Source organism: Nylanderia fulva, unplaced genomic scaffold, assembly GCF_048542155.1.
Source record: "Nylanderia fulva isolate GAGA-0341 unplaced genomic scaffold, ASM4854215v1 Scaffold185, whole genome shotgun sequence".
In the NCBI taxonomy this organism is placed as follows: Eukaryota; Metazoa; Arthropoda; class Insecta; order Hymenoptera; family Formicidae; genus Nylanderia; species Nylanderia fulva.
In genome coordinates, this window is record NW_028190108.1 from 9,564 (window position 1) to 81,652 (window position 72,089).

At 38.1% G+C, this 72,089-nt stretch overlaps 5 protein-coding genes and 1 pseudogene across 5 annotated transcripts; all 6 read right to left on the minus strand.

The window, feature by feature from the left end:
- Positions 1 to 14,176: 14,176 nt before the first annotated feature.
- On the minus strand, positions 14,177 to 26,996 carry LOC114940775 (uncharacterized). Its single transcript, XM_085481611.1, has 3 exons — positions 26,885 to 26,996; positions 25,310 to 26,834; positions 14,177 to 14,387 (listed from the first exon to the last, which is right to left on the minus strand). Exons 1-3 carry the CDS (start codon positions 26,994 to 26,996, stop codon positions 14,177 to 14,179), a joined length of 1,848 nt encoding a protein of 615 aa, XP_085337737.1.
- Positions 26,997 to 38,822: 11,826 nt separating this feature from the next.
- Positions 38,823 to 39,344, minus strand: LOC114940774 (uncharacterized). The gene has a single exon (XM_029315525.1). It carries the CDS (start codon positions 39,342 to 39,344, stop codon positions 38,823 to 38,825), a length of 522 nt encoding a protein of 173 aa, XP_029171358.1.
- Positions 39,345 to 39,680: 336 nt separating this feature from the next.
- On the minus strand, positions 39,681 to 41,039 carry LOC114940773 (uncharacterized). The gene has a single exon (XM_029315524.1). The coding sequence runs from the start codon at positions 41,037 to 41,039 to the stop codon at positions 39,681 to 39,683; it is 1,359 nt and encodes a 452-aa protein (XP_029171357.1).
- A 42-nt stretch (positions 41,040 to 41,081) lies between these two features.
- Positions 41,082 to 41,804, minus strand: LOC114940772 (uncharacterized). Its single transcript, XM_029315523.1, has one exon. The coding sequence runs from the start codon at positions 41,802 to 41,804 to the stop codon at positions 41,082 to 41,084; it is 723 nt and encodes a 240-aa protein (XP_029171356.1).
- Positions 41,805 to 41,818: 14 nt separating this feature from the next.
- LOC146723578 (uncharacterized) lies at positions 41,819 to 43,369 on the minus strand. Its single transcript, XM_085481612.1, has one exon. It carries the CDS (start codon positions 43,367 to 43,369, stop codon positions 41,819 to 41,821), a length of 1,551 nt encoding a protein of 516 aa, XP_085337738.1.
- An 18,744-nt stretch (positions 43,370 to 62,113) lies between these two features.
- LOC146723579 (uncharacterized) lies at positions 62,114 to 62,675 on the minus strand (annotated as a pseudogene).
- Positions 62,676 to 72,089: the final 9,414 nt, after the last annotated feature.

Below are 72,089 nucleotides of genomic sequence, written 5' to 3' on the forward strand. Positions count from 1 at the left end.
TTTTAAAGTGGACTTTTGCAGGTTTTCTTTCATACAAACTAATCCAATAATAAAAATATAATTTACGTAATATTTAACGGATACTAATAAAAAATAGAAAAAAATGTAATTCACATTCCTTAAGTATTTCATTTATATCAAAAAATTTAATGCTAACAATAGTGAAATAATCTAGAAATCTTATATAATACTCTAATAATCTAAAATAATATTTTAAATACATTTTTCATTTCGGTAAAAATTTTTTATATACAATCATATATATAAATTGATTATATATATAATTGTATAAAACTAAAAACTACATATGAAATCTGTCCATATATTAGATTTAATTATATCCCATATAACATAAAAAGATTGCAGACATAATTAAAATGTTAGTGACGCAATTTACATATTGTAAAATGATCTTATATAAAATTATAGATTATATATCATATATAAGACTATATTATGTAAATTGCATCACTGTAACATTTTAATTATGTCTGCAATCTTTCTGTGTTATATGGAATTATATATTTAATTATATGTAATTATATATGGACAGATTTCATATATAGTATTTTACAGGGTTGGAAAAGTTACTTTGTAAAAATAACTAGTTACAGTTACAGTTATCTTATTGAAACAGTAACTAGTTACAGTTACAAGTTATCAATTTTAAAAAATAACTCGTTACAGTTACAGTTAATTAAAAAGTAACGAGTCGTTACTTTTCAATTACTTTTTAAAAATAATTATACATTATTTTAAATATAAGGAGCTTACATATTATGCACAACTACAGTCAAGTATTTAAAAAAATTCTTGAATGTAATATTGATCGATTTGCTTGCGACTTTGCGATTACCATCAATGTATGAATGACCTTTATATACAACAGTAAAAATAGTTATATATGGTAACTTACTAAATTGTAATCGCAAAGTCGCAAGCAAATCGATTAATTATTACATTTAAGAATTTTTTTAAATACTTGACTGTGATTGGTCGATTGTAATTATGTGTTGTATTATTTTATGTACACAAAATAAAAATTTTAGGTAAAAAATTAAATTATATATGAAGATCTATATATATATATATATATATATATATATATATATATATGCTACTGTTATCAAAATTTAATTTAACAATATAACGGCTACCATACTTAAACGATACTTTTAGCGAATGTTTCCAAAAAAAGTAATTAATAAAGTAACTGTTAAAATAGTTACTAGTTACTAAAAAAATGTAACTAAGTTACAGTTACAGTTACAGATGGAGAAAAGTAACGAAGTTAAGTTACAGTTACCGAAAAAAAGTAACTGTAACTGTAACTTCGTTACAAGTAACTCGTTACTTCCCAACCCTGGTATTTTATAATTATATATACACATTTACATATACATATATATACATCAGTGATGAGTAAGATACATTTAAAATGTATCTCGATATAGATACAGATACGTGTAAAAAAATATATCTAGATACAGATACAGATACACAAATCAAAATGTATATTGATACAGATACTCAGATACTTTAAAAGTATCCGATACGTATCAGATACTTTTAAATTATATTTTATCATAATAATGGTAATATGCATAAAATGTACTGTATAATTATTTGATTTTTATTAATATTTTTGTTTATATTGCGACTTTTTATTCGTTAGAATTAACACGTGAAAAATGCAACAAAGATATCATCACTCAAACTATTTCGCCATGGTACTAAAAGACCAATATATTTATACTGGAAATGTTTAAGCCTCTGATAATTCAAAAAGGCAATGCAAATAAGATTACTGTTTTTCTCATTATATGCTCGTGCAAAAAATGATGCGAAAGATATGGGAAATATGAGGTTAAAATAAAATGAATCGTACTCACCAAATATGAAAATTATGAAGTGGTAAAATGAGGTGTGTTCACCAAATATCTGTATTTATATGCAGTCGTGTGTTACGTAAAACCTTGTGTGCACGCCGTTGTATATCCTTATCACGAGCAATGATACTGTATATATGGAAAACTTATCTGTAAAATAAAAGATATTTTGATAAATAAGATATTTTTAACAAGTGAGACATGTACAGTTTTTTTTTCAATCTAAATAAATCCATTGATTAAAACAAATAAAATATAATTTGAATATTTAAAAAAACATTAATAGAAAATATTGGTCTATAATTTTTTTATAATGATTGTAATGGTAATTTCAATGATAAATAATATCAAATAGCTAATTTTGTTGACCAGGAAACCATTGCATTAGAAAAACTGTAGATATAATATTTTTTCCAAATATTTCACATATGTTAAAAATTTATTATTGAATTTTCTTATAGTATAGCTCAATTGCAAATAAAAGAAAATCTTTATAATTAATAAATATTTTCTACACATGAGTCTTAATTTTTTAATTTAGTGTTATTTGATTTGAATTAATTTTCTGCGAATCAAATTTTATTCAAGTAAAATATTGAAATAAATATGATAGCTTTAACTATTGTAATTCATTGTATAATGAAGATGTAGATCTTGAAAAAGTGTTAATATTATATGCAGTATAAGCATACTAGCGAAAGGTCTCGGGTTCGATTCCCGATTCTGCGACTTTCGGATCTATATTTTTCTCTCGCACTTTATTTTCTTTAGGGGGAATAGGTGATACATGGAATTAAAAATCTCTTGTAGAGATTATTCCAATTGTATATCTTGGCAGTGTCCAAGTAAAAAATTTGATGCCTTGTGCACAGGTATTTAATTCTAACGAAAAAATTTAGTTTCGTTTAGAATAACGCACTGTCATCCGCGATTTGGCTCTTATTGCCTATCTTATATATGTTAAATTTATATTAATATTTTAACATAACGCAATCATTATCAGTTATTAGTATTTAATATGTTAAATTATTTCTTATCTTATACTTACCAAAATCTTTACACTGTTCTTACTTTCGAGACGACATTCAAGCATGTATGACTACCGTATTCGTACATGCTGCCATATTGAAAGTAAAGCGCGAACTGCGCGGGACACTTTTTGCGATTGCGCACTTGCACACACTTAAGCCAATCATAGCAAACTTAATCAGAAGGCCGAGTTCACATAAACTTATAAAGACGCATAATGCAGATAAAATCTAATTTGCTAATTACGCGTTTTAAAAAACAAAGAACATAAATAATTTCAAAAAAATACATTTATGTAATAATTACATAATGTTTTATATGTATATATTACAGATCATCAAAACGAAACTATGACGTTTCGTTTATGTCAATAACGTAATAAAGCTATAATTGTTACATAGAATTGTTATGTAATTTTGACGTTATTTTGGTATGTAACATTTATGTATTTTGGTGGATATAAATGTGTATACTCGAAATGTTTCGAAAATACTACGTAATTTAATGATATAATTGCAACGTTATGTTAAATTCGTCATGTTTACGTATATATATTGGTGAATGTAAATGTGTATCTTCTAAAAACTTAATAAATACTATACGTAACTCTAATGACATAATTGTAACGTTATTTTAAATAAGTAATAACATTATTTTGTTGACACCAATGCGTATACATATCTGTAAAAACCGTGTAATTGTTGCAATATAATAACAAAATTATGATATCACATTAAATATAAAAATAAATATGTAACTTTGTTGATGTCTGAGCGTTCGAAATAAAATATCATTGAAAAAACGTATCTATATAGAATACATTTTTGAACATTTTCTTGATGTGTATTAATTACTTCCGACATTTATAATTTTATATTAACATTATTAAGTACTTTATAAAAAAATGAACTCGAAATATTTGATTATGTATATACACATATATATAATAATTATATTAAATTCCATTTTTTCACAAAGTATTTAATGACGTTAATAAATAATATTGAAAGTAATTATACATATATTAAGAAAATATTCAAAAATGTATTGCCAGATACTTTTTTCATTGATATATGCATGCCCTTTTTTCAGAACGCTCAAAGATGTCAACAAAGTTACATACATTTTTATATTTAATGTGATATCGCAAATTTCGTTATGTATAACGGTTATAAAGTTTTTACTGAATATATACATTAATGTCGATAAAAAAATGTCAATGTTACATATTTAAACTAATGTTACAATTATGTCGTTACAGTTGTATAGCATTTATAAAATTTTTAGAGATATACATTTACATTCACCAAAATACATGAATTACGTATTTAGCATAACGTTACAATTACGTAATTAGAGTTATGTCGTATTTATAAAGTTTTTAGAGTATACACATTTACATTCACCAAAATACATAAATGTTATGTATTTAACATAACGTTACAATTATGTCATTAAAATTACGTAGTATATACAAAAATTTTAGAGTATGTGCATTTACATTTATCAAAATACATAAATATTACGTATTTAATATAACATTACAATTATGTCATTAAAATTACGTAGCATTTACGAAAATTTTAGAGTATGCACATTTACATTTATCAAACTACATAAATATTACGTATTTAACATAACGTTACTATTACGTAATTAGAGTTATGTTGTATTTATGAAACTTTTAGAGTATACACATTTACATTCACCAAAATACATAAATGTTACGTATTTAACATAACGTTACAATTATATCATTAAAATTACGTAGCATTTACGAAAATTTTAGAGTATGCACATTTACATTCACAAAGAAACATAAATGTTACGTATTTAACATAACGTTACAATTATGTCATTAAAATTACGTAGCATTTACGAAACTTTTAGAGAATGCACATTTACATTCACCAAAATACATAAATGTTACGTATTTAACATAACGTTACAATTATATCATTAAAATTACGTAGCATTTACGAAAATTTTAGAGTATGCACATTTACATTCACAAAGAAACTTAAATGTTACGTATTTAACATAACGTTACAATTATGTCATCAAAATTACGTAGCATTTACGAAACTTTTAGAGAATGCATATTTACATTCACCAAATTTCATAAATGTTACATAACAAAGTAACGTTAAAATTATATAACAATTCTATGTAACAATTATAGATTCATTACGTTATTGACATAAACGATACGTCACAGTTTCGTTATGATGATCTGTAATATATACATATAAAACATTATGTAATTATTACGTAAATGATCCCTGAGTGTTTACTGGGTTAATTTAAGATTACATAATGTGTTACATAATTCAAAACTATTATTCACATGACTATTCGTTTTAGGTAAACTTATCATTAAAATATTGTGTAAATGTGTAGCTAAATGGTGTAATGCTGTGTTAACTGATGAAACTATTAATCTGAGTGGAACATTTTCTTTATGAATTTTAGGCAAGCCGTATGCTTTGGGAAGCAGTGAATCACTAGAACTTACAAAATAATATTCTTTTTTAGTGATCTAATTTAATTTTTCAACCATTGTTTTAAATTCTTATTTAGATCTTTTTCTATTTTTACTATTGGATTGTTTTTAATTATTGTGTAATTACATTTGTCTTTTAATTATTCCTTAACTTATTAGGTGGACGTTAGGAGTAGACTGGTGCACGCCGGGGTATATGGTAAGAGAGGAGATAGGAAAAGACAAATTTAGGATAAGGGCAGGAAGGAGGGCGGTAGGGTATGAGAGGAAGTTGGAGGAAGGGAGGGGAGGAAGTTTAGCGAGGAAATGTTTTGAGGATATGAAAGAGAGGATAAGGGGAGGAAAGGAAAGAACGATGTGGGAGGAAGAGAGGGGGAAATTCTGGGAAGAAAGAGGAATAGAGGGGAAAGAGATGGAGGAAAAAAGGGGAAGAGGAGAGGAAGTATATGAGGGGTGGGAACAGAAAGACAGGGAAAGGCAGAAGGAGGAAAGGTGGGAGAGGATAAGAGAGTCGAGATATAATAGATGGTATGGGGAATGGAAGGAGGAGGGTTTACCGGAATACCTGAGAAAGGGATGGGGGGAAAGTAGATGGAGAAGGATAATCAGGTTCAGAATGAACAATGAGATGAGGGGGGCGAGATACTGGGAAGAAGAGGGGAAAAGAAGGTGTAGGTTATGCGGGATAGAAAATGAAACATGGGAGCATGTGATAGGAGAATGTGGGGGAGAAGGGGGGAAGGGAAACTGGTGGGAAAGAATGAAGGAAATACTGCAGGAAGGAGGAGAAGGGGAAGGATGGATGAGAGAAATAGAGAAAAAGAGGGAAGAGGGGAGAACGGAAGAAAGGAGGGAGGGAGGGGAAAAGGAGGAAGGAAGGATGAGGAGGAGAATGAGTGAGGTATGAATGAGGTGGTGGAGAATGTATGGGGAATCGGAAGCCGAAGCGAAACGATAGGTAGGGACGGCTCTTTCTCTCTCTAAAGTAGTAGATAAGTAGGTTAAGGTAGAATTAAGTTATTTGTAAATTAGATGTAAGAGTAGAGTTAAGAGTAGATATAAGTAACATTGTAAGAGGTTGTAAGGTTGGGGAACGCTCCTTCAAAAGCGCCTTCAATCCCTTAGGGGACGAATAAAGAATTGAATTGAATTGAATTGAATTGAATTATTCCTTAACTTTACATACATAAAATTCTTTGGTCATCGCTACGGTTGTGTTTTCCTTGTCTGCTTTTGTGAAAATAATATTCGGATTTTGTTGACAGAATTTTATAGTTTTTTTTATACATAAAAGTAAGTTTGTCATGTATCATGTTTGTTTTGGTATTATTATTTAAAAAAACAGAGAACTGTGGAATGGCAATATTCCTTATTTTCGTGAGATTAATTATGTTATTAGAATTACTTTCTATGTCCTTAATGAATTCATGGATAGCTATTTTTTTATCAAATTACGATTTTTTACGAGTTATAATTTTTATCTAATTTTTACAGCGTTTCGCTGGAGTCTCGTGTGGTTCGTATACTTGGAAAACGATACGCATTGACGGCCACGGAATTCAAATTCCTCGAAATCGGCATCAGAGTGGATCCGCCGAGTTACGTGGAGATCGCCATAGGAGATCATCGAGGAAAACAGCTAATACTATCTCTCGAAACGTGGAAAGGACTCTACGAGCAACGTCACGCTATTCACAATTATCTGAACAATGACTCTCCCAGCAACGATGTGTATAATTTCATAAGTGTCGAGCCGCTAACAGTACGTTTTCACAAGATAAACGACAACAAGCTCATAAGTCTCGAATCGGCGGACGTGCGCATGATGATGGTCGAATCGACGTTACGTCGTATGTTCGAGCTCGATTCATGCATCGAAATAATGTTCAATCGATTGACGAGGCTCATCGCAACGGTCGATATCAAACATACGCAATTCTCCAATATTGCCAATATCCACTGTAACGAATGCGAGAGAATTGTCGAATGCGATACGCGCTAGCAACGCTTTCGACATGCACCAACTTGTCGATTGCGAGCTGGTGGCTTAAGTTTTTAATATGTAATAAAACTTTATATATAATTATGTATTAAATATAAGACAAATAAATACTTATATGTATATATCATGGTATACTTTTAAAATATGTGATATAATAAAAGGCCAACTTAACGAGCTTATATGCTATTAATTGAAAAATTTATTTATTAATTTACTTCATACTATACAAAAGTTCAGATAAACGTTTCGACTGTACGACAGTCTTTCTCAATATCCTAATAATATGTTAAAAAATTAATTTAGTCATTTCGACATCATAAATAAATACAACAATTATAAGATTATATGACGAACGCAGTACAAATTCATGTATGTTGGCATGAGTTAGAGCGTCAGATGCTGTTATATTATGTAACCACTGTGAACAAATTAATATATCCGCTCAAATATTACATTTAGACTTTTAATAAATAGTATTAACTTACTTTTTTGTCAACGAACATAACACTTTTTTAAAAAATTATTTCTTTTTACTTAACATAGTCACAATGTGTACTTTTTTAAAAAACAATTCGATATCTGTATCTTACAATGTCGGCGCGCTGTATATATACCCAATTTTTAAGATGACGTAGACAATTTTTTTAGAATATCATAATAAGAACCGTCAAGACGCTCGGTGTCCTTTTTTAGGTTGATACTGTTGTTTTCTTCTTTAATATATATCATTTCTGATATCAACCTTTTATAATAATTCTTTTCATAGTCTAGGATTTTTGTGTCGTTCCAATTGAAATTGTGTGTAAATTTTACAATATGATCAGAAACCACCGAGTGCCTTGCTGAATCTAATCTAATATTATTTTTATGTTCATTTACTCTTGTACCTAATTGTCTTTTCGTCTGTCCTACATATGTAGCATCACAATTATTACATGAAATCCTATATATGACCCCTGAATTATTTTGGAGCTTATCTCTGTCTTTTTGCGTTTTTATGACTCTGTTTAATTTCTTTAGACATCTGTATCCTACTGTTATATTTGATTTCTTTAATTCTGATGCTACTAGTTCCGAGATTCTTTCAATATAAGGTATCGCTATGAATTTTTTATTATTGTCATTATTTATGATTTCGTTATTTATATCTTGAGTCATTTCTTTGTTTAATCTATTAACAATAAGGAACTTCAGTCTATTATTGATTTCTGAGAAAATGAGATCAAGAGGATAACTATTGCTCAATAAAATCTCTATGATTAATGTTAAATTTTTACTATGAAAACGGGGATGTGATAATAATATTGACCGGTCTACTAAATTATATATTACACTTTTTTTGTGGCATATAGGATGATTTGAATGATATGAGAGTGTTCTACCCGAAAATGTTTTTTTCTGAAACCAATCTATGTATATTATGTTATTTATAATTTTGAGTGAGATATCTAAAAAACTTATGCTACGGTTATCCTCTCTTTCTATTGTGAATTTTAATCTATCGTGACAATCATTAAATTTTTCTACTAGATATGTGACTTGATCTTCCGGCAAGCAAAGCAAGATATCATCGACGTAGCGATAGTAAAACCTTATATTAACCTTTATAGTTTCAAGAATCCTAGTTTCTATATCTTGCATAACAATATCCGCAATAATTGGAGATAAAGGCGATCCCATAGGAGTTCCATGTATTTGTTTATAGATCGTTTCGTTGAATGTGAAGTACGTTGAAGTCAAAATGAATTTAATTACATTAACAAACTCATTTTTGTCTATTGATGTGTGGTTTTCAATGTAATGCCATCTATTATTTATGCTGTCTATTGCAAGGTCCACAGGAACATTTGTGAACAACGATATCACATCCAAAGATACGATTGTTTCATTGTTATTTAATTTAAGATCAGACAAAGCGTTGCACAATTCAAAACTATTGTTAACATGACTTTTCCCTTTGGGTAAACTTGTCACTAAAATGTTGTGTAAATATGCAGCTAAATGATGTAGTGCTGTATTGACCGACGATACTATTACTCTGAATGGAACATTTTCCTTGTGAATTTTGGGCAAGCCATATGCTTTAGGAAGCAATGAATCACTGGAACTTAAACAATAATAGTCTTTTTTTGTGATCCATTCATTTTTTAACCATTGTTTTAAATTTTTGTTAAGGTCTTTTTCTATTTTTATTATTGGATTGTTTTTGATTGTCATATAATTATCTTTGTCATTTAATAATTCTTCAACTTTGTCTATATAAAATTCTTTGGTCATTGCTACGGTCGTGTTTCCCTTGTCTGCTCTTGTGAAAATGATGCTGGGATTTTGTTTACAAAATGTCATGGTTTTTTTGTACATAAAAGTAAGTTTGTCATTTATTATGTCTTTCCTAGTATTGTTGATTAAAAAAACAAAGAACTGTGGAATAGCTATGTTTCTTATTGTCGTGAGATTAGTTATGTTATTCGAATTGCTTTCTATGTTTTTAATAAATTTATGGACAGCTGTTTTTTTATCAGTATTAATAGGAAGGCTAAAATCACTACCTAATTGCAATAAATTTGTGACATCAGTTGGAATATCTACATCAGTCAAATTAATAAACCATTTATCATTGGTTTGTTCTAATGGATTAATAGTTCTGTTTATAAAATTTGTTGCGTTAATGTGGTTATTAATATATTTATTATTTTGAGAGTTTACACTATTTTTCTCTGAACAAGAAAAAACTATGGGTTTAATATTATTATAGTAATCCGATTTTTTTTTTGTTTTTTTTTTTTTTTGCACTAACCAACAGAATTTTTTCTTATGTAAGTAATGTAAGTTTAATTGAATGAATTTATTAAAGACATAGAAAGCAATTCGAATAACATAACTAATCTCACGACAATAAGAAACATAGCTATTCCACAGTTCTTTGTTTTTTTAAACAACAATACTAGAAGAGACATAATAAATGACAAACTTACTTTTATGTACAAAAAAACCATGACATTTTGTAAACAAAATCCCAGCATCATTTTCACAAGAGCAGACAAGGGAAACACGACCGTAGCAATGACCAAAGAATTTTATATAGACAAAGTTGAAGAATTATTAAATGACAAAGATAATTATATGACAATCAAAAACAATCCAATAATAAAAATAGAAAAAGACCTTAACAAAAATTTAAAACAATGGTTAAAAAATGAATGGATCACAAAAAAAGACTATTATTGTTTAAGTTCCAGTGATTCAGTGCTTCCTAAAGCATATGGCTTGCCCAAAATTCACAAGGAAAATGTTCCATTCAGAGTAATAGTATCGTCGGTCAATACAGCACTACATCATTTAGCTGCATATTTGCACAACATTTTAGTGACAAGTTTACCCAAAGGAAAAAGTCATGTTAACAATAGTTTTGAATTGTGCAACGCATTGTCTGATCTTAAATTAAATAATAATGAAACAATCGTATCTTTGGATGTGATATTGTTGTTCACAAATGTTCCTGTGGACCTTGCAATAGACAGCATAAATAATAGATGGCATTACATTGAAAACCACACATCAATAGACAAAAATGAGTTTGTTAATGTAATTAAATTCATTTTGACTTCAACGTACTTCACATTCAACGAAACAATCTATAAACAAATACATGGAACTTCTATGGGATCGCCTTTATCTCCAATTATTGCGGATATTGTCATGCAAGATATAGAAACTAGGATTCTTGAAACTATAAATGTTAATATAAGGTTTTACTATCGCTACGTCGATGATATCTTGCTTTGCTTGCCGGAAGATCAAGTCACATATCTAGTAGAAAAATTTAATGATTGTCACGATAGATTAAAATTTACAATAGAAAGAGAGGATAACCGTAGCATAAGTTTTTTAGATATCTCACTCAAAATTATAAATAACATAATATATATAGATTGGTTTCAGAAAAAAACATTTTCGGGTAGAACACTCTCATATCATTCAAATCATCCTATATGCCACAAAAAAAGTGTAATATATAATTTAGTAGACCGGTCAATATTATTATCACATCCCCGTTTTATAGTAAAAATTTAACATTAATCATAGAGATTTTATTGAGCAATAGTTATCCTCTTGATCTCATTTTCTCAGAAATCAATAATAGACTGAAGTTCCTTATTGTTAATAGATTAAACAAAGAAATGACTCAAGATATAAATAACGAAATCATAAATAATGACAATAATAAAAAATTCATAGCGATACCATATATTGAAAGAATCTTGGAACTAGTAGCATCAGAATTAAAGAAATCAAATATAACAGTAGGATACAGATGTCTAAAGAAATTAAACAGAGTCATAAAAACGCAAAAAGACAGGGATAAGCTCCAAAATAATTCGGGGGTCATATATAAGATATCGTGTAATAATTGTGATGCTACATATGTAGGACAGACGAAAAGACAATTAGGTACAAGAGTAAATGAACATAAAAATAATATTAGATTAGATTCAGTAAGGCACTCGGTGGTTTCTGATCATATTGTAAAATTTACACACAATTTCAATTGGAACAACACAAAAATCCTAAATTATGAAAAAAATTATTATAAAAGGTTGATATCAGAAATGATATATATTAAAGAAGAAAACAACAGTATCAACCTAAAAAAGGACACCGAGCGTCTTGACTGTTCTTATTTTGATATTCTAAAAAAATTGTCTACGTCATCTTAAAAATTGGGTATATATACAGCGCGCCGACATTGTAAGATACAGATATCGATTTGTTTTTTAAAAAAGTACACATTATGATTATGTTAAGTAAAAAGAAATAATTTTTTAAAAAAAGTGTTATGTTCGTGACAAAAAAGTAAGTTAATACTATTTATTAAAAATCTAAAATGTAATATTTGAGCGGATATATTAATTTGTTCACAGTGTCGTTACATAATATAACAGCATGACATACATAAATCTGACGCTCTAACTCAAGCCAACAAACATGAATTTTGTACTGCGTTCGTCATATGATAATCTCATAAATGTTGTATTTATAATAAGGTCAATATGACTAAATTAATTTTTTGACATATTAGCATGATATTGAAAAAGACTGTCGTACAGTCGAAACGTTTATCTTAACTTTTGTATTTTATGACGTAAATTAATAAAAAAATTTTTTCAATTAATATCATATAAGCTCGTTAAGTTGGCCTTTTATTATATCACATATTTTAATTGTATACGAGCCGAAGTTTAATTTATAAAGAAATATAATAAATTATTTTTACTCGAATTTTGACATATTATATATATATATATATATATATATATATATACTTACAGCCTTGACAGCTTGGACACAAGTTGGCCAGGTAGAGTATGAATAGTCTCTTCTGGCAATCGTCGCAATGCAGATGCTGTACATCTATGTACCGCATCGTCGCGTACCTCTTGATGGCTGTGATGCTAAGGAATCTGCTTCTGTTTCTCACGAAACAGGGAAAGCAGATTCTCACTGATCCCCATAGTGAGACGTATGCCATGACGTATGACATTGCAGTGCATACCCTCATGTGTTCGTTGAGAGATGCGATTGCTCGTACATCTAGTGTACGTGAGTGGTGCGACTCCCGAATAGCGTTTCCGCTGTCGTACCTATCGTCATGCAAATCTTCTTCTTCTTCTTCTTCTTCATTGTCACCATCGTCTTCTTCAACGATGGGTACATTAACCTCCATATCTTCAATATTATCTGAGATGATATTGGCCTCTCTATCGTATTCGGGGTCGTACATCATGGCGTCGCTGTCGCTGTCACTGTCGGATATAGTGATCACCTCCATCTCATCATCATCGGAGATCACCATCATTTCTTGCTCGCCTTTTTCCATTTTTATTTGTAAAAACAATTCACTTACTTCTATGATCGCCAGTGGTCACCGTACTATGACTCGGCAGCTGCATCGGTCCTCAATATATATCCCGTTCAGCCCTTTGTGCTTCACATGCAATCGAACTTATCTCAGAAAAAAAGATGATCGGTTATAAAAGAGCAGCCGCTGCAGCAGTTGATTATTGTTCTGTTTACACCTCGTAAAAATATGTCTCGACACATTCACTACAATCCTCTCTTCCACGCGTGATAAAACTTATCTTATAAACACTGCTATACTCTTCGCATATATTGTACACCTATTTAATCAAGCAAAATAAATAGGCTGCAACAAGTAATCTGACGATGATGACGATGACGATGACGGTGATAGTGGTGGTGACGGTGATCGTGGTGTTGGTTCAAATGGCCAACATTTTTCACTAGTTTCACCCCAAATTCTATTATCTGTATACATATTGTCAAGATTTATATGTATCTGATGTTCATAACATGCCATGTCTGTGTGTCCAGGCGTTCCAAGCTGATACATAAGGCATGTAGCTAACTTACACTTCTTAGCTGTTTTAATACAGTGTTCGCGAGCACCGAGATAATTTCGCACTTTTTTCGTATGCGGTTTTTGCACACCAAGTTTGCGATTTCTTAAGAATTGCACAACTGAAGTCACCGGAATGTTCTTCTCTTCCTTCTCTTCACGTTTAACACAAAACGGGTTCTTTTCTCTTTCTCTTTTTTTTTTTTCATCGTGATCCTGGAGATGTTCATACCATTTCGAGATATTCTCTTAATACCCGAATGATTTTACTGTGTGAGGCATTATATTGTCTGTCACTTTTTCACACTTGTAACCTCAGCTTATTTTCGCTGACATTAGCTGCAATCCCTGATTATCGGTGCTGGACCGTCAATATGCGTTCGCATCCGCGGCCGATTGTAGTGTTCGAGACAGCGACGATATGTCTGAACCTCCGGATCCGTCTTGATGTGCTCCGGAAGCTTGTCCCACAAATGCTCTACGAAATAGCCGCACTTTTGCAGTAAAACAATCTTTGGAATATATTGCAACTGTTCGGCACTTAAACTGAGAATTGTGGAAGCACTTGATAGCAAAACAAACATCTTGAATGAAGAGAGCGTGCGCTCGCCAGTGGTACTATGGACCACTGAAATTTTGACGTAGATTTTCGGCGCTTGTTTTGTTTATAAATTCCTGTAGCCGCTGGTTATCGGCGCTGATATTTTTTCCTAAGATAAACAATAAAGAACCGCTGCTTATTGGGGGAGGTACCGCGAGGGTGAAATGCAATCCCCCGCGAAAACATGTCGCAGGCAGCAAGGCCGCAAGCGGCGAGGTTGCAGGCAGCAACTTGTTCGCCCCAAAACTTTACCCGCTGATATTTCTTAGAAATATATAGATAACGTATAGATCATGTATCAGCCCCCCTTGATTGTCGACGCTCAAGCCTGGATTAAGCGGCAGCCCTTTTTATAATTTGATTATCTTAAATTTACAGAGAACTGATTGTCGGCGCTCGAATCCAAGCGGCAGTCCTTCTTAGAATTTAATTATATTTCTTAGAAATATACAGATAACGTATGGGGGGAAGAAACGCAATCCCCTTGATTGTCGGCGCTTAAGCCTGGATTAAGCAGCGGCCTTTCTTAGAATTTGATTACCCTGAATTTTTTACCTTATCTTATCTTTAGAGAAAGTTTAGATGACGAAACACAACCCCTTTAGTAATAGATATCTGAATGTCGGCGCTCAGCCTGAATCGGCGGCAGCCATTCGCAGAATTTTTACCTTATCATGGGTAATAGATATCGTTGTAATAAATATCTAATTGTCGGCGCTCGATCCAAGCCTGGATTCAGCGGCAGCCATTAATAATTCTTAGAATTTGATTACCCAGAATTTTTTATCTTATCTTGTTTATGAAAACTTAGATATCTGCTTATCTTATCTTGTTTATGAAAACTTAGATATCGCTGGAATGTTTATCTTATCTTGTAATAGATATTGCTGGAATGTTTATCTTATCTTGTAATAGATATCGCTGGAATGTTTATCTTTTGTTTATAAACATATAAGGTAACATGAGCTCCTTATCAGATAATATGAGCCCCTTATCAGGTAACCTGAGCTGATAAGATAAGCTTATCTGCTGATAAGACCCCCCGCCCGCGTGACGTCATAACCCCTCGCCCCGCACCCCCCTCAGAGGACCTGAGTTAGAACTTCTATAGTATTCCTACTGAGAATATATTATACATATATACCTAAATGTGTATATGTGACAGCATAAAAGTCTGCAAATTTAATAAATAAGATAATATTGCAACAGTACTATATATAATATAAATATGACAGTACAACAAAACACAATATGAAAGTAAAAAAATTTTAAGTAAAAAGAAATATTATCACAACATGACAATACAACAATACATATACATATATAAAAAAAGAAATATTATTCAGATGAACAGAAATATTCACTCCTCAGCTTTATTTTTAACCTCTTTGTTGGATTTTTCTGATGTCAAACTATATGATCATTTTCTTTTATTTTTATAACGAAAGTGCGTCAGCCGACACATATATATTATTCCAACGCAAGAAACTTAATTCCATCAACGATGTTAATATACACAAAAGTATGTAAGATCTAACAAATATTATTATATAAATCTTAAAAAATAATAAATTTGTACTACACAATTCTCTAATATTTTAACACTATAAAACTTTAAAAATCAAGAAGTTAATATCAGTTAGCAATTATAAATTCATTTTCTTCGTGTTTTTAGGCACAATTAAACCGCCAAATCACACCACTAATGAAAACAGACCATTCGTCCACTTCTGGATTTATTTACGCTTGCTTTGTGCGTAGTACACGTGCACACGCGTCACAACACGCGTCAAAATAAATATGGCAACTGTATAACGTCACTTTCGATTTCTAAAGTTTTTAGCGCCCTCTATATCCATGCAGGCTACAATGACGTCATTTTGACGTCACCGCAGAAAGGCTTGATATAAATTTGACATTTTAAAGTCAAAATTACATCATTTTGACACTATCGTGACTTTTTGTTCTACTTGGGAAGCAGTGTCTATGTTGGTTATTTTGGAAAGTAAGCAAATTGCTAATAAGCAGAGAGAAAAGAGAATGGTAAATATTAAATATTCAATAAATTGCAAATTTAAATATACATATATTATTTATTTATTTATGAAATTCTTTTATTTTAATTATAGGTGCAAAGACAACTAAAGAAAAAATTGAAAAAGAAGAAAAAATGAACACAATATAAAAATGAATACAAATAATGTAAGTAATGTACCTGTTCCAAGTGCTATGGAAATGGAAAACCAAAATGACAAATCCGTAGCAATTGATCATAATTTAGATTGTAAATTTAATTCACAAAATATAGAATGCGAACCTGAAACATCAATTGTTGATAATGATATTAGACAAAATAATATAGCAAATAATTCTAATATAAAAGAAAAAATAAAAGTAAAAAGAAGTTGTTTTCAGATAAAAGTATTCAAATTACAAGTGGTAATTTTAAAGTTTCATTTTGTTTATTTATAAAAACTGATCAAGATTTGATAACTATAGCAACATAAGGAATTTTAAAATTATAGATAAATTTAGTTGTTTAGTTGACAAAGCATACCCTCCCAATAGAAAGACTTTATTAAATACTCGTGAAAAGATTATATTGACTACAAAGTTAAAAAAATAATCAATCAAAATTAATATTAGATGCTAGTGGTGAAAATAAACTTGGCAAACTTGATTTCAACGTAACTAGCAATTTTATTTAATTTAGAATAAATTTAAATAAATAAATAAAATAAAAAATTAAATAAAATTGCTAGTTACGTCGAAATCAAGTTTGCCAAGTTTAAAAAAATAAAAACGTAGATATTTGAAAATTGCCAGACAAAATTTAAAAAAAAGTAAGACTATTCTCTCGACCGTACTGGCAAATATTATTTATTAAAAAGTGATAAATGCAAGTTCAACTTATCGAGCAATTATTCGAGTTGTTCAATCAAATAACATTTATTTCATGTATAAATTATTAAGCTACAATCATTGAATATTAAAACTAACGCAAAAGTACAGTCATTCTAAAATAAACGTTTCAACCGCACGCGGTCTTCTTCAGTATATTATTAAAATATAAAATCATAAAAAATTCATATAATGTTAAAAATTAATTTTAGTTCTTCAGAGTCGAGAGTTTATAAGCAATTAACGCGTGTTTTAATCCATCAGGTGTAAGAAAAATGTCGAACCAATGTTCGCCTTGATATGATCTTTAATTTTAATCAGATCTCGAAAAGTTTTGTCGTTAATAAGCGAGAAATTAAAACGTTCCGTAGGCGCTGCGATTAATAAAAATTAACGATTAACGTATGTCGAAATCACAACATATATATATCCCCAACAATTAGCAATATTTTTACTTGACATCGTTCTTCTTGACAATTTTAACCACGTCTTTCTTAAAAAAGTTATTGAAGATGACACAAGACAAAACCAACAATATAAAAAAACAGCTCATTTTAAACTCTACTTGATCGGAGAGTGTGCGTGTTTATATATGATCTAATACCTATGTTTAAACCGTTAATGTCCTGTTTGTCTTATTTATTGTTCGCTAATTTATCCAAAATATCAAAATACGACTCGCTGAGTAACTCAGTATCTTTGTTTAAATTTAGCCCATTTTTTGTTCTTTAATATGTAGCATCTCGGAAATGAGTCTTTTATAATAATTATTTTTGTTGTCCAGAATCTTTACGTTATCCCAATCAAATGTATGGTGTTCATTTCTTACGTGTTCAGAAATTACCGAATATTTTGTTGAGTCCAACCTGATATTATTTTTATGTTCTTTTAGTCTCGTCTGTAATTGCCTCTTCGTTTGGCCTACGAAAGATGCATTACATTTATTGCAACTGATCTTATAAACCACATTCGAATTGCATGGATATTTAGTTTTATCTTTCTGTGCTTTAATAATATTATCAAGTTTGTTGAGACATCTATATCCTACAATACACTCTGTATTTTTTACCGAGGAAACAATCATTTTCGAGATCCTATTTATATACGGAATGACAAAGAATTTTTTATTAACTGAGTCCTTTTCTATAATTTTTGTTCTTTTTATGTTAGTTTGTCTCTTTATAATGCTTTTTTTAGGTATGATGTGTTTTATCCGACGATTAATTTTGTTAAAGATCAGATCAAGAGGGTATATAACCATTGCTTATAAGTATATTAATGATTAACTCCAAATTTTTATTAAAAAATTGTGGGTGTGATAACAACAGACATCTGTCTACAAGGTTATATATTATTCCAATTTTAGACATGGAGGAGGAGATGAGAAAAGGGAGATGGGGAGGAGTAAGGCTAGGGGCGGGCAAGGTCTACACGTTAGCGTACGCGGATGACGTGGTATTGATGGCAGAGGATGAGGGGGGGATGAGGTGCATGATGGAAAGATTAGGGAGATATCTAGAGGAAAAGGGACTGGAATTGAATGAGAGGAAGTCAAAGGTGATGAGGTGCAGGAAAGGTGGAGGGAGCTGGGTCTGGAAAGGTAAAAAATTAGAGGCGGTTTAGGATATATAACACAAAGGAATGGGAGGCAAGAAGGACAGGTAAAGGACAGGATAAAGAGAGGGGCAGTAGCTATGGGACAAGTATGGGGGATAGGTAAAAGGAGATTTGGTAGTAATTGGGGGAGGAGGATATGGCTATTTAATGCATTAGTATGGACGGTTTTAGGATATGGGGTGGAGATATAGGGATGGGAAGAGAGAGAGGGGATGGAGATGGGTTACAAGAAAGGTATTTGAGATGGATATTAGAAGTAGATTGGGGAACGCCTGGTTATATGGTAAGGGAGGAGATGCAGAGGGAAAAGATAAGGACAAGGATGGGAAGAAGGGCGTGGGGATATGAGAAGAGACTAGAGGAGGGTAAGGGAGGGTGGCTGGCAAAAGTATGTTTGGGGGAGATCAAAGAAAGGGCAAAAAAAGGAGGGGTATTGTCAAATTGGGAGAGGGAAAGGAAGGATTTCTTTGAGGATAAGGGGATGGAATTAAGGGAGATAGAGGAAAGAAGAGAAAAAGGGGACTTCAGATGGGCAGAAGTTGAGGATTGGGAAAGGAAGGAGCAGAGGGAAGAGAGGATAGAAAAAATAGAAAAGTCGGAATACAATAGATGGTACAAGCAGGTCAAAGGGGAGGGAATACCGGGCTATCTAAAGAAAGGGTGGACGGAAGACAGGTGGAGGAGAATAGCAAGGTATAGATTGGGGAATGGGATGAGGGGAAATAGATACTGGGAAAAAGAGGAGGAGAGGAAGTGCAGAATGTGTGGGAAAGGGTTGGAAACGTGGGAGCATGTGTGGGAGGATTGCATGGAATGGGGAAGGGAAGAGAGTTGGCAGGAAATGGTGAAGGAGGTGTTAGGAGAGAAGGGAGAAGGGGAAACGTGGCTAAAAATGTTAGAGAAAGCAAGAGAAGAGGGGGAAGGGGAGGATGGAAAGGATGGAAAAGGAGGAGAGGGGGATGAGAAAGGGTAAGAGATTAGGAAAGAGAGAGAGAGAGAGGGTGTGTGTGAGAGAAGGGAGAGAAAGGAAGAGAGAGAGAGAGGGAGAGAGAGAGAGAGAGAGAGAGAAAGAGAGAGGGGGAGAGAAAGAGAGAGAGAGGGAAGAGTGAAAGAAGTGAAGGGTAACAGTAACCGGAAGCGGAGGTCCCACTTAGGTTAAGGAGTATATAAGATGGCGAAAATAGGATATAAGAAAACGTAGAATAAGAAAGGCTAGGATAAAAGGGTCGGGTGAGTGTAAGAGCAGGCAGGAAGTAGGTAGGGTGGAAAGGCGAGGAAAGGCACGGTAGACGGCGAAGCGAGCGGCGTGGCGGTTTTTTCTTTTTCTTTTTTTTTTGTTATGACGATATATATGAATGTATATATGATTGTATAGATTAAGTTAATTAGATTTAAGTTATAGGATTAAGATATAGGTTAAGGTAGAATGTAAATGGAGGTATAAAGGTTTGGGACCGCTCTTTTAAACAAGAAAAAAGCGCCTTGTAATCTCTAGTTGAAGAAACAATAAACATATCTATCTATCTATCTATCTATTATTCCAATTTTATAGCATAATGGGTGGTTTGAATAAAATGATAAAATTCTTCCTGAGAAGATTTCTTTTAGATACCAGTCAATGTATATTGTGTTACGAAAGTCACTATTTATATTTCGGGAATTGGCAACACTGATGTCATGTGAGTCTATCTGACGGTTCCATCGTAAAGTTTGACATTTTTGACGATATACGTACTCAGAACATTTTGTCATACGGACGCTATTTGTTTATTTTATATTTAGTTGAAAGTTTTGTCTCGGCAAAAAATGGAACTGAATCGTGAACATTTTCGTGCGATGATTTTTTACGACTTTCGACGTGGATTATCACAACAAGAGTGCGTCAATCAACTTAATTTGACTTTTGGCGATGAAGCTCCATCAAAAACCACTGTGTATCGCTGGTATAGTGAATTCAATCGTGGTCGTAGTTCGCTGTTCGACGAGTTTCGTGAAGGTCGTCCAAAATCGACTGTAGTGCCAGAAAACATCGATGCTGTGCACGAAATGATTAAGCAAGATCGTCATGTAACCTATTGTGAGATTGAGGCATCCCTAAGCATTAGTTCCACCAGCATATATGCGATTTTACATAAACACTTAGCTGTGCGAAAATTATGTTCGCGTTGGATCCCACATAATTTGACAATCGCTCAAAAAAAGGCTCGTGTCGATTGGCGCAAAGAAATGCTTAAGAAATACAATCGCGGTGCTTCAAAAGACGTTTATAAAATCGTGACAGGTGACGAATCATGGATATATTCGTATGAGCCCGAAAGTAAGCAGCAGTCGACTGTATGGGTGTTCCAAGATGAACCAAATCCAACAAAAGTTGTTCGCGCACGAAGCAATTCAAAGAAAATGGTGCCTGTTTCTTCGGAAAAACTGGTCATATTGCAACAGTGCCTCTAGAGGATCGTAGAACAGTAAATTCTGAGTGGTACACAACCATCTGTTTGCCAGAAATCTTCGGTGAAATAAGGAAAACAAACAAGAGACGTCGGATTGTTTTTCATCATGACAATGCGAGCTCTCACACATCGGCTCAAACAAGAGACTATTTGAGCACTCAAAACATCGAATTGATGGGTCATCCGCCGTACAGCCCTGATTTGGCACCCAATGATTTCTTTTTGTTCCCATCTGTGAAGAATAAACTGCGTGGTCAACGATTTTCATCGCCCGAAGAAGCTATTGAAGCGTTCAAAAATCATATTTTGGAGATACCTCATTCGGAATAGAAATGCTTTGAAAATTGGTTTAAGCGCATGCAAAAGTGTATCGATCATCGTGGCGAGTACTTTGAAAAACAATAAAAATATATTCGCAACTTAACTATTTGTTTTTGTTCCTATTCCCGAAATATAAATAGTGACTCTCGTATTAATAATTTTAAGTAATAAATCTAAGAAATTCAAGCTACGATTAACCTCTTGTTCCACCGTGAATTTAAGTCTATCATGATAATTATTAGAATTATTAACTATCTGAGTCATATTAGTCATAGAAGTGGCCAGTATTATGTCATCTACATAACGGAAATAAAACAAACATTTTAAATTTAACGTTTTAAGAACTGTATCCTCAAGATCATGCATAACCAAGTCAGCTATAATTGGTGATAAGGAAGACCCCATAGAGGTCCCAAAAGTCTGTTTGTAAATTGTCATTAAATGTAAAATAAGTAAAAGTCAATATAAATTTTATACCACGTAAAAATTTGCTTTTCGGTATTGTAGTATTTATTTCAATGTGATCTTGTGCACAACGGATAGCGGGAAAGGAAGATCGGAAGCGAGACTAAAGATAGGCACTACACACTACTCGACACACACGCGTATCGTTAATAAAAATATATTTCAACTATTAACAAAAAATACAATTGTTTAACCGCACATAATTTACCAAAAGATAGCCGAGTCGAACGTATTAGAAATGAATGCAATAAACGAGAGAAAAGCCGGGTCAAAAATAAATTACTGAATGTTCCGCAAGCAACGGTAATTAGACGAGAAAACCGAAAAAGACAAGCGATTTTTTTCGGAAAGTAGAAGCACACTCTATTCGCGACGAGCAATCGAAAAGAGCCCCGCGGTCACGAGAGAGGAGGTTTATATAGGCCTGTATTTCGAGAACCTTCGCGAACATTTTTCCTTGTTCGATCGAGATGTTAAGGGCGAAAGGATGTTTACGATAATTATTTATTTTTTAGCAAGTCTTATTTTGTTGTTATTGGCACTTGGTTTTTCTCCTCTCGCGCGACCGCGATGTTTACGATTTAAATGAAAGTTAACGCAAGCGCTTCTTTTTTGCAGGCGCGAGGTATATGTAAACGTTTCGATTGTACGACAGTCTTTTTCAATATCATGCTAATATGTCAATGAATTTAGTTTAGTCATATCGACCTTATTATAAATACAACATTTATGAGATTATCATATGACGAACGCAGTACAAAATTCATGTTTGTTGGCTTGAGTTAGAGCGTCAGATTTATGTATGCCATGCTGTTATATTATGTAACGACACTGTGAACAAATTAATATATCCGCTCAAATATTACATTTTAGATTTTTAATAAATAGTATTAACTTACTTTTTTGTCACGAACATAACACTTTTTTTAAAAAATTATTTCTTTTTACATAACATAATCACAATGTGTACTTTTTTAACAAACAAATCGATATCTGTATCTCACAATGTCGGCGCGCTGTATATATACCCAATTTTTAAGATGACGTAGACAATTTTTTTAAAATATCAAAATAAGAACCGTCAAAACGCTCGGTGTCCTTTTTTAGGTTGATACTGTTGTTTTCTTCTTTAATATATATCATTTCTGATATCAACCTTTTATAATAATTCTTTTCATAATCTAGGATTTTTGTGTCGTTCCAATTGAAATTGTGTGTAAATTTTACAATATGATCAGAAACCACCGAGTGCCTTGCAGAATCTAATCTAATATTATTTTTATGTTTATTTACTCTTGTACCTAATTGTCTTTTCGTCTGTCCTACATATGTAGCATCACAATTATTACACGATATCTTATATATGACCCCCGAATTATTTTGGAGCTTATCCCTGTCTTTTTGCGTTTTTATGACTCTGTTTAATTTCTTTAGACATCTGTATCCTACTGTTATATTTGATTTCTTTAATTCTGATGCTACTAGTTCCGAGATTCTTTCAATATATGGTATCGCTATGAATTTTTTATTTTTGTCGTTATTTATGATTTCGTTATTTATATCTTGAGTCATTTCTTTGTTTAATCTATTAACAATAAGGAACTTCAGTCTATTATTGATTTCTGAGAAAATGAGATCAAGAGGATAACTATTGCTCAATAAAATCTCTATGATTAATGTTAAATTTTTACTATGAAAACGGGGATGTGATAATAATATTGACCAGTCTACTAAATTATATATTACACTTTTTTTGTGGCATAATTTGGGATAATTTGAATGATATGAGAGTGTTCTACCCGAAAATGTTTTTTTCTGAAATTAATCTATATATATTATTATATGTTATTTATAATTTTGAGTGAGATATCTAAAAAACTTATGCTACGGTTATCCTCTCTTTCTATTGTAAATTTTAATCTATCGTGACAATCATTAAATTTTTCTACTAAATATGTGACTTGATCTTCCGGCAAGCAAAGCAAGATATCATCGACGTAGCGATAGTAAAACCTTATATTAACATTTATAGTTTCAAGAATCCTAGTTTCTATATCTTGCATGACAATATCCGCAATAATTGGAGATAAAGGCGATCCCATAGGAGTTCCATGTATTTGTTTATAGATTGTTTTGTTGAATGTGAAGTACGTTGAAGTCAAAATGAATTTAATTACATTAACAAACTCAATTTTGTCTATTGATGTGTGGTTTTCAATGTAATGCCATCTATTATTTATGCTGTCTATTGCAAGGTCCAAAGGAACATTTGTGAACAACGATATCACATCCAAAGATACGATTGTTTCATTATTATTTAATTTAAGATCAGACAATGCGTTGCACAATTCAAAACTATTATTAACATGACTTTTCCCTTTGGGTAAACTTGTCACTAAAATGTTGTGTAAATATGCAGTTAAATGATGTAGTGCTGTATTGACCGACGATACTATTACTCTGAATGGAACATTTTCCTTGTGAATTTTGGGCAAGCCATATGCTTTAAGAAGCACTGAATCACTGGAACTTAAACAATAATAGTCTTTTTTTGTGATCTATTCATTTTTTAACCATTGTTATAAATTTTTATTAAGGTCTTTTTCTATTTTTATTATTGGATTGTTTTTGATTGTCATATAATTATCTTTGTCATTTAATAATTCTTCAACTTTGTCTATATAAAATTCTTTGGTCATCGATTTCCCTTGTCTGATCTTGTGAAAATGATGCTGGGATTTTGTTTACAAAATGTCATGGTTTTTTTGTACATAAAAGTAAGTTTGTCATTTATTATGTCTTTCCTAGTATTGTTGTTTAAAAAAACAAAGAACTGTGGAATAGCTATGTTTCTTATTGTCGTGAGATTAGTTATGTTATTCGAATTGCTTTCTATGTCTTTAATAAATTTATGGACAGCTGTTTTTTTATCAGTATTAATTGGAAGGCTAAAATCACTACCTAATTGCAATAAATTTGTGACATCAGTTGGAATATCTACATCAGTCAAATTAATAAACCATTTATCATTGGTTTTTAAAGTAGGCTAATTGCTTACGACGTGTGATTTCGATTCGAGTGAGGTTTCGGTGCCGTCGGTCAAAAATACTAACTTGCTTACGGGTCGCGTCAAATTAGTATTTGCGGTACGTAGTTCGACCACGCGCACGTGGCCGTCGGATCCCGGGTGCAATCGCGTGATGCGCGCGAGCGGCCACCTCGTTGGTGGAGTATTCTCGCTTCGAAGCAAACACAGCCGACCGATGCAAGCCTCCTGATTGACTCGGGACCATTTTGGCCAGTGGGCCAGCGTATGTAAGTACTCGCTGGACCACCGGGACCAAAAATGGTCCCTCATCTGTTGCAGGAGCTGCCAGCAAGATAATCGGGCCGAAGGTTTTCTCTCGAGCGACGGTTCCGGTACGGCGGAGAGAGCGGAACCGATTAGGAAGTGTCCCGGGGTGAGAGCCGCTACGTCTTCAGGATCATCGGACAGGGGCTGCAGCGGTCGAGAATTGAGGCAAGCCTCAATCTGTGAGAGCAGCGTCGCCATCTCCTCATAGGTGAGATGGGCATCACCTATTACTCGTCGCAGATGGTGTTTCATGGACTTCACCGCGGCTTCCCACAAACCGCCGAAGTTCGGTGCCGCCGGTGGATTAAAATGCCACCGGATTTTCTCCTGTGCGGTGAATGCGGCGATGCGGCGTCCGTCGGCACTGGCAGCGGAGAAGAGAGCGCCTAGCTGCCTGTCAGCACCCACGAAATTGGTTCCGCAGTCGCTGTACAATGAGATGCAGACCCCACGCCTGGAGATCAGCCGGCACAAGGCCGCGATGAAGGCGTCGGCGGAGTAATCCGAGGCTACGTCGAGGTAAACGATTCTAGAGGCTAAACAGACAAAAACGACAATGAAACCTTTCGTTGCCTTGTGTCCGCGACCCTTAGAGGTTCTCATCCAAACTGGTCCGGCGTAGTCGATGCCGGTGTGGAGAAACGGCCTGCTTGGTTTGACCCTTGGCTCCGGGAGGTCGCCCATGAGAGGCTGTGGGATGGCGGCTCGCCATCTTATGCACCTGACACATCGGCTGATGCGTCTCTTTACCAGCGAGCGACCTCGAGGAACCCAATATTCCTGACGTAAAGAGCACAAGGTCAGCTGCGTCCCGCTGTGTAGAGTCCGCTGGTGGTGGTCATCGACGACGAGGTTAGTGAATGTAGACTCGCTGGGCAGTATTAGCGGATGAGTGGCATCATACGGCAGGTCAGCGTTGCTGAGGCGCCCGCCGACGCGTAGAAGTCCCTCGCTGTCCAGAAATGGATTTAGTTTTAGCAGGGCGCTTCGCGACGGCAGCGGCGTTCCATTTCGCAACCGTCTAATCTCTTCTTTAAACTTTCCAGCCTGGATCAATCTCACCCAGGAGAGGCGGGCTTCCGTCAGGTCGTCGGCGCTGATTACGTTAGACTGGCTTTGAGTGTGACAAAGCTGGCGGTGGATCAGCCACCAGCGACGGCACCATGCAGTGATCCGCAGCAGTCTGGTCAGAGAAGAATAGCGCAGCAGCAATTCTGACTCGGGTTCCAGCTCGGCAACGGCGGCGGCGTGGGCCCGGACTCGTCTCTCTGGGAGGTCCTCCGCTGGAATCTCCTCTCCATTGTTTATTCACGGGCTGCTCTCCGTTGCTAACCATTCCGGACCTTGTCACCAGAGCGGGTGGTCAACCAGCTCACCAGGATATAGTCCCCGAGAAGCACAGTCCGCTGGATTTTCTCGTCCTGGTACGTGATGCCAGTGGGCATCAGGGATCAGCGTTTGTATCTCGCTGACCCGGTTGGCCACATAGGTGGCCCACGTCGATGGATGTCCTCGGATCCAGCCGAGCGTGACTGTGGAATCCGACCATGTGAAGAGGTGCCCTTTCAGCTCCAATGATCGGCAAGGTGTGGGCGACGAGACGAGCCAGAAGAGTCGCTGCAGATAGCTCCAGTCGAGGTAATGATACCTGCTTCAATGGCGCGACCTTGGTTTTGGCGGCTAAGAGAGTCACCTTAGTAATGCCCTTTGTTTTGCTCTTCAGGTAGATCACTGCGGAGTAGGCACGCTCGGAGGCATCGGCGAATCCGTGGATTTCCAGCATTGATTCAGTCACACCTCCCAGCCATCGAGGTACGATCACTTTTTCCAGAGCTGGCAGCTCGCTCTGGAATCGCAACCATCTTCTCGCTTCGTCGGTAGGTAGCGAAGCGTCCCAATCCAGACCTAGCAACCAGATAGACTGGATGAAGATTTCTGCTAATATCGTTGTTGGTGCCAGCCAGCCAAGAAAGTCGAACATTTTCGCTGTCAACAAAAGTACCGACCGTTTGCTGAAGGTCGATAGTGTGATCGCTTTGGTAGCGAATGCGAAGAGATCGTCACGTGGTTGCCATCTTAGACCGAGAATAGAGTGACTCTCGCCGGGCAGCCACCATCTAGCCTTTTGTTGAAGACGGTCGTCGGGCTCCACTTGGTTTAGCAACAGCGAATGGTTTGCCGACCATTTCTTAAGCGAGAAGCCGCCCGCCCTGCAGATCTCCATCAGCTGTTGGATCATGACCTCGGCTTCTTTCATGGTCTCCGCGCCTGCCAGGATGTCGTCCATGTAGACGTCGCTCAGCAGGATGAGAGCTCCCTTCGGGTAGCGATGTCCCTCATCCTCGGCAAGTTGGCGCAAAGTACGGATCGCCAGATAAGCAGCACAGGAAAGTCCGTAAGTAACGGTACTTAGCCAGTACTCCTTGACTTCGTCGTTGCTGCTCTCTCTCCATAATATCCTTTGCAGACTTTGTTCGTCGGGGTGCACAAGGATCTGCCTTTTTTTTTTTTTTGTTACTTTGGGGAAACCTCATGGTACCATCCGCCTCCGGGTAGAGGCGGGGGTTATGTGGGACTCCCTGCCCCGCCTGGCCGGCCCGCACCTCCGCCTGGCCGGTCCGCCGTAGCGGGCCGGAGAGTCGGGATCGGCGAACCGGAGAACCGGGACAGGACCTACCGCACTAAAACCCCAGAGGATGTCCTTCACGGGCGTTATACAGGGGACGGCCAGGATGCTGGTATCCCATGCCGACTGGCCGCCCCCCCGCCTTATCCCTCCTTGGGAGGATGCCGCGGAAGGCGACACCCTCCCCCCGTCATTGTACGGGTTCCTCGCGGTTGCGGCGCAGGGCGACACCGACCCCACGCCGCGCCCTCTCAAAGAGTTTGAGGGGCGGAGCCATGGCTCGAGAACTCCCGCTCGAGCCATCGCCCCTCGCCCCCCCAGTGTCGCAACCCCCGGACCCCCAAGAGGGTGGCCCGGTTCGGCGGTTCACTGAGGGGGCCCTCATCAGGAGGCTTCTCTCAGAAAGAGAGAAACCCCCTTCCGTGGACGGTGTTGCCCTCCCACCGGTGCCTTATGGCTCCCGGTGAGAGGGCCCCCACACGTCACGTCTCCGTCCTTGAGAGGGGCCCAGGCGCCCCAAACGGGAGAGCAATGCCCGCCCGCCAGGGACACGTGGCCCCCCCTCATTTCTGACCCCTCCGGTTGCGACCTCCCTCCGCCCCGTTAGGGGTCAGAGTTCACCCGCAACCGGTGGGGCCCTTCCCTCCCGGAGGGTGTGGGGGGGGGAGGGGAACGCCTAAGCGCTCCCATGTCTCCCCGACACCCTCATCTGGCGTCGATCGTCGACGCCGGTATGTGGCGGGCTCCCCGACCCTCACCGCCGCGACCAGCTGCGCCCGTGGGCGCGACAGCCAGCGACGGAAGGGAGCGGGACGGCACGCCTCCTATTTTCGACCCCGCCGGAGGTGCCGTCAGGCACCCCGGTCCCCCGAGTCGGTGCCTGGCCGGCCGTCGGAAGTCCACGCAAAGCGGACACCTAAGGCCGGACAGGCACCCCACCTCCTTGTGGCCAGGGGAGCCGCAGCGGTAGCAGCGGCTACTCCTGTCCACCGCCGAGGTGCATTGGCGCCATGTGTGCCCAACACACAGGCACCGGTAGCACCTCGGCGCCCCCATCACATTTGCGACGGTCGCCCTGTCGACCGTTCGCACACCGCTGCTGCCATCCTCAGCGGTCTCCGTCCTCTCTCTCCTCCTCCTTGTTCCAACCCCCCTTCCCACCACCTTCGCCCACTCCTCGCGAGCTCCGGTGGTGGTGGTCGCCCTCCCCACGCTCTCCGTCCCCGTCCCCGTCTCGTCCGTAACGTTGGTCACGTCAGTCTCCGTCCCTTCCTCCACCTCCATTTCTGTCACCGTCTCTGCTCTCCCCCCCCCAAAGGCCCCCCTGGCCACCTTCGCCCGGCCGGGAACCCCCTCCTTGAGGCGTCTCTCGATCAACTCGAGCCGGTCCGAGTTGGCCGCCAGTCTCAAGGACATGTCCTCGAGCCTGGCTACCAACTCCCCCGGCAAAGGAGTCTTCTCGACAGGCGCCTCATTCACCTCAGTCTGACTCCCCCGGTCGCAGAGTTCCCCTCCACGATCGGGGGCCGCGTTCCCTCCGGACCGGACGCACGCCATCCGTGCAAGGCTTGAGATGGCCTGCCCGAACCCACACGCCCGGCTCACCACTGACTCCACGTAGGCATCCACGTAGATCGTCAGTCCCGCCATTCTCTCCTCCATTACGCTCCGGATGCAGTATTCAAGGAAGGCCCTTGCGTCCTCCCTTACTCCATCCAGCTCCTTCGCGGACCAGCGAAGAATCTCCGCAGCGGGGGTCTCGGCATAGGCCTTGGCCTCGTCCCACAACGGAGGAAACTCCTCCCAGCCCAGGTCCGGCAGTATTTCCGCCGGCCCTACGCCGTTCGGAGTCCGATCCGCCTCTCCTGGAATCCGTGGTTCCAGCTCCATTGGAACCACCGGTTTCCCTTCCTCTTACCCGCACCCGTCGTTCGATAACGACGGAGTGGGGGCCGGGTTGATACCCCCCTCTTCGCCGGGCCCTGGGGCATCCGAAACCCCTGGGCCGGTACGCTTTTTCGTTTTATTGCTGCGCCCCATCATGTATATTTGGTCTTTTTTAACCTGGTGACCGTCCAGGGGTGGCGGGTCGAAACCCTGTGGCCCCACCAAGCCATAAGTACCTCCGCAGGAGGTACCGACCACTCTTAGCACCCCTCGCAAGGCTATTCCCTTGCGAGGGGTGAGCCCCCCCACCACGGCAAGGTGGTGGTCGACGGGGGGGTGCCCCTCCACCACGGCAAGGTGGACAAGGATCTGCCTGTACATCTTCTCGATGTCAGTCGCGAAGACGTAGCAATGGCGTCGCCAACTCAGTAGGATGTCGGCCAGAGAAGGTAGTAGATTCGGTCCCGTTGCTAGATATCTGTTGAGGGAGTCTCTGTTTGGCAAGGAGCTCGAGCCGTTGAAGACTACCCTCAGTTTTGTGGAGATGCTGTCAGGACGCAGGACCCCGTGATGCGGTAGATAGCAAGCTCCAGGACGCGTGGTAGTCGAAGGCGGAGCAGGCATCATGTAGCGCAGGTCTAAGTACTGTTGCATGAATTTGACATACATGCCTCTGAACTCGCTCTCTCGATCAAACTTCTTCTCTGTATGTTGCAGAGCCCGGCGGGCGGCGCGGATTGTTCCAGAGAGATCCGGCAGAGATTCCGTCGTGGGCAGGCGCACGACGTACCGGCCGTCGGCGTTGCGTGTGTGGTACTGACGATAGTGCTCTTCGCACTCCCGCTCGACCTTGGTGAAGAGCTGAGACGGCTGTCGAACCTCTTCCTGCTCCCAAAAGCGACGTACCAAACAGGTGAGGTCTTCCTCCACTTGGCAATGGTGGGAGGACATACGTTGGCAGCGTGTATTCTCGTTGATGGCTTCTGAGAGTATCCAGCCTAGCGAAGTTTGCTGTGCCACCGGTTCCTGAGGACCTCCCTTTTTCAGACCCTGGCGGATGATTAATCCGTAGACGTCGGCGCCCAGCAGAAGGTCTACTGGATCAGCGGAATGGAATTCTGGATCGGCGAGCTCCAGATCCCTGAGATGTGTCCAGGATTGCAGGCTTCGGCGGCATCCTCCGGAGAATAGAGTCAGCTTCGGCAAAATCAAGGCGGAGACGGAGTTGGACGTCTCACCGTTGAGCGCTCGAAAGGTGAGCTTGACCTTGCCCTTGGCCATTCCCGTCCTTTTCTTGCCGAGTCCATAGACGCTGACGGCGGCAGACGTGCGAGGCAGTCGCAGTCGCTGAACCAACCCCTCCGAAATTATGGTCGTCTCTGAGCCCTGGTCGATCAGAGCTCGGGCGGGATGCCATGATCCGTGACGATCGAGGACGCGGACTCGAGCAGTGGCGAGCAGCACAGTGACAGAGGCGAAGGGCTGTCCTTGAGCCACGTGTGATGTCGTAGCGGTCTCGGCGTCGCGGAAGGCGTCGTGCAGAGAAGAAGTGGTGCCGACTGCCACACGTCATACAGGTCTTTTTTGACGCGCACTCAGTCAGCTGGTGGCGCCCCAGGCAGTTAGAACAGAGGTTCTGTTCGCTTACAAACTGCCTGCGCGCTGTAGCCGTCTTCTCTTTATAGCTGCTGCAAAACATTATAAAGTGGTCCCCCTGGCAACCGGCGCACCGACTTTTGGACCTGTCTTTCGGCTCACAAGGGGACACTACACCCAGTACATCAAGAATCAGGATGCCAATTTTTTTGGTGATTCTAGAGGTCAAAAAAAGGTATACGTGTTTCGGCGTTTTGTCGAATGCTCCGTAGTTTTCGAGTAAAAAATTTTTAAAAAATCGAAAAGTGCAGCAGCGATTAAGAGCTAACTCGTAGGTCGCAAGTTCGAGTCCGTGTCTTGTTACTTTTTTTTTGTTTTATCTTACTAGTTTTGAAAAAGTGTTGTTGTTTAAATATATTTAAATATATATAATGTGTAATGACAAATATAATTTAAATAAAAATAAGATATAAAAACAAAATATTTGAAAAAAAAATTTTTTTATTGTAATAATTTAATTAAATAAATAAATAAATATATTTAAACAACAACACTTTTTCAAAACTAGCAAGATAAAACAAAAAAATAGTAACAAGACACGGACTCGAACTTGCGACCTACGAGTTAGCTCTTAATCGCTGCTGCACTTTTCGATTTTTAAAAAATTTTTTACTCGAAAACTACGGAGCATTCGACAAAACGCCGAAACACGTATACCTTTTTTTGACCTCTAGAATCACCAAAAAAATTGGCATCCTGATTCTCGATGTACTGGGTGTAGTGTCCCCTTGTCAGTTTTCTTTACGTGATGGCTTCGTGTTGCTTTGGTATCGCTGCTGCTGCGGCTGTCGTTCTTCACAGGAAACAGAGCCTCTAAGGTATGCAGCCGTCGCTCTATGAATCCTTCCAATTCGGCGTAGGTAGGCGGGTTGGTGGTGTGGCTGATGACGCTCTCCCATTCGCGACGCGAACGATTATCGAGAAGCTCAACTACAAGGTGAACAAAGAGGTCTTCCGTGCGGTCGATGGGACGATCGATACTCTTCAGCGAACTTACGGTTGTTTTTACGCCGTGGAAGAGTCGCCCTAGCTCAGCTGCGGATTCGCTCTTCATTTTAGTAAGAGCCAGAAAGTTGTTGAGGTAGTTACAAGTTAACAACCTCTTGTTCTCGTAGAAATCGCTCAACGTCTTCCAGGCGATCTCGTAATTTTCATCCGTCGTACTCAAATTGCGTATCAGTAGTTCCGCATCACCCTTTACACAGAGCTTGAGGTAATGCAGTTTTTCAACAGGTCTGGCTGCCTAGTTCCTGCCGATGATGGATTGAAAGAGGTCTCGGAAGGACGGCCAGTCTTCGTACTTCCCGGCGAAGGTCGGTGCCTGGATTTTTGGCAGCGCTGTCCAAGGAGCGGAGGTCGTTGGCGCGGCCGAGGTAGAGCTGGCTGCCTGCAGCCGCCGCTGGAGAGCGCTCTTTAGGTCGAGCATGAAGCCCTTATTCTGCAGGTAAGCCTCCTCACCTAATGACGGGATGTCTTGCTTGGCGTAGACATCATGTTTTATTTCTTCCACACGATCGGCTAGCGTATCGTTAATCGCGTCGAACTTTTCCCACAGCTTCTCGAGGTTTTGAAGCCGGGCCTCCACTGCGCCGAGGGTGATGTTGGCCTCGCCGAGCTTCCGCAAGTTGTCGTACGCGCGCGAGATCTTGCCGTATAGTACCGTGGCGGTGGCAATGATCGCCTTTGTTTCTGCCATCTCTCACACTGTCTCTCTTTTCCAGAAGCACTGGTCACCGACACTTAATCACGATCGCTTCCGTGGCACCGGATTGACAGGAGGTTCCGGATAAAAATCCGGCTCGAAGGACCAAAAAATGTGCACAACGGATAGCGGGAAAGGAAGATCGGAAGCGAGACGATAGATAGGCACTACACTCGACACACACGCGTATCGTTAACAAAAATATATTTCAACTATTAACAAAAAATACAATTGTTTAACCGCACAAAATTTACCAAAAGATAGCCGAGTCGAACGTATTAGAAATGAATGCAATAAACGAGAGAAAAGCCGGGTCAAAAATAAATTACTGAATGTTCCGCAAGCAACGGTAATTAGACGAGAAAACCGAAAAAGACAAGCGATCTTTTTCGGAAAGTAGAAGCACACTCTATTCGCGACGAGCAATCGAAAAGAGCCCCGCGGTCACGAGAGAGGAGGTTTATATAGGCCTGTATTTCGAGAACCTTTGCGAACATTTTTCCTTGTTCTATCGAGATGTTAAGGGCGAAAGGATGTTTACGATAATTATTTACTTTTTAGCAAGTCTTATTTTATTGTTATTGGCACTTGGTTTTTCTCCTCTCGCGCGACCGCGGTGCTTACGATTTAAATGAAAGTTAACGCAAGCGCTTCTTTTTCGCAGGCGCGAGGTATATGTATACTTGTGCGGCCGAGCGCGATTTAAATAATATTAAAATCTGCCTGTGACAATTTAAGGTTTTATATAAGTAATGTTAGTTATGTGCATGCTGCATGCTTATGTTGCATGAATTTGAATGTAATATATTAATGCCCTTCCTTTCAGCTTTCTTTATCCGTTCGATTTCGAACAGATCTTATCTATCGTTAATACCGTTAATCGCAAGATCTAGAGGTACGTTTGTAAATAAAGAAACCACATCGAAAAAAAACATCCTATCGTTCTCATCAATCTTTTTTCCAGACAACATGCTGTACAACTCAAAACTATTATTGATATGACTTTTAGCTTTGGGCAGGCTAGTTTGTAAGATGTTTTGTAAAAACAAAGCCAGCGAGTATAAAGCTGTATCAACCGATGAAACTATGATTCTAACTGGATAGTTTTCCTTATGGATTCTAGGTAAGCCGTACGCTTTTGGAAGGAGAGAATCACTACAACATAATTTATAATATTCATTTTGTTGAGATATAATCTTCATTAAGCCATTTTTTCAACAAATTATTCAATTCATTCTCTTTTTTTTTGCACAGATTTTTTTTAACAATAGTGTATGTGTTGACATCTTTTAATACGTTTTCCATTTTACTAATATAATAAGATCTCTCCATTGCAACCGTAGCGTTACCTTTGTCCGCGCGAGTGAATAGAATATTTAACAGCATCAAACCCATATATATACATTGTTTTTTACACTATAAAACCTTACAATCGAGAAAAATATCAAAAAATTCTCCTAGGGCAATCACTAATGATGCTAAGAAGATTAGTATACACATAGAAGCCAATAAATTTTTTAATGATATAATTCATCCTTTGGAAAATACGAATAAAAAATGGTTTATCAATCTGTCTAATATAGATATTCTTTCTAACGTTTCTAATCTTTTGCAAATAGGTGATAATTTCTGCCTCCCAAACATTAATAAAAAAATAGCAATACATGAATTTATCAAAGACATAGAGAGTAATCATAAACGGAATAATATTAATAATCTCACAACTATTAGAAATATCGCGGTTCCGAAATTTGCACAACTTCTCAACACTAATGATAAAAATGAATTAATTCAACAAAAACTACTTTGTTCACACAGAGATTCAATAAAATTTTGCAAAGATAATTCAAATATTTTATTCACACGCGCGGACAAGGGTAACGCTACGGTTGCAATGGAGAGATCTTATTATATTAGTAAAATGGAAAACGTATTAAAAGATGTCAACACATACACTATTGTTAAAAAAAATCCGTGCAAAAAGATAGAGAATGAATTGAATGATTTGTTGAAGAAATGGCTTAAAGAAGATTATATCTCAAAAAATGAATATTATAAATTACGTTGTAGTGATTCTCTTCTTCCAAAAGCGTACGGATTACCTAGAATCCATAAGGAAAACTATCCAGTTAGAATCATAGTTTCATCGGTTGATACAGCTTTATACTCGCTGGCTTCGTTTTTACAAAACATCTTACAAACTAGCCTGCCCAAAGCGAAAAGTCATATCAATAATGGTTTTGAGTTGTACAGCATGTTGTCTGGTAAAAAGATTGATGAGAACGATAGGATGTTTTTTTTTGATGTGGTTTCTTTATTTACGAACGTACCTCTAGATCTTGCGATTAACGGTATTAACGATAGATAAGATCACATTGAAATAAATACTAGAATACCGAAAAGCAAATTTTTATGTGGTATAAAATTTATATTGACTTTTACTTATTTTACATTTAATGACATAATTTACAAACAGACTTTTGGGGCCTCTATGGGGTTTCCGTTATCACCAATTATAGCTGACTTGGTTATGCATGATCTTGAGGATACAATTCTTAAAACGTTAAATTTAAAATGTTTGTTTTATTTCCGTTATGTAGATGACATAATACTGGCCACTTCTATGACTAATATGACTCAGATAGTTAATAATTTTAATAACTATCATGATAGATTTAAATTCACGGTGGAACAAGAGGTTAATCGTAGCTTGAATTTCTTAGATTTATTACTGAAAATTATTAATAACACAATATACATTGATTGGTATCTAAAAGAAACTTTCTCAGGAAGGACTTTATCATTTTATTTAAACCACCCATTATGCTATAAAATTGGAATAATATATAACCTTGTAGACAAATGTCTGTTGTTATCACACCCACAATTTTTTAATAAAAATTTGGAGTTAATCATTAATATACTCATAAGCAATGGTTATATACTCTCTTGATCTGATCTTTAACAAAATTAATCGTCGGATAGAACACATCTGTTCGCGAGCGGACTTGTAGCGCGAGTGAAGCGCAGTGAAGAGAGAGAAGTTTTGCTGGAGATAGATCGGGCGACTGCCCAACAAATAAATTGAGTCAGTTTCAAGAGAACTTGCACTTTTATTGAAAGAACTCGAATAACGCAAGCGATAATAACAATTATTCCGATTCCTGATTCAATAACTATTATGCCCCGACGTCTTTAGCCGGCGAAAATCGTGTCAGAATTCGAATCAATGTCCAAAAGGGTAGCCCTGTCAGTAATAATTTTCGCGTGTACAAATTCTCGTTTATCTCGTCGATTATCGAAAGGCGACTGCGAATCGCGCTCGACTTTTGCGCCTTATAAGAACACTGATTCTTCTAAAAAGATCTGGTGGGAAAAACAATCCGACAACAAATTCTGTTATTCGGGTGTTTCTAGAAGGAACAAAAAGGTGTTTTAAATAAATATTTATCACGGCTGGCGGTATACAATGGCTGCACCTGTGGGCACGACCGCCAGCGACGGAGGGGAGCGGGACGGCACGCCCCCTTCTTTTGACTCCGCCGGAGGTGCCGTCAGGCACCCCGGACATCCGAGTCGATGCCTGGCCGGCCGTCGGAAGTCCACACAAAGCGGTCATCTAAGGCCGGACAGGCACCCCACCTTCTTGTGGCCAGGGGAGCCGCAGCGGTAGCAGCGGCTACCCCTGTCCACCGCCGAGGTGCACCGGCGCCATGTGTGCCCAACACACAGGCACCGGTAGCACCCCGGCGCCCCCATCACATTTGCGACGGTCGCCCTGTCGACCGTTCGCACACCGCCGCTGCCACCCCCAGCGGTCTCCGTCCTCTCTCTCCTCTTCCTTCTTCCAACCCCTTTCCCCACCACTTTCGCCTACTCCTCGCGAGCTCCGGCGGTGGTGGTGGTGGTCGCTCTCCCCACGCTCTCCGTCCCCGTCCCCGTCTCGTCCGTAACGTTGGTCACGTCAGTCTTCGTCCCCTCCTCCATCTCCATCTTTGTCACCGTCTCCGCTCTCCCCCCCTTCAAAGGCCCCCCGGGCCACCCTCGCCCGACCGGGAACCCCCTCCTTGAGGCGCCTCTCGATCAACTCGAGCCGGTCCGCGTTGGCCGCCAGTCTCGAGGACATGTCTTCGAGCCTGGCTACCAACTTCCCCGGCAAAGGAGTCTTCTCGACAGGCGCCTCACTCACCTCAGTCTGACTCCCCCGGTCGCAGAGCTCTCCTCCACGATCGGGGGCCGCGTCCCCTCCGGACCGGACGTACGCCATCCGTGCAAGGCTTGAGATGGCCTGCCCAAACCCACACGCCCGGCTCACCACTGACTCCACGTAGGCATCCACGTAGATCGTCAGTCCCGCCGTTTTCCCCTTCTTTACGCTTTGGATGTAGCATTCAAGGAAGGCCCTTGCGTCCTTTCTTATTCTATCCAGTTCCTTCGTGGACCAGCGAAGAATCTCCGCAGCGGGGGTTTCGGCATAGGCCTCGTCCCACCACAGAGTAAACTCCTCCCAGCCCAGGTTCGGCAGTATTTCCGCTGGCCCTACGCTGTTCGGAGTCTGGTCCGCCCTCTCTACCCCTCCCGGAGTCCGTGGTTCCAGCTCCATTGGAACCACCGGTTTCCTCTCCTCTTGCCCGCACCCGTCGTTCGATAACGACGGAGTGGGGGCCGGGATGATACCCCCCTCTCCGCCGGGCCCTGGGGCATTCGAAACCCCTGGGCCGGTACGCTTTTTTGTTTTGTTGCGTCCCACCATGTTTAGTTTTTGGTTTTTTTTAACCTGGTGACCATCCAGGGGTGGTGAGTCGAGACCCTGTGGCCCCACCAAGCCAGAAGTACCTCCACAGGAGGTACCGATCACTCTTAGCACCCCTCGCAAGGTTATTCCCTTGCGAAGAGTGAGCCCCTCCACCACGGCAAGGTGGTGGTCGACGGGGGGGGGGGGGTTTGTCTATCCTCGCCAAGATAAGCTTGGATAATGCGCGCGAGTGGCCAACGCGTTGGCGGTGTGTTTTCGCTCCTGATGAGGCACAACCGTCCAAGGCTGTAGTCGTCGATGCTCCTGAGCCACTTTGGGCGATGGACGAGTGAGTGTAAATACTCGCGAGACCATCGATCCCAGAAGTGGTCCCTCATCTTCTGCAGAAGCTGCCAACGAGTCAGACGGTTGTCCGGAACGTCCAGGAGCGGCAGTTCGGGCACAGCGGTCAACGGCGTGCCCACCAAGAAGTGTCCGGGCGTCAAGGCAGACAGGTCCTCAGGGTCATCGGACAAGGCCTGAAGCGGTCGGGAGTTCAGGCAAGCCTCCACCTGAGCGAGGAGAGTGGCCATCTCCTCGAAGGTCAGCGTAGCGTCCCCTAGCACCCGCCGCAAGTGATGCTTAAGGGACTTCACGGCGGCCTCTCAGATACCGCCAAAATGCGGTGCGGACGAGGGGTTGAACAGCCACTGGATCCGATCTCTGGCTAAATGTCCGATGACCCGGCGCAGCTCAGCACTACTGGCCGCGAAGAAGGCTCGCAGTTGGGCATCGGCATCTACGAAATTCGTCCTGCAGTCGCTCCGGATTGTGCGACACAGACCACGACGGGACACGAATCGTCGTAAGGCCGCCAGGAAGGCGTCGGCGGTGTAGTCCGACACCGCCTCGAGGTGGACGGCTCTCGTGGACAGACAAACAAACACGGCGATAAAAGTCTTGTAAGACCGCTGACCGCGTCCTCGGCTAGTTCGAAGTTGAACAGGGCCGGCGTAATCAACGCCAATGTTCAAAAAGGGGCAAGCGGGAGTCACCCGCTCTTTTGGTAGGCTCCCCATCAGCTGTTGCGGAGTCGCCGCTCGCCATCGCACGCAAGTAACGCAACGGCGCAACCACAGCTTCACGACTGCTCGGCCTCGTGGGATCCAGTAGAGTTGCCGGACCATTCCTAGGGTCAGCTAAACGCCGCCGTGCAACGAGCGTCGTGGCAGGACTCCACCACCAGACGGGCAAGGTGCAAATTTCCTGGCAGAATGACCGGATGTCACTCATCGCGAGGAGCGCGTGCTTGAGACGGCCGCCCACTCGCAGCAGTTCTTGTGAATTTACAAATGAGTTCAAGCGTAGCAGTGGGTTGGAAGAGGGAAGAGGAAGGTGACTCCGAAGGGCGGTCAACTCGGCCTTGTAATTCCGGCTTAGACTTGCAGGATCCACGTCAGCCTGGCCTCCTCCAGCTTGGCCGCCGTCAGCTCAGGTTCAGAGGTCGGTACGCGGGGAAGCCATCATCGGCACCAGGCAGTCAATCGCAACAAACGGTTGAGTGATGAGCATCGTCGGAGCTCGTCAGGCTCCTCCACCGGAACAGGCACAGTCCTGGTGGCGTTGATCGCTGTCCTCTTCTCCGGCCAGTCGTCGTAGACAGACGCAGGGTCCTCGCCAGGCCAAGAAGATGGCTCTGCCTGAAACCACGAAGGACCTCGCCACCAGAGAAGATGTGTCAACAACTTTTCAGGCGACAGCCTGCGGGAGGCGCAGTCGGCAGGGTTGTCCTGGCTAGAAACATGGTGCCATCGAGCGTCAGGCACCATGGTCTGGATCTCGGACACGCGGTTGGCCACAAAAGTCTTCCACCGGTTAGGATGACCTCGGATCCATCCCAGGGTGATGGAGTCTGACCATAGGTGGATGATAGTTCGAAAGAGGCCAAGCGTAGAGCAAGCGTGGAGGGTGAGCCTGGCCAGGAGCGCCGCGGCACACAACTCGAGCCGTGGCAGTGTCACTGGTTTTACTGGCGCGACCTTGGTTTTAGCAGCCACCAGTCGCGCATGCCAAAAACCGTTGTCTCCGGTCCGGATGTAGAGCACCGCGGCGTAGGCACGCTCCGAGGCGTCGGCAAAGCCGTGAAGCTCGACGTAGTCGTCAGGCGGGCCGACCTCCAGCCACCGCGGCACTCGAAGGCTCTCGAGCAGCGGAAGCTTCTGCGCGTAGACGTGCCACTGCCGCTCGGCCGCCTCTTCCAGCTGTTCGTCCCATCCCAGACCTCGCAGCCAGGTTGACTGGAAGAAGATCTTGGCCCTCACTATCACAGACGCCAACCAGCCGAGGGGGTCAAAGAGGCGCGCGGTGAAAAAGAGCACCGATCTCTTTATGACGTCTTTCAGGGTGGTAGCTGGAACAAAAAAAGAAAATTCGTCTGTGGCGGGATGCCACCGCAGTCCCATGGTGCCATGCGTCTCGTGAGACCGCCAATCACGCAGAGCCCGCTGCATGAGATGCTCAGCCGGAACGCTCTTCAAGATCCCGGGATCGTTCGCCGACCACTTGCGCAGGGGGAAGCCGCCCGCCATGCACAGTCCGGTCAGCTGCCGTTGTAGCTCGCAAGCTTCCTCCAAGGTCGAGGCACCAGTCAATATATCGTCCATGTACACTTTCCCGCGTAGAACTCGAGAGCCCAGAGGAAAGCTCTCCGCTTTGTCGTCGGCAAGCTGGCAAAAAGTGCGCATGGCCAGGAACGGCGCACACGCTAGACCGTAAGTGACGGTGTTCAGCCGATAGTCGCTTACTTCGTCCTGGCAACTGTACCGCCACAAGATTTGCTGAAGATTCCGGTCCTCAAGGTGGATCAGAATCTGACGATACATTTTTTCCACGTCCGTGGCCAGGACGTAGCGGTGAAATCGCCATCAAAGGAGCAACTCGGCGAGGGGAGGCAGCAGGTCCTGTCTCACCAGAAGGCTCCGGTTAAGAGAGTCATCGGAGATAGTCGTCGTGGAGCCATTGAATACTACGCGCAGCTTAGTCGTCGAACTCGCCTCGCGCAGGACTCCGTGGTGAGGCAGGTAGCTGACGCGTTTCCCCTTCGCGGTGTCAGCACGGGTCATATGGTTCAAGGCTTCATACTCTCTCAGAAAATCGACGTAGAGTCGGTGCAGTCGATTGTCACGCGCAAACCGTCCTTCTATGCCGACAAGACAGCGTAAGGCGGCGCGCTTCGTAGTAGCAAAGTCGGGCAGTGAAGCAACCACTGGTAGCCGCACGACGTAGCGGCCGTCAGCTTGTCGGCTGTGTGTTGTCCGGTACAGATCCTCACACTCCTGTTCGGCGGGAGTGAGAGGCGCTGGGCCGGCGGGCAGTTTCTCCTGCTGCCAGAAGTTCTTCACCAGGCAGGTAAGGTCATCATCCTTTTTGCATTGTAATGTTAACGCGCGGGCGGGAGGCTCGGCCGAGCCGACTTGCCCGGAGAGTATCCACCCTAAAGTTGTCTCTTGGGCGCCAGGTTGACCACGGCCTTCCTCAATCCCGGTTTGAGGATGGTGATGTAGACATCGGCTCCGAGGAGAATGTCCACCGGGTTTGCTGCTAAGAAGTCCGGGTCGGCCAGAATCAGGCCCGCGAGGTGAGCCCATGCGCTCGCATCCGCCTAGATGCTGCGGTCGTACAGCGCCAGCCGGGGGAAGACCAACGCCGAAACAGTCAGCGGCGAGCCACCCTCTCTAGGTGAAATTCTAAGGTTTATACGGCCTCGCGTTACTCCAGCCTTGATCCCACCGACTCCGTATATTGTTATGGGCAATGATACGCGAGGCAGTCGTAGCCGTTGAGCGAGGGCCTCCGACACCGCCGACGTCTCCGCTCCCTGGCCGATCAACGCCCGCACGATGTGATCGACGCCGTGGCGATTCGTTACGTGAACGCGAGCGGTAGCCAGCAGCACGGCCGTCGGAACCGTCGTCTGCGACTTGGAAAAATTGACCTTGACAGCCGCGACTGCGACGTAGGCATCGTGCAAGGTCGAGTGGTGACGCTCGTTGCACGATAGGCATGTCTTCTGAGACGGACACGCAATCAGCTTATGCTTTCCGAGGCAGTTCACGCACAAATCAAGCGACGTCGCGTACTGCTTCCGCTCGGCTGCCCTCTTGGCAAGGTACGCATCGCACTGGCGCAAGTAGTGCTCTTGATTGCACAGAAAGCAGCGGCCTCGCAGGCTTTCCTGCTTGCGCACCTGCAACGCGTTTTTTGACCGGTTTGAACTTGAGCTAGCTCTCGCCGGGCTAGCTTCACTCTTCAGGGGCGCCAGCGACTCAAGGGTGCGCATCCTCTCCTTTACGAAAACGAGCAGCTCTTCGAGCGACGGCGGCTCCGTCGTCCGACTAAGCTGCGTCTCCCATTCTCGTCGCGACACCGGATCAAAAAGTTCCGTAATGATTTGAACACACAGATCGTCACTACGCGTCAAGGGGCGACCGATCCCCTCTAAAGACCCGACGGTGGTCTGAACGCAGTGATAGATTTTTCGTAGCTCCGCAGCGGACTCACCCTTCATTTTTGGCAATGATACGAGCCTTGCAATGTATGACCTTACCAGAAGCCTCCGGTTCTCGTAATGCTCCGTCAAGGCCGCCCAGGTGCGATTGAAATTGGAGTCGGTTGTTGGCAATTGGCGAGTCATTTGCTCAGCCTCTTCCTTGAGGTTGGTCTTCAGGTAGTGGAATTTCTCCACCGGCGACGCGGCCCGATTACTAATCACGAGCGAAGTGAAGAGATCGTGAAAAGCTGGCCAATTTTCATACCGTCCGGAGAATTGCGGTATAGAGATGCGAGGTAGCTTCGTCGCGGCTGGAGCCGCCAGCGCGCCGACGGTAGCAAGCGCGTCTGGGTATGGACCTCGTAGCGCGTGAAGATCATTAATGTATTGACTCTTCTGCTCGTGGTACGCGAGGTCCGCCTTCAGCATCAAGTCGTCTGTTATATAGTCGTGGGCCTGAATTTCCTCTCCATAATCTATCACAATTTGTTCGTGGCGGTTCAGGAACCTGACCCAGTAACCCTCGAGCGTCTGAAGACAAGCAGGAAAGCTTCCGACCGTCATTTTTGCTGCGCCTGACTTTTTCATATTTTCGTACGACCGGGCGAGAAGTTGGTATAAGTCATGCTGCGCGAGCACCAGATCTTCCATGGGTTCAGCCATTGTCTTTGTTGCAAGTGTCTGCTGACCGAAAAGTCCTCGTCAAACCTCACTGTCACGTCACTGCACTTGAAAAAAACCAGCGCCGGCGACGCGGAATCCGGCTCGAAGAACCAGCGAAATGTTCGCGAGCGGACTTGTAACGCGAGTGAAGCGCAGTGAGGAGAGAGAAGTTTTGCTGAAGATAGATCGGGCGACTGCTCAACAAATAAATTGAGTCGGTTTCAAGAGAACTTGCACTTTTATTGAAAGAACTCAAATAACGCAAGCGATAATAACAATTATTCTGATTCCGGATTTAATAACTATTTTGCCCCGACGCCTCTAGCCGGCGAAAATCGTGTCAGAATTTGAATCAATGTCCAAAAGGGTAGCCGTGTCAGTAATAATTTTCGGGTGTACAAATTCTCGTTTATCTCGTCGATTATCGAAAGGCGACTGCGAATCGCGCTCGACTTTTGCGCCTTATAAAGACACTGATCCTTCTAGAAAGATCTGGCGGGAAAAACAATCCGACAACAAATTCTGTTATTCGAGTCTTTCTAGAAGGAACAAAAAGGTGTTTTAAATAAATATTTATCACAGCTGACGGTATACAATGGCCCGAACGGACGCATTCGCTGGCCGTTGCGCTGCGGCTTAGTGACAGTCGTCTCTCTCTTTCCCGCTAGCGCGCGTCGGCTTGCAGCTAGAGCGGGAAAGAGAGAGACACTATTTAGCGCTCTTTTCTTGATTTCACGCTGATCATATAACATCATATCTAAAAAAGCATTATAAAGAGACAAGCTAACATAGAAAGAACAGAAATTATAGAAAAGGACTCAGTTAATAAAAAATTCTTTATCATTCCGTATATAAATAGGATCTCGAAAATGATTGTTTCCTCGGTAAAAAATACAGAGTGTATTGTAGGATATAGATGTCTCAACAAACTTGATAATATTATTAAAGCACAGAAAGATAAAACTAAATATCCATGCAATTCGAATGTGGTTTATAAGATCAGTTGCAATAAATGTAATGCATCTTTCGTAGGCCAAACGAAGAGGCAATTACAGACGAGACTAAAAGAACATAAAAATAATATCAGGTTGGACTCAACGAAATATTCGGTAATTTCTGAACACGTAAGAAATGAACACCATACATTTGATTGGGATAACGTAAAGATTCTGGACAACAAAAATAATTATTATAAAAGACTCATTTCCGAGATGCTACATATTAAAGAACAAAAAATGGGCTAAATTTAAACAAAGATACTGAGTTACTCAGCGAGTCGTATTTTGATATTTTGGATAAATTAGCGAACAATAAATAAGACAAACAGGACATTAACGGTTTAAACATAGGTATTAGATCATATATAAACACGCACACTCTCCGATCAAGTAGAGTTTAAAATGAGCTGTTTTTTTATATTGTTGGTTTCGTCTTGTGTCATCTTCAATAACTTTTTTAAGGAAAACGTGGTTAAAATTGTCAAGAAAGACGATGTCAAGTAAAAATATTGCTAATTGTTGGGGATATATATATGTTGTGATTTCGACATACGTTAATCGTTAATTTTTATTAATCGCAGCGCCTACGGAATGTTTTAATTTCTCGCTTATTAACGACGAAACTTTTCGAGATCTGATTAAAATTAAAGATCATATCGAGACGAACATTGGTTCGACATTTTTCCTACACATGATGGATTAAAACACGCGTTAATTGCTTATAAACTCTCGACTCTGAAGAACTAAAATTAATTTTTAACATTATATGAATTTTTTATGATTTTATATTTTAATAATATACTGAAGAAGACCGCGTGCGGTTGAAACGTTTATTTTAGAATGACTGTATTGTTGCGTTAGTTTTAATATTCAATGATTGTAGCTTAATAATTTATACATGAAATAAATGTTATTTGATTGAACAACTCGAATAATTGCTCGATAAGTTGAACTTGCATTTATCACTTTTTAATAAATAATATTTGCCAGTACGGTCGAGAGAATAGTCTTACTTTTTTTTAAATTCTGTCTGGCGATTCTCAAATATCTATCAATTCTATATTCTATATAGAAAGTTTTGTTTTAGCACTTGATAAGGGCCGAAACCCATGGCCGAAATGTCGTGAATATTAAATAAAGATCATTAAATAGCTAGAGTTGGTTGATAAAATTACTATCATTTTTTAATTATTATCTGGTGACTTCAGAGATTTTTACATCTTAAAATACAAAGTTAAATATTAAAATACAAAGTTGGTTAAACATTAAAATACAAAGTTAAACGATTCTTTGCTGATGACCAATTAATGAGTAAGACGATTGGTCTGGGATTCCAAGTTTTGCGACATTTAATCATGCTGTGGATATATTATGCGAATTAAATTAATATCAAAGAAAATTAAAAAATCTTTCAACTTACATTATTGTTTTAACAAGTTCTTCTTCTCGACATTTCAAATGTGTGTTGCAAAGTCTAAATAACAACTGTCAAGTTAGAGAGCGTGATGTATCTATTTATTACCAATGTTTATTTTAAACTATTATTCAACTAATTTTTTAAGTATGTCAAAATAACTACTGTCTAGCAATTCGGTGTTTCTGTTTAAATTAATTCCATTTTTCTGTTTTTTAATGTAGATTATTTCAGATATTAGCCTTTTGTGGTAATTCTTTTTATAATCCATAATCTTAGTGTTATCCCAGTCAAATGTATGCTGTTCATTTAGAATGTGTTCCATGACAACCGAGTCTAATTTAATATTATTTTTATGTTCTTTAAGTCTCGTTCCTAACTATCTTTTTGTCTGTCCGACATATGTGGCGTCACAATCATTGTAATTCAATCTATAAATAACATTAGAATTCGTGGGACAATCATTTCTGTCCTTTTGAACCCTTATGAAGTCATTCAATTTTTTAATGCAACGATATCCTACCACTACGTCAGATTTTCTTATTGCTGAAGCGACTTTATCGGAAATTGATTCTATATATGGTATGACAAAATATTTAATGTTTGTATTTATGTTATTAGTATCTATTATATTGTTGTTGTTAGATTTGTTAAATTTCTTCGTTGAAAGATGTTTTAATCTGCGTTTTATTTTTATGAAAATTAAGTCAAGAGGATAACCGTTGGTTAGCAAAATATTAATATCTTTCTGTGCGTGAACCTTCGAAATTATTTTCGTGCACAGAAGGAAAATATTTATTTTGCGCCAAAAACGTAAATCTGCAGTAGGATTCTGCGAGGAGAGAGTGAACGGTTTCGTAAGATGAATTTTGAAATGATTTATTTTACAAAACTGAACAGAAACAGTCGTCCAATAACGCGTTCGCTTCTTAACTATACGCGATTTCCGTCACTCTAATCTCCTTTTAAGCTTTCAAGACGGACTCTCAGGGCAGACTGCTCCGAATTCGTACATCGGTAACGACAACGGCCGATAGATCATATGATCGACGCGTGACACGTGCGTGCCTTATCGTGATTCGCTTGCGATCGACCTATTGAAGAACGAGATTCAGACAAAAACGCTTGTTTGTCCATCTGAAACGCGCGGTCGCGAAAATAAGTCAAACGTGATGACCTTGCCGAAAACATCGAGAAACGACTTCTCTAATATGCCTTACAATTTTATACACTTTCTCTATATTTTTTTTGTAAAATTGAGAATGTGATAGCAATATAGCTCTATCTACCAAGCTATAAATTGTTTCTATTTTATGACAAGTCGGATAATTTGAAGAAAATGAGAGTAATCTACCTAAAAATGTCTTTTTGTGATACCAATCTAAATAAATTGTATTATCTATTACTTTGATCATTATGTCTAAAAAGCTTATACACCGATTATCCTCTTTTTCTAATGTAAATTTTAGTCTATCGTTATAATTGTTGAATTCGTTCAAAAGATATGTAATATTGTCAACGGAAGTGCATAAAATAATGTCATCTACATAACGGAAATAAAAAGTCAATTTGCAATTTAAATTACTAATTACCAATGTTTCCAAGTCTTGCATGACTATATCGGCAATGATCGGAGAAAGTGGGGAGCTCATAGGAGTCCCATAAATTTGTTTATAAGTTATGTTATTGAAAGTAAAAAATGTAGAAATTAATATAAATTTGATCATACTTATGAAATCATTTTTGGGAATCTTAGTGTATGACTCTATAAAATGCCATCTATTATTGATACCGTTTAATGCAAGATCTATGGAAACATTAGTAAATAATGAAACAACATCCAGTGAAATTATTGTGTCGGAATATTTTAGTGTTTTTCCTGATAGAATGTTGCATAAATCAAAACTGTTATTCACAAAACTGTCAGTTCTAGGAAGGCTATCTTTTAAAATTTTATGAAAAAAGAAAGCAATATTATATAAAGAAGTATTTATAAAGGAAACTATTAATCTAAAAGAAATATTTTCCTTATGGACCTTGGGAAGCCCATAGGCTTTGGGGAGAAGGGAATCACTAGAAAATAAATAATAATATTCCTTCTTGTTGATGATATCTTTTTTCAACCATTTTTTTTTTAAATTATTAAGTTCTTTTTCTATTTTTGTTGATGGATTATTTTTGACTATGGTATACGTAGAATCGTCTTTTAAAAGATTTCCAACTTTTTTTATATAAAATTCTTTATCTAATGCGACTGTAATACTGCCTTTGTCTGCTCTAGTAAATAAAATGTTAGGGTTTTGATTGCAGAATTTAATTGTGTCTTTATGCATGAGAAGTAATTTTTCTTGTGCGTACGTTTTTTTGTCATTATTTTTTAAAAATAAAGAAAATTGTGGAATGGCAGCATTGCAAATCGAAGTAAGATTTCCGATCCCGTTAGAATTACTCACTATATCTTTAATGAATTCGTGTATGGCTACTTTTTTATTTATGTTAACTGGAAGACTGAAATCACCTCCCAATTGCAATAGATTAGTTACATTAGGAGGAATATCCTCATCAGTTAAATTAACAAACCATTTCTGGTTAGTTTGTTGTAAAGAATTATGTGTAGCATCACGAAAACTGTTAGCAGAAACAGTATTATCAACAATATTTGTCGATAATCCTGTTGTTTTTAATTCAATAGGATCAATATTATTAATGTACTCTGTTTTATGTGATTTACGTAGCCATAGAAATTTTTTCTTATGTATGAGATATAACTTTTGGTTGAACAAAGAAAAAGAATTGCAGTGATAATTAAAAATCTTCTGCCAGATATAAGATGGTAAATGATTTTGGAGAATTTAGAATTGCCTTGACCGTTTTTTATTGAGTGAGTTTAATGTTCTATATAAATCAAATATCTCCATGTTAAGAATTTCAGTTCTGATATTATGCAACAAACCACGCATCCTATTTTTTGATTTATAGTGGTAGGAAACAAATTTATTGTTACAAAAATTACGCAAATGATTGGGAAACAGACAATATCTCTTACATTCCTTTAAAAACTTCAACTTCGACATTGCTCTAATTATCGCATAATTAAAATTTAGCCAAGATTTTAAGTGTTTTAACGTTTCTAAACCAAAGCAATGATAAATAAAAATTAAAATTAAACCGGTGGTATTTGAACAGATAATTAATCCTACGCATTATAAGGCCAGCATTTATTAAAATTAATTAATGAAAGGCTCGTATAAATTAACAAAATTTTAAAAAAGGTAAATATTGTAGGCCAACTAAACGAGCAATTAAATAAGATCTAAAGATTTATTAATAATTAAATAGTTAAAGAACAGAAAAATGGTATTAATTTAAACAGAGATACCGAATTGCTAGACAGTAGTTATTTTGACATACTTAAAAAATTAGTTGAATCATAGTTTAGAAAAAACATTGGTAATAAATAGATACATCACGCTCTCTAACTTGACATTTATTATTTAGACTTCGCAACACACAGTTGAAATGTCGAGAAGAAGAACTTGTTAAAACGATAATGTAAGTTGAAAGATTTTTTTAATTTTCTCTGATATTAATTTAATTCGTGTAAAATATTCACTGCATAATTAAATGTCGCAAAACTTGGAATCTCAGACCAATCGTCTTACTCATCTATTAGTCATCAGCGAAGAATCGTTAACTTTGTATTTTAATGTTTAACCAACTTTGTATTTTAATATTTAACTTTGTATTTTAATATTTGATTTTTATGTATTGAAAAAGACTGTAGTGCAGTCGAAACGTTTACGCTGTATATTGTTTCTTTAACGGAATGAGAATTTAACTATTTAATTATTAATAAATCTTTAGATCTTATTTAATTGCTCGTTTAGTTGGCCTACAATATTTACCTTTTTTTAAATTTTTAAATTTTAAAATTACCACTTGTAATTTAAATACTTTTATCTGGAAACAACTTTTTTTTACTTTTATTTTTTCTTTTATATTAGAATTATTTGCTATATTATTTTGTCTAATATCATTATCAACAATTGATGTTTCAGGTTCGCATTCTATATTTTGTGAATTAAATTCACAATCCAAATCATGATCAATTGCTACGGATTTGTCATTTTGGTTTTCCATTTTCATAGCACTTGGAACAGGTACATTACTTACATTATTTGTATTCATTTTTATATTGTGTTCATTTTTTCTTCTTTTTCAATTTTTTCTTCAGCTGTCTTTGCACCTATAATTAAAATAAAAGAACTTCATAAATAAATAAATAATATATGTATATTTAAATTTGCAATTTATTGAATATTTAATATTTACCATTCTCTTTTTGCTCTCTGCTTATTAGCAATAGGTATTGAAATTAAAATCTTAAATATGAGATTATTTCATATTTAAAATCTTGGCCGTGTCCAAGTAAAATTTGGTGCCTTGTGCACCGGTATTTAATTCTAACGGAAAATCATTTAGTTTCGTTAGGATAACGCATTCTCATCCGCGATTTGGCTCTTGTTGCCCGTCTTATACGTTAAATTTATATTTATATTACAGAGCCTTGTTAAAACTCTTATATTGATACACGCTGGTTTAAAAAAATGCGTTTGTTTACCAACATTAATATATATAACAGAGAAAAGTATAGAATCGAAAGGATCTGAATAGCTCAGCTGGAAGAGCAGTCGCCCGGCAAGCGAAAGGTCTCGGGTTCGATTCCCGATTCAGCGATTTTCGGATCTATATTTTTCTCTTGCATTCATTTTATTTATTTTCCGTAGGGGGGTTAAAGGGGGTATTGAAATTAAAATCTCAAATATGAGATTATTTCATATTTAAAATCTTGGCCGTGTCCAAGTAAAATTTGGTGCCTTGTGCACCGGTATTTAATTCTAACGGAAAATTATTTAGTTTCGTTAGGATAACGCATTGTCATCCGCGATTTGGCTCTTGTTGCCCGTCTTATACGTTAAAATTAAAAATTGTGTTCATTTTATATTTAAAAGGGTGATTGGAAAAGAAACTCATATATCTGTTCAAACACGTGTTCTTCCTGTACTAATTTGTTACAAGGTTTCCATTTGACCGAGAGATCGTTGTATTCAAAAAATTAATACATCCGTCTGATTCCGTCTCATTTGTAAAGGTTAAACGGTGGTGATAATTATTAAAGGTATTAATTATTTCGTGAATTTTGGTCTTTGGAATAATAGCAAAAATATCGTCAACATATCTATAATAAGTCGGAACATTGAAACTAAGTTGACTTAAACAATGTGTTTTGAGATCATCCATCACCATGTCTGTCAAGATGGGTGAGAGAGGAGATTCCATGGGACTACCAAAGATTTGTTTGTAATATTGTTCATTAAAGCTAAAACTAATAGAATCTAGAATAAATTCGACGGCATATAAGAACTGAGCAAGACTGAAATTTGTATTTTGAAAAATGTCACTCCATCGTTTTTCAATAGCGCGTAAAACCAATTCTTTTGGAATATTAGTGTATAGAGCGGTCACATCTAAAGAAATCAAAGTATTATTGTCGTCAATAATTTTAACTTTTAAATTTGCGGTTGTGATTTAATAAATAATATTTGCCAGTACGGTCGAGAGAATAGTCTTACTTTTTTTTTACAAAGTTAAAGTTAGACATTGCTTTTAGTGCATTAGCTATTTTATTCAATCAAGTTTTTGAAGTTACTATTCGCAATGTTTTTTATGATACAGTAAAACAACTGGTTTCCGTTTACAATCTGTTGTTACAAAAGTAACAAAAGAAGAGATTGAACGGATATGCCAAAATGTTTCTAAAATTTTAAAGCAATAACATCTGTATTAGACTGTACTGAAATAAAAATTCAGAGACCTAAATGTTTGAAGTGTCGCATAAAACTATACTCACACTATAAAGATGACTTAACTGTAAAGTTCATGACAGAAGTTACACTAGCAGGCATCATTAGATTTATTTTTTGTTCCTGCGCTGGGATTACACTAAAACTGAACTGAACTGAATTAGTACAAGCCAGAACTGACGTGTGTAAGCGTGCAAGCAAGGAATAAAAAAACGTTGTAATGCAAATAGAAAATGGCGTTTCACATTATTTACATGGAAATGTTAGATTTGTCTGATGAAGAGAAAAGTATTAATGCAATTTCACCATTAGGAACATTCTTAATTGAAAATAATAATGGTACAAAATATTTTTATATTGTATAAACTTAATATTTATATTTAAATTGATATATATAAAACCTAATCTGTCATAATTAACCAGATTAACCTTTTACAATATAAAGAAATACAAATGTTATATCCCCTATTTGAATCTCTAAGACGAATAGAACACATTAAAGTGCAAAATTATATTGAAAATATTGTCTACAGATATAATAATGCAGATTTTATAATGCACTTTAGATTGTCAAGAGCAATAGCTTATGAATTAATACATCGATTTGAAGTATCGGATATATTTACATCTATACAAGGTAAGTATGTATTTTTAATTGTAAAGTAAGAAAAAGTTAAAAATAATAATTAAGCTAATAGAAAGTTAATTGGAAAGACGATTACTAAGTCTTAAAAAGATTTACTGTTTAATAAATTTTAATAAATAGCTTATTTTATATTATTTTTTCAGATCGTGCGAAACATTTAAAAATGTAACAGCAGAAAAACATATTATGTTTTTTATGGTTTATTGGACATGAAGCTGGAAGTTATCGGGATATAGCCGATCGATTTGGAATTGCCATTAGTACGTTGTATCATATATGCCCAGCAAACACAGTATATAAATGTTATATACTTAAGCATGTTACATGTAGCGTATATGTTAGTTGTAATTTCCCACTCATAGATGTAACATTTTTAATATTACATATATTACATTGTAGTTATATTGTCATTATATCCCAAGATAGCACTGACTTATCAATACATCAATGTGCTATTTGGTATATAATTACAATATAACTACAATGTAATATATGTTATATTAAAATGTTACATCTATGAGTGGGAAATTACAACTAACATGGATGTTACATGTAACGTACACGTTATATTACCTGTTATATTCCGTTTTATTACAGCAATGTAACAATTATATATCGGTGTTTGCTGAGTGTATAATAGTTACAAGTTACAGAGTTTATCATGTCTTTGGCGCCTACATAATAATAATCCAACATTAGAGGAAAAGGAAGAAACTGCAAATTACTTTCCTTAAGAAAAAGGATTTTCTTATATCATTGGTACTGTATCTTGTGACGTGACGCTTTTGGAGCGCCGTCACAAGGGCGAAAAAAGCCCGATCGGGTAGGCCGCGGAGACCTGGAGCGCCCCTCACTTCGGGGAGAGTGCGATCCGTCGTTTTTCGTATTTCGTATTACCGTATTTTTTGCGAGAATCGCCGTTGCATGCAGCATCGGCCTGTCGATGCGCGTGCGACGCGATTCGTAGGTAGAGCGACAAGGACGGCTCGAGAGAGCGGCCGGAGAGAGACATGTTAAGAGAGAGAGGGAGGATGCCGGAGTGCCGCAGCAAGAGAGAGAAGGAGGATGCCGGAATACCGCAGCGCGAAAGGAGGATGGAGCGAGCATAGGAGAGAGAGAGCGCGGGACCTCGCGCAGTTAAGTATCAAGTATTCGTAATTTAATTTGATATATCTCGCGCAGAATCTAGGCGTTGGAATATTATAGATACCGAGAGGACTCCGGGAGCCAAGTAAACCACAGGGCCGATCCTGAAGGGGGACTACGGAGGGCCCGGCCAGCCCCGTTTGTTCCCGAAGGAGAGATGCCGCGGGAAGAAACCCGGAGGAAAATCCTGTCGAACAGCGTTCCACTCCCGGCGTGAGAATTACCTCAGCTAAAGGGGGAGGCGGGGGGAGACCTTAGGGCCCCCGCCATCGACCCTATCATCGAGGGATGCGCAAAAGATCGGCGCGAAAAAGAAGGTACCGAGACGCGCGAGGCCCGGCTCTCCACTGTTCGGTGTGCCGTAGACTAGAGAGGGTGCCTCCAGGACTCCACAAGTGCGACTCAAGGACTCGAATTCACCGCCAGAAACTATAAGCCGCCTCTCGAGTAGTCGTAGTTACGTGTTGGTTGGTACCGTAGAGATTGATCGTATACCGTAATTACCGTGAGTACCGTACTCTCTCATTTTTCGTATCGTTTTGTGTGTGAGAGAGCGGTCTCTCTCTTTTCGTTTTTCGGGGTATCGTATCGCGGGGCCAGCCGATTTCGCGTTTCGCGAAGAGAGCCCTCTCCGAAAAGTGCCGCCGACAGTCTATCGTCTCGAAAATAATTATCGTAAATGCGGGTTACCGAAATATTCAGAGTCACGGTTTATTAGCTCGATTATTAGATTTTCGGGATTTGCGTGTAGCCGTCTCCGCGAGTTTGTTAACTATTTCATTGTTCTCGACTCGGCGAGAGAGTCGTGCGAGAGAATCACGAAATCTCCGTCATCTAGTTGTTATCTTGTTTTTTTTCCATACCGTGCCGTGTCTCGGAATATCGTATTGTGACCTCTGTCTATTCCGCGTGCCCGCGAAAATAAGTTAGACCATCATAACGTTTACCGATTTTGTATTTGTTATTCCGTTTGTATATTATTGTCGCGAAATCATATAGAATGTTTCACCGTGTATAATTAATACTAATTTTATAAGTCAATTCCGAAAATACCGTTACTCGCAGATCTTATGATATTATATTTTTCGTTTCAATACCGCAAGTTATATCTTACTGTTTGTTACATAATTTTATTGTCCAATTGTGTGTATCCGATGTCAAATTGTAAATCCTAAGTGTCAAATATATATATCTGTCAAACTCTAACACCACGTGTATGTCTCTCTATACCTCTCTCTCAACCATAGACCCATCACTCCTATAGACCCGCGACTCTGTATGAAATTTGGAAAAGTAACTTTAAGTACCGTTCACAGTATTATCGTGGCGCGTTCACACGCGCCTGGCGCCCAACTTTACCGTGAGTTAATGAACGCCCCTAAGGGCGTAGAATTAACTCTTCTGATACCGATTTTTACCGTTTTATTAGTTAAACTTGGAGAATCTTTAAATTGAACGCTCCCCTGTCCGAACTTGGCGTTTCGGCATAGGAAAAGACGTTGCAATCTACATTTATATTTGTTTTGTTAAAAATATTTTACTTATATGTACTTATTTAGGTGCCATAGATGGATCTTGTGTTAGAATCGATAAACCAATAGAAGATGCTGATTCTTATATTAACCGCAAGCAATATTTTTTCATTTCATATCTAAGGGACGGTTAATCACTGTTCGAAAATCGAATGTCTAAAAAAGGCTGGAAGAAAAAAAGCATTAAAACATTGCATACAAATTTAGGCAGTATTCGCATTCCACATGCAGCATGTGTATAATTTATATTATAAATAGTATCAACTTATATTGTAACATGCAGACGTTTCACATTATTTTCAAATAGCGCTCGGCCGCAAAGGTATACGTAAACCCCGCGCCTGCGAAAAAGAAGCGCTTACGTCAAATCACATTAAATTGTAAACACCGCGGTCGCGCGAGAAAAGATAAAAATTAGTTCTAATAATAACAAAACTACGATTTGCTTGAAAGTAAATAATTACAATAAACGCTCTTTTGCCCTCAACCGAACGATAGAATAAGAAAAATGTTCGCGAATATTCTAGAAATACGGGCCTATATAAACCTCCTCTCTCGTGACCGCGGCGCTCTTTTCCGATTGTTTGTCGCGTCTAGAGTGTGCTTCTACTATTATCAGAAAAGGATCGCTTGTCTTTTTTGCTCTTAATTACCGTTGCTTGCGGACACTCAGTACTTTATTTTCGACACGGCTTTTCTCTCGGTTATTGTACTTTCTAATACGTTTGACTCGGCTATCTCTTGGCAAATTTTGTGCGGCTTGAAATAATTGTATTTTTTGTTATTGATAGTTTAAATATATTTTTGTTAACGATACGCGTGTGTTGAGTGCAGTGCCTTTCTGTCGTCTCGCTTCCGACCTTTCTATCCTGCTTTCCGTCGCGCACAATCACAATTTAAAATTTTTTGTCTTTATTGGATACCCAGGTTCTGTTTATGATGTCCGAGTATTTAAAAATTCATCAATATATAACGACTTACGTGAACTATGTGGAGATTTGTTGAAAGTGAAAAATAAATAAGAAGTTACAAAGTTAAGAAATAATCGATATTTTAATGTTATTAATATTATTCCAAATAGATACATCTTATTAGGAAATAGCGCGTATCCTTGTCTACCCCAAATATATGTTCTATATAAGGACAATGAATATTTGACACAAAAACAAAGTAATTTTAATAAAAAATTAAATTCGTGCAGAGTTGTCATTGAAAATGCATTTGGCACTTTAAAGCAGAGATTTCGCCAACTTTATCATTTTAAGTTAAGAGATATTCCACGTATGGTGCGTGTTATACATGCTTGTTGCGTGTTACATAATTTAGCTAACATAGAGGATTTAGAATTGTTCGAAGCACCTATAGATGACGAGCAATCAGATGTGCAGATACAAAATCAATATATATATACATATATATGTGTGTGTGATAACGAATTAGTAATAGAATATGACACAGGTATAGACAAACGAAATGACATATATGTAATCAAATAATCTTTTAATATAAAAAAATAATATTCTGCCTGTCTTATATCTTTAAATTTAAAACAATAATATTTTTATAAATGTTTAAATGGTTTTATTTGTAAACGAAAATATAGTTTTTGATATGTATAGTGTTGCATTATTTTCTATAAACATTAAAAATATTTTATATAGCGTAATGCGTATGTATCATAAAATGCCAAATATGTCACTTAAAATTTATTTATTCTCATATTTAACAGAATATAATTGAACAAATTATAACTTATTATAATAAAAAAAACTGTTATTATATATTTATTATTATTTCCAGCAAACACAGTATATAAATGTTATATACTCAAGCATGTTACATGTAACGTATATGTTAGTTGTAATTTCTCACTCATAGATGTAACATTTTTAATATTACATATATTACATTGTAGTTATATTGTCATTATATCCCAAGATAGCACTGACTTATCTATACATCAAGGTGCTATTTGGTATATAATTACAATATACGAGTAACTACAATGTAATATATGTTATATTAAAATGTTATATCTATGAGTGGGAAATTACAACTAACATGGATGTTACATGTAACGTACACGTTATATTACTTGTTATATTCCGTTTTATTATAGCAATGTAACAATTATATATCGGTGTTTGCTGGGAAAGAGGTTAGCATAAAATTATACAAAACAATTTTTGATTATTTTATATTATGCTATATTTTAACATGCAGATACCCAAAAGCAAAAGCTACAAAAAGAAAGGCACAACGACACGTATGTTGGACACGTTGAAAGAAAATGTACAAAAAATATCCAATAAGATACGTAAAAAAAATGAAAATCGCAGTACAGTACAACGACAAATATTAGAAGAGTGTTCGAAATTGAGAAGAAAATTAATATAATTATTTAAGTCTATAATTTCAGTCTAAAAATCGATATTTTCTTACATGAATATGCGAAAAAACCGCGGAAAAAGGGCTCTCCCGATACAAAGAAGTAGGCGATAAATCAGGATTATCCTAACAAGCTGTCAATAATAACAACATTGCTCAACTGAAAGCAACGAGTACCGCATTGATTATCGATGTAATAGACATGCGCCGTTCGATCACGTGGCTTCCGAAAGCCAATCAATCCCGCTATCGAGTGTCTCGCGCATGTCAGGTGCGTGCTTGTTTCGCGTAAATTATGGGGCGGCCAATAAAGACAGGCGCCCTCGCGTCACCTTCGAACATTTTTAAACAAACGAAATTAATTGGTGAAGTAAAAATTAGTGGGGCTTCAGTACCGCACCGATAAAAGAAGCGCCCACCAAAATTGCGGGGCTAGTCTCTCGAGTCTTAGTACGTACAACCGCTGTTAAACCGCTTAGAAATTATCGCAATTATTAACCGCACACGCACTTGGAAATCGATCTCGGCTTATCTACTGGAACTTTTGTAAAATTACTGTATCGTCTGAACTGTGTTAAAGTAAACTCTGTGTTATTTTTTAAAAAGTGATCAATTCTTTTCGGCCTTCAAATACGCGCTCTCCTTCACGCGTTCGCGCATACAAAGAGCAACAAAACATGAGAAAGTTATATGAAGTCTTTGTAGGAAAAACGTATGAGCAGGCTATTCAAGCCAATAAATTACGAGAGGAGCGCAATAACATTTTGCAAGAGTTATATATAATACAAGTATTAAAAAAAATCATTAAAATATAATTAATAATATAACCACAGTATTTTTAAAAAGTACAAAATAATATAATTACTTTGATTATTACTGTGATAGTATGAATATTATATATTTTATTAAGTGGTTTATATATTTTAATTTTTCATATATTTAATTTTTTTTATTATATAACCCAGCAAACACCGATATATAATTGTTACATTGCTATAATAAAACGGAATGTAACAGGTAATATAACGTGTACGTTACATGTAACATCCATGTTAGTTGTAATTTCCCACTCATAAATGTAACATTTTAATATAACATATATTACATTGTAGTTATATTGTAATTATATACCAAATAGCACATTGATGTATTGATAAGTCAGTGCTATCTTGGGATATAATGACAATATAACTGCAATGTAATATATGTAATATTAAAAATGTTACATCTGAGTGGGAAATTACAACTAACATATACGTTACATGTAACATGCTTAAGTATATAACATTTATATACTGTGTTTGCTAGGATATTATATGTATGTATGTAGAAGTTTGTAATTCTTCTTAAAACTGCAACTTTTATATCTAATGCCTCTTATCACTTGCTTTCATAATTGCATTATAAAAAAATAAAAGAATAAAAGAACATTCTGTATATATCAACAATTACTAAATCAATATTTAATTATATATAATTTTTAGCTCAAAGAGGGGTCATTTGTCGCATAATTTTAATATTAACATTACTATTACGCACATGCACACATGCACACACACAAACATACACACACATGCATATAAATCATTTCTAAAGTGAAATTTTTTAGCGTTGATTACCTAACCTATATTGAGACACCTTACACAAGCACACACACACCCAATAAGCACAAGTACATCCTATGTACGTACAACGGATGTCCGGTCGGACATTGTGTACATCCATCGGATGTCCAGATTACCTGCAGCGGACGTACAAAGGACGTCCATTGTTTGCAACTGGTCTGGACGTCCATAAGTCGTCCATTATTGGTCATTTATGGATTTTAAATGGATAAATTATGTATCTAACGGACGAATTTTGGATCTCATATAAACTAATTATGGATCTAATGGACGAATTTTGGATCTTTTATGAATAAATTTTAAATCTTTAATAAACATATTTTGGTTCTTTATTATACATGCGTATATCGTTGAAAATGACATTTAAAATTCATAAAGAAGAAATTTATAAGCAATAATAAATTTGGCATGCAAAATTAATTCATTTTTTATACTAATCATAAAATATTGCAGAATATTTCTTATTTTCGCATTTTATTTATCCGAATTTTTATTTGTTCAATTTTTTTAATTAATTCAATATCTAAATTTTTTGTGTTGGGATAGTATCAGAAAGGTTAAACTGATCAAAATAATTATAACATATTTAACTGTAATAGCCACTTTTTGCATGCGCTTTATAATTCTCTTAACTAAATTTAATAGCGAGATGAACAGCGAATCTTGCGTCGCATAGCGGCAAATGAAGGAACTATTACAAGATAATATTGCATAGTATATTTTGCAATGTCTCCAATAAAATATTAAATTTATAATATTTGCACAATGTTGCTTCAATATTTATTATGATACAATGAAATACAATATTTATGCAATATTTTAGCAATATTTCGTGCTGTAAGAGAATTTGATGGACATCCTGTGGACGTCCAAATATTAGTCACTGATGGATGTCCGAAATCGGATGTACAATGGACGTTCATTTCATGTCCATGGACGTACATACGTAAAATGGATATAAAATGAACGTCCATAGGACGTCTTGTGCTATCTGGGCACACACACACACATATATATTGTATACATATCCATATACATTTATTCTTTCCAATATTAAATTATACATTCATTCATTCTTTATTTTGATATTGAAATGTACATCTGTATATATGTACAGGGTGTTGCACTTGAATACACGGCAGTATGACGGGTTGCCTATCCCGTCGGGGTCCGATCGGTCGAGAAGTACATGTAAGATATTATTGATCAATGCGTGCGCGGATGAAACATAACAAGCGGGTATGCTGTATATGGCGCGAAGCCTACGAGTCGTAAGTTATCTCATAATATGTGAACTCTCAACGCACCTGGCTAAATTCTTTTTGTGTATATAGTAACGGTGAGGGAATAACGGGAACTTGAAAGTGTTAGAATCAATTTTGCTCACAATTTGAAGGAAAAAATGTCACATACAAATAACGTAAATATAATTATAAATATAAATATATAACGGACCGCTTTCTCGGTGCGGCCGGATCGCTCAATCGGGATCACAAGGTTCGAGAAAGGGTTAAACTAAAGAAGCGTGCGACACGGAGTATAGATTTAACAAAATGTTTATTGTGTGTGCTATTTACAAATGTGTGTATGTATGTGTTTGTGTAAGCGTGGGTGTGTGTGTGTGTGTGTGTGTGTGTGTGTTCGTGTAATGTAGGTATATCGCTGTGTGTGTGACGGCGTGGATTTTACAAAGATGTAATGTGTGTATTTGTGTGCGAAAATGAATGCGTGTGTGATTGATCGGCGCGGATCCGGTTGGCGGTGTGTGTCGGCGTCGAAGTCGTGTATCGGCGCTGCAACAGATGCGCCGATTATAATTTTCGTGGTACGTAATGCACGGTAGAAATAATATCTTTTATTTTGCGTCGCGATCGTGATTTGGGACTTTAAAGGCACGGTCGTGTTTATATTCGGTTGTTGGCGCGACACGGTCCGGGGCGCGGTGTGGTCCCGTGTTGTTATTGTCGCGTATCCGCTCTCTCTCTCTCGCGCGCACGGCCGGATGAGAGAGTTGACGCTCGGGTTTTCCTTCGGTGAAATTGAGGTTTATTTTGGAGTATCCGCGTCGCGGGGATTCTGTTATGATTTTCGGTTCGGAATAGGCGATCGGCCGCGGGAGCTCCCGACAGAGGCGGAGAACGCCCAACCTCTGGTTTTCTTGGCCGATCGTGTAGGAGGATAATGCAAGGAGCGGGTTCGGAAAGGAAACGCTCAAAGCAGCTTAGTTAGTGGGAACGCACCCACACGAGACAGAGCACCCTCGATCTTTTCTTTTTAGCTTGTCTTGGCGTTTTCCGGAGCGGTAGACGTCCTAAGACGGTACGGAGCGGAATGTCTCGTTTCGATTTCTCCCGGTCTTTTTATATGGCCGTTCGTGTACGCTCAAGATTTTCCGTCTGTCGCCGTGATCGTTCGGTATCTTTTTAATTAGTACGGATTGTAGGGGAAAATATTATTCGACCGTCCTTCCCCGCGCTATTTATCGGGTGTTTTCGTATCATCGGCGCGGGCTGTATTGTTATAAATATAAATAATATAAATAATAATATTAATATAAATATAAGTATTAATGTAAATATTAATATAAATATTAATATAAATATTAATATAAATATAAATATTAATATTAATATTAATGTAAATAGTAACAAAATAAATATTAGCATATTATTATTATGTGTGTTATAACGCGTTGCGTAACACGGCTGCACACGTCGGAAAGCGCGTTGAGGCGTTAAATAAAATCTTTGATTTTAGATCGAAGAAATGTTTGTAATGAGGATAATGTGAAGGACTTATTTAATGGAAAAAATGACGGAGGTAGAGAGGAAGATGAAAAAAATGCAAAGTTTTTAAGACATTCCACGTTCATATGTCGGCTTAGAATCATTTTCGTTAAAAATTAGATCGCAAGATTCAATAGTATGTATTAAATAATTGCTTATTAATGTAATTTGTGAACTGTATTTCATGATCAATAAAAGTGCGAGAGAAAAGCGGATATAAGTAAGGAAGACACGTTTGGCGTTGTTATAAATACATTTATTTAAAGCAAATGCTTAAACTAACCACCGTTATTCTCCAGACAAATAGCCACTCGGCGCATAAAATCTTCGCGTACTTTTGATAACGTTACAGGTGTTATCGTAGCGCTTGTTCGTCGGATACGATAAGTTCTTCTCTAGTACGCAGTAATGTTAAATATATTTGATCTTTGAGGTAACCCCATAAAAAATAATCCATCAAAGTCATATCCGGAGAATGCGGAGGTCATTCAAATAAAAAACTTCAAATGCCTATAGTACGATTCAAATGAGTCTGCGCCAAATATGATGTATGAGCCGTGTGACCATCCTGTTGAAATATTATACGTTGACGGATGTCTAGCGGAACATCTTTTAGCAATCCGGGTAGATGATCTTCTAAAAATGCGGAATAACTTTCCGCATTAATAGTCTCGCAAAAATGTGGGCCGATGACATAATCATCAACGATGCCCATCCATACATTAACTGCGAACCGTCCCTACACATGCACCTCTTTGCGGCAGTGTGGATTTTCTACGGCATAATGATGCTCGTTGTGACGATTCACTTTACCGTCACTATGAAAGGCGCATTCATCCGTCCATAAAATTTGTCTTAAAAAAGCATCATTGTCGATATTATTTATATCAACCTGCAAATCAATCATTATTACATTACATCACATTACAATAGCTAAATTCTTTCTTTTCATTCTAATATAATTTCGATACATTTTGCTCAACCACTCAGATATCCAGTCACAGAAGGCCTCTCTACGAAGGAAATCTTCACGACGTAACAATTGAGTTGTGTGACGTTTGTAAGGATGCATTCTCAAATTTTTTTAATAATACGATGTACCGTCGTGTAATTCATTTGTAGTTCTCTAGCTCTTGTGCTTGTATGCAGATTATCAAGCACTGCCATCTTGACTGCATTAATTGTTTCGTCATTTATACGACGCACGTTGATTCTTAGATTTGGTGCATGCAGTGATCCATATCTGCGCATCTGTTGCTCCAATTGTCTGAAAATGCTATAGTGTAGATGGCGCCTTTCCGGAAAACGCGCTGCATAAAGTGCTGCAGTTTGTCTTTTATTGCGTTCACATTGCGCGTAAATGAACACCATGTCAGTAAGTTCGCCTTTCCCGTATCAAGCCATTACACTTCTTTATCTACTTTCCTCTTTAACGTGATTATTCAATAGTCTGTACCACTATGACAACGTAGCTATGTCACAAAACAACACGTAAAACAATTAAAAATCTGTACGCGCTTTTCTTGAATTATTTAAGGAAGATAAGAATTATTTACGTACATATAACAAATTTTTATAAAATAAGGATTATTAACGAAATTTTAAAAAAATTAATCAATTTTAATTATTGTAGAATATAAAATTATTTGAACAAATTCTGAGCTTTGAAATTATAATAACGCAAAAAAGAATTTTAGATGTAAAACATATTACCATTGCTATATACATAAAGAATAAAATATAATTCTTTCAAATATATCTAGTTAAATATACAAAAAATATGTAAATAAGTAAGTAAATAAGTAACATTTATTTTGTTCTCCTTAGGGTTACAATTTACATATATTTTTCTATCCACATTCTTACGCAAAATTACACAAACATTATTTACAAAATATTTACAAAAACATAAACTTAATCTATCTTAGCCTAACTTATTCTAAACTTAATCTACTTAATTTCGAGGGGGTTGAGCCTCCACACTGGGTCACCCTTACGGCCTTCTCCTCTTAGCTTCCGCTCAACCTCTTAGTACACACACACACACACACACATCTACGCCGCCTTCCGTTTCCTCTTGCTTTTTAGATCTTTTTGCTTTTCTTTTCCTTCCCTCGTCACATTCATCCTTCCCTCCAATCTTTCTCACTTTTTTATCTCTTTTCTCTTTTCCTCTCTTCTCTTCCTTCTCTCTCTCTTCCTCTATCTCCCTCATCCATAGTTCTCCCTCCCCTCCTTCTCCTAGAATCTTCTTAACTATCTCTTGCCAACTCCTCTCCCTTTCACTACCTACCCTACATCTTTTCCATATATGTTCCCATGATTCTTCCTCTCCACCACATAACCTGCATTTTCTCTTTTCCTCCTCTTCCCAGTATCTACTTTCTAACATCTCGTTTCCCAGTCTAAACCTTACTACTCTCCTCCATCTACTCTCCCCCAACCCTTTCTTAAATAATCTGGCACTCCTTCCCCTCTAATCTCCTTGTACCATCTATTATATTCTGACTTTTTTATTTTTCCTCTCTCTCCTTTCTCTGATCTTTCCAATACGTTCTTAACAATTCCCCAAACCATCCCTCTTCCTCTCCTCTCCTCTTTTCTACTTCTTTTATCCTCCTTTCTCTTTTTCTACAGTATTCTTCTCTTTCCCTTTCCCATTCTGATCCCACCTTTCCTTCCTTTGCCCTTTTTCTCACTTTTTTCCCAGCATTTTCTCGCTAATTCGCTTCTTTTTTCTTCCTCCATTCTTTTCTCGAAGTTCCACGCTTTTTTCTCAGCTCTTATCTTCAATTTCTCTCTACTTAGCTCCTTTCTCACTATGTATCCTGGTGTCCTCCTTTCTACCCCTAGTATCCACTTCAAATACCTTTCCTCTATTCTTTCCATTCTCTCTCTCTCCTTCTACCCCCATATTTTCACCCCGTAGCTCATCCACACCAACTTGTCAAACAGCCATAACCTTCTCCCCCAATCTTTTCCAAACCTTCTTTTCCCTATTCCCCATCCTTGTCCCATAATAGTTGCTGCTCTCCTCATCCTTTCCCTCACCTGTCTTTCTTGTCCTCCATTCTTCTGTAGCCTGTATCCCAGATATGTAAATTCCTTTATTTTCTTCATTTTCTTTCTTTTCTATCTCCATTCCCTTTTCTTCCACCTTCCACCTTTTCTTCTAAACCTCATTACTTTCGTCTTTTTTTCGTTCAATTCCAACCTCTTATGATCTAAGTACTCTTCTAGTCTTTCGATCATGCTCCTCAATTCTTCCTCCTCCTCTACCAGCAACACCATATCATCCGCGTACGCTAATGTATATATCCTTTTCTCACCTAACCTCACTCCTCCTCTTTTTACCTTCCCCATTTTTTCCTCTAAGTCTGCTATCAGAATGTTAAATAGCAATGGATTCAATGGGCACCTCTGCCTTTTACTCTTTTCTCTATCAAAAATTTCTCCCCTATTTCCCCCCTTACCTTTATCCTACAAATTGTCTCCTTCATCACCTCTTCTACCATTTTTCTCAATCCCTTCCTTATTCCTCTCTCTTCCATTGCCTCCATTACTTTTTCCCTGTCCACTGAATTGAACGCTGCGATCTCATATATTCCTGTCGCTTTTCCTTCTTTCAGTTTCTTTATTGCCTCTAACAATTCTTCTTTACTTATTTCCTCTTCCTCCTCCTCCTCTTCTTTATCTCTCCTGTCCCTTCTCTTCTTTCTTACTCTTCTCTCCTCCACTCCTCCTAGCAGCTTCATAAAGTATTTTCTTCACTCTCTCATCTCAATTTCTTCATTTATTTTCTTCTATCTCCTTCTCTCCCTGTTTACTATTTCCCACACTTTTGATTTTTTTTTTCACCTCCGCTGCCTGCCTTTCCCATTTCTCGTTTTCTTCCTTCTTCTTCCTCTCACATAATCTCTTGTAATCTCCTTTTCTCCTCCTATATTTTTCCTCCTCTCCTCCTTCTCTCCTCCATTTCCTCAGCTCCTTCCTTACCTTCCTTTTCTCTTCTCTACACTCCTCATCCCACCATCCACTTATTCTCCTTCTTCACTTTCCTCCCTTCCTCCTCTGTTACTCTCATTGCTTCCTTTAACTTTTCCTCTATTCTCATCTATTCTCCATCTATCTGCTCCTTTTTTACTTCTAATTCTCCTACTTTTTCCTCAAACCTCATACGATCTTTCTCATTCCATGCTCCTCTTCTTATCCCTCCTTGATTTTTTCTTCTCTCCCTTCTCTGATTTCTTTCTATCTTCACCTGGATGATGATTCAAATTTACTTTATCCTTTACCCTTAACCTTCTCATTTTCTCTCCGCTATCTTCATTTCCTAGTACGTAATCTATTACCGTGTTCCCTCTTCCTCCTGTAAATGTCTATTCCCCCTCTTTATCTCCTTTTGTGTTTCCATTCAATATGCTCCATTCTCTTTCTCCCATAAATTCCAGCAATTTTCTTTCTTTTACATTGATTACGCTATCCTTTGACTTCCTTTTATTTTCCCTTATCCCCTCCTCTCCTGCATTCTCTTCTCCCCTAACTCTTCCTCCTTCACCTTTTATTGTATATGAAAGAGCGAGACAGACTCGAGGGGAAGTTCAGATATCTTTTACGGAAACTTTTAAATGACCAAAACATTAAACCGGTCCATTATTTTTACCATCGGTCGTTATCTACAAAAAACGAAATAGAGCCATATCATTATTTTTTCTCGAAAAATAAACAATTCGTTGAAAACTGAGAAACAAATATACCTAATAACATTAAAATGATTAAAAATATTGACATTAAAATTAAACCTATTTTTTTTGTAATATTAAACCTAACTTCTTGACTAAAAATGAAAAATGGTTTAAAAATTTATCTTCTATCCACATACCTGATGAGATCAGATATCTCTTACAATTAGGAGAGAACTTTAGTCTACCTAACACTAATAATATTGATCTGACGGTTGATTTTATCAAAAATATTGAGAATAATTTAAAAAAACTCTCATTTGTTGATCGCAAGACTATCATTAAAAGGTCTAATAATATCATTAAATCTATTAGTACATATTCGTACCCTAATAATGAAACTAACAGAAAATTAACATATTTAAACACTATTACTAATAATTTCTTTAAAGAAAATGATAATTTAATACTAACAAGAGCAGATAAGGGTAACATAACTGTGGCATTAGATAGAGATAAATACATTGAGAGAGTTGAAGACATTTTGAGTGATGATGAAAACTTATTTAGTTTTAAATAAGGATCCGATTAAAAAATTAATTTCGAATCTACATAACTTACTTATGAGATGGAAAAATAACAATTACATTTTGGTGCAGACATATCGATCTTTGCCTTTCAGTGAGAGAACATTACCGAGAGCTTACGGTTTACCAAAAATCCACAAAGAAAATTGTCCGTATAGACTAATTGTATTCTCTATAAATACTCCTTTATATCAATTAGCATTACATTTACACCAAATTATGAATAATTGTTTCCCGGTCTGTAATAGCCACATAGAAAATAGTTTCAATATGGTTAACAAAATTTCTGATGTTTACATCCAAGATGACTACAAATTTTTATCTCTTGACGTTATCTCACTTTTTACTAACATACCTATCGATTTGGCTCTCGAGAGTGTTTCCAGTAGATGGCAATATATTGAGAATAAGTGTAATCTTCCTAAATCTAAATTTTTAATTGGAGTAAGCCTCGTATTAAATTCTACGTTTTTTACATTCAACAATGTTTTTTATCGACAGTCCTTCGGCACACCAATGGGTTCTCCTTTATCTCCTATCATAGCGGATATAGTACTACAGGACTTGGAAAATAAAGCTCTACAACTACTAAAGTTTAATCCACCTATATATTTTTGATACGTTGATGATATAATAATGGCTGCTCCGTCGGATTCCGTAGATCACACTTTGAATGTTGTTTAGGATTGAGAAAAATTCGCCGCGCTCGATTAAACGAAAATACACGGATCAGTCGAGAATTTAGGTAAAAGCAATTGCCGCGGGCCTAACACGGCAGCACCTCGCGGCACGTACCGCGGGAAGCGCCGCGGAAGCAAATTTTCGGCCAATTAGCGCGTTCCGCGTGTACCCCTCGCGATCAGGCGGTCGATAGCGTGATCGATGAGGGTAGCATTCCGTCGGAGACAGTCGTCGCGGAGAGAGAGCCGGCGTTGGTCGCAAGTCAGACAAAAGAATTCGCGTTACGGTGTAATAAGTGCGTGAATGTATTATCGCGACAAATACGAACAGATTTGCGCGGTATTTTGTGACATATCGAGAGTGAAGAGTTAACGGGTAATCGGATCTCGTTCGCGACGCAACATACACGTTCTCGCGACGAATTTGCCATTGTCTCGTGCATGCTACGTGCACGTGATCGAACATTACGAGTATTCGGATCCTGCTGGAGGATTCACTGCGATATTCGCGTATAGGTGAATGCATGTCGTACATTCTCTCTCTCGCTCGTTCTCTCTCTCTCTCTCTCTCTCTCCCGCGCTCTCTCTCACAATTGTCGTAGTACGCCGTCGCGACGAATTCGCCGTCGTATTGTGCACACTGCGTACACGTGATCGACTCCTGAGAATATTCGAATCCTTCTGGAGGATTCTGTGTGATAGTTAATTGCATATAAATGCACGTGATCGAACATTACGAATATTCGGATCCTGCTGGAGGATTGAACGTCACATAATTGAAGACAATTATTGAGCCGCGTCAAATCATATGTGCGCGTGTTCGATAAATTATAACGGTTGTCCACAAGAGGACAAATTTGTTGTTGTACGATTCGCGATCGTGACTTTCAAATAAGACATTGTTTTTTCTTGCGACAAAAGACATTGGTGTCGATATCGAACAAACAGTTTTTTTTGTGATCGCGAGCTTCGAAACGCGTACAGCAAACGCTTTCGAGTCTCATATCGAGTTTGTTCTTTTTTCTTTGATTTGTTTGTGTCAAGTCCAGGTGACTTTCTGACGTGTGAAATAATAAATTGATCTGTTTTTGTTCATCAACTTCAAGACTTCCTTTCAATTCGGCTTCCTGTGTAAATCATCAATCTCAGCGCACACATGGGTGCGCGATCACCCTATTAAGATACAGTCCACTCAACAATTATCCTATTGTCCATCCATCACATCTCTCATGAGATTCCTATGATTTCTTTCCAATAAAAAAAAAACGGGTGAAGGATTTGAGAGGCGGCGCGCGAGACGCGGCCCTAAAAAGGCCGAGCATGCTCGTTCGTCGCAGCTTTGTGTCGGACCACGGTTCAAGCCGCGCGTTTGCAACAAATGTATTTAATTCCTTTTATGAAAGAATCCAGTTTACTGTTGAGATTCAAGATAATAATAAAATTAATTTTCTTAACTTAACATTGATATTAAAAATTACATTATATACGATTGGTATCATAAAAAAACGTTTTCCAGTAGATATCTGAATTTTCTTTCTCAACACCCTATGAGTCAAAAAAGAGGTACAATAATGGGACTTGTTGATTGAGCCTTTTTATTGTCAGATCCAGAATTTCATAAGAAAAATTTAGAGCTAGTAATTAATTTATTGCTTGAAAATAATTATCCACTGAAACTAATCTTTGACACAATGAACCATAGACTAAAATATTTAATTGAACAACGTAATATTCTTACTAAAAATAATGACCACATTGAAAAAGTCTCGTATTTTTGCATCCCATTCTTACCGACGCTTAGTGAACAATACAGAAACATCATTAAAGATATGAATGTTAAACTCTCATTTTACAGTTTTAACAAATTGAATAAATACATAAAAGTACACAAAGATCCTATTTTTAAGTGTTCAAATACCAATGTGATATATAAAATAGATTGTAAAGAGTGTAATGCGTCGTATATTGGTCAGACTAGTAGAAAATTATCTACTAGAATATCTGAACATCGATCTAATATACATAGGAATGTAAAAAAATCTGTAATCACTGACCATAGATTAAAATATAATCATGAATTTTGTTGGGACAATGTAAAAATATTTGATAAAGAATAACCTTATAACAAAAGATTGATTTCAGAAATAATATTTATAAAAAAACAAAATAACAGTCTCAATTTAAAAACAGACATAGATGGCTTGCCAATATATTATGACGATATTATACATAGATTACCTAAGATTTGAAAGTTAAAAAACATAAACAACGAACTATTTTTCTCACTTTGCGGTCGTCTTTTTGAGAGTTTAAAACCATTTGTTATAGCAAGCTTGAGCAATCAACATCTGAAAGCCTTCACGTCAAAAATTTCATCTCACTTAATTTAACTGTAAATCTATTTTTTATTTTTATTTATCTGCATTGTTAATTTTCGTATATAATGATTTTATAGAATATTAACAATGGCAGTTATCGAGATTCGCAACCGACTTCCTAACAGAACAATTAGTGAGAGATCCGTTTCGTGACCATCACATATAATGACGTTTTGAAGAATAGTTTATATATAAATAATTGCTCATGCTTTACAAATGCGGTGCTTTCGCTTAATTGAAAATAAAATATCTTGACTCTGTATATTTTTAGTATAATGACATTTATAAGTAATTTATTGTAAAATTTTATTAATCTCTAATTGTAATTGTATACGCTGAAGAAGGTTGGAAAAGACAACTGAAACGTTCAAATGAATTTATTTTTGTCTGTTATTTAATATGTTATATATCCTTTCACAAATAAATAACTAATTGATAAAATTTAATTAGCTCTTATTGCCTTTTAATTGTTGATCTTCCTTCTTCCTTTCCCGTCCTCGCATTAAAATCTCCTCCTATTATCGTGTAAACCTCTTCCTCCTTCTGTTCTGTCCATTGCTCCATTTCATTACACGCCTTCTCTATTCCTTCTCCTACATATACTCCTATCACCTTCCATCTTTCTTCCCCCACCTTTACTCTTCCTACCACAAAGCTCTCCTTATCCATTTCCATTTTCCTTCCCTTCTCCGCTATCTCTTTTCTTATCCCCATAATCATGCCTCCTATCGCTCTTTCTCTCTTGCTATTTCTGCCTGCTCCTTGTACTCCCCATGCGTATCCCTTCAGTAGAAATCTTCTGATCTTCTTCTATCCCTTCTTTTCCATCCATGTTTCTGCCCAACACTATCACATCCCATTTCTCTAATCCCTTCCAAAAATCCCTATCTTTGTTCCCTACTCCCGCTACATTCCAGAAAACCACCTTCCATCCTTTCTCTCTCCTCTCTTTTTTCCTTTCCTCATCTATTTCTATCTCAGGGTATCTTCTTTTCTCCTGTCCTCTTTCCCCATTACTTCTTTCCTTACATTTCCCTTCTCATCTTTCAAAACCTCCTTTACCTCATCCCATCTCCACCATTTTTCTCTTATTCTTATCTTGCCATTACTTATCCATGTCCTTTCTTCTCTTTTCTCTTTCTTTCTTGCTATTTCTCCCAACTTCCTTCTTATCTCCCTTTCTTTCCGTATTGAATCCGTGTCTATCTTTCTTTTTCTACCTTTCAGCTTTTTTTTCTTTTTCATTACCTCCCATTTTTGTTCTTTCTTTTCCAATTCTACCACTACTATCTCCCTCCCCTTCTCTCTGTCCTCCCCTATTTTCCTTATTTTCACTATCTTCACCTTCGCTTCTATCTCTTCTAGCAGTTTCTCCGCCCCCTCTCTTCTTTTCCGACAACGACAGTCATTGACAAAACATCATAGCGATGGGACGTGTTCCTCTTTTAACTATTAATTTTAAATAAGATCGGTTTTATGTTGCGGTAATCTCATTTTAACTGATGGAATTCTCACTTGATAAGGACCACAACCAAATGGTCGAAATGTCGTTAAAGTATTGAATAAAATTGCTAGTTACGTCAAAATTAATTTCGCCAAGTTTATTATAAAAATCCTTTCATAAACTAAGGATTTTTAATCTATAAATAAAAAGTCAATAAGAGCTAATTAAGTTTTATACTAGAAATGTATTTGTAAAAAGATTTATAACATATAATATTAAATATTAGACAGAAATAAATTTGTTCGTACATTTTGGTTGTCTTTTTCAACCTTTTTCAGTGCAAAAAATAAATTATTCATCAATGTTATTATAATAAAAATATACGGAGTCAAGTTATATTCTAACACACGAGATCAACGCATTTATAAAGTAAGAGCATTCTTAGTATATATTCCATTCCTCAAAACGTCATTAAATGCAATCGTCGCGAAACAGATCTCTTGCTAATTGTTCTGTTAAGAGGTCGGTTGCGAATATCAATAACAGCCAT

Bases quoted from the DNA above. Each gene is read 5' to 3' on its own strand.
- LOC114940772 (XM_029315523.1), bottom strand. From the start codon at position 41,804: ATGGGCTCACCTCGCGGGCCTGATTCTGGCCGACCCGGACTTCTTAGC.
- LOC146723578 (XM_085481612.1), bottom strand. From the start codon at position 43,369: ATGGCTGAACCCATGGAAGATCTGGTGCTCGCGCAGCATGACTTATAC.
- LOC114940773 (XM_029315524.1), bottom strand. From the start codon at position 41,039: ATGTATCGTCAGATTCTGATCCACCTTGAGGACCGGAATCTTCAGCAA.
- LOC114940774 (XM_029315525.1), bottom strand. From the start codon at position 39,344: ATGGTCCGGCAACTCTACTGGATCCCACGAGGCCGAGCAGTCGTGAAG.
- LOC114940775 (XM_085481611.1), bottom strand. From the start codon at position 26,996: ATGCCCACTGGCATCACGTACCAGGACGAGAAAATCCAGCGGACTGTG. The intron at 26,835-26,884 runs GTTAGCAACGGA...AGGAGATTCCAG, and splicing joins TGGTGACAAGGTCCGGAATG to CGGAGGACCTCCCAGAGAGA. The intron at 14,388-25,309 runs GTTAGTATTTTT...CACAATTCTCAG, and splicing joins TTGACGCGACCCGTAAGCAA to TTTAAGTGCCGAACAGTTGC.